Genomic DNA, 66,011 nt, shown 5'->3' with positions numbered 1-66,011 from the left:
TAAACTTCCATAAAAAATGTTATAAGATTCACAGAATTTTTTTTAACAGTGTAACTCTTTAACGATCCAATCCGGCTAAAACATCCGGAACTCCGATACTTTCATTTGTCCACTTTATCTCGGGTGGAATTAAGGGGGTGAACAATCGATATCTCAATTACGCGGACAAACGTCCGCGTTCTCGCATTTCCTCGCGATCTCACGGGCGAAGTTACGCACCCTCGGCCGCATAATTCATACCGCAATGAATACCCGAGTGTCTTAGACGTGATATAGTTGTAACGAGCCGTAGATTGCCAGTATTCGTGAACAATCATCGCAGGGATTCGGGCCGGTGGAGTGAATTTATTAATTTATTCATTCATAAATTTAGGCCCACCCGGCACGGCGGGAATGAAACGCGAATCCAGGAGTAGCCAAGCCGAGGAGTTGGTAATTGCCTTAGAGGAACCTTGCCAATTTCCCCAGTTTCCCCAGTTTCCCCGAACATCCATCCGGCCAATCCCTCGGGAATAAATCGAGACCAGAGGGAAAGGAAGGTGAATAAAAATAAAGTTGGACAAATTCTACGGTAAAAGGAGTAATTTTTATTGAAAGGTTACGGTTAGTCTCATCATTTTCCAATTAGATGACTTGACGTATCTTCTTAAATACCGTAATGGTACAATTTGATATCCCCTACTTTCCCCTACGGTGAAGAATTTGAGAAAGGAAGAAAAATGGGGGAAAAGAAATTGAAATGGAAGCATCCAAGGGTCGCGAGGGTGGGGAGTCGATCGTGCACGTCGATGCGCCATATTTACGCGCGTTTGATGAAAATCGCGTGGCAGGGGCTCCTTTTTAAAGGCCTCTCGAGCCGAGGAGACTTTCATCCAAAGTGCCGTTGACTGTGGCTCAAAGCGGAGAGGGCCATGGCGGGGAAATATTTTTCCTTCCCCCGGGGGCGGCCTCGATGTCGGAAAGGGGAGGAATTCCGCGGGAATGCCACCGCGACCCGGAAGAGACGCGACGTTGATCGCGGGGGGAAAAAAATTCGGAGGTAAATGCCACCTCATCCGACCGGAAGAGTACATGGCGGACACCTCGCGGTTACCGGAAACGAGGACGCGAAAAGTCCCCGGGTGGATTCCTTTCTCGTTCCCCCTTTTCCTTGTTTTGCTTCCTGCCCGAGCGGCGCTTCCCGTTTAAGCTGGCGAAACAAAACGGCGAAAAGGGCGGACAAGAGGGGGGAGGAGGAAGACAAGGCAACTCTGGGCGAAATGGAAATGCAATTACGGAAAAATGACGGAAGAAAATGGGAGGGTGTATTTATAGGGTCGGACGGGGGAAATAGGGCACTCGGGGTGCAGCGATGCACTCGGGGTGCAGCCAAATTAAGCGCAGATGGTGCATCCAGTTTGCTAGGGTCTTTGGTTGTAAAATCTGGGGGATTCGGGAGGGGCCGGAGGGGGAGGGAAAAAGAATCCCCTCGCACATAATCGCCGTTTCTCTTTTTCACCCCGGGGGAGGGTCGTTTCTTGCACCCATTGCATTATTCACGGGGCCGATTTATCGCGCGCATTTTCGGGAGGAATTTCGCCCTCCCCCCCTCGCTCATTTGCATGTTGTCCGCCCTCGGGGAGGTACAGCTTCCCGAGGGAACCCTGCCCGATTATCCCGGGGGAGCCTTCGACGCCGTGACGGAATTGGCGGGGAACTTAGAGGGGCTTTTACTTTGAATTTCCCCTCGTAGGTAGGGGCTGTTCGCACTCCGCAAACTGCACCTTCTCACAGGTGCAACTCTCCCGTACACCGAATTTCGCGTCCGGACACCCTCCGCGTAATGTTCACTTTCCAGGCGGAATATTAATTAATGTAAATGTTCCCTGCAGCCGAAAGGAAAAAAAAAAAATTGCTCATGGCGAGGGGTCCTTTTTTATCCAGCCTTTTATCCACCCACGCGTAATTGCGCTTGGACTCTATAAATAGGAGAAATAGGAGCAGAAGGGTGTAGCCCACCCCATGGCTATTTTTCACCCCGTCAATTTGCAAGCATCCACCCCATGTCAGCGGCCGGCCACCCCCGAAGACGTCTATTCTTAAATTCTTCCCCCGTGGGCGGGGGATTCTATTCCCCCATGCCCCATGCCCAGAATATTAGATGTCCCAGCCCTTCTCAAACCGAGGACGATTCGGAGGATCGGAGGTCCCAGGGGGGTGCAAGTTCCGTCCCCTAGGGCCGAGACTTCCCGTGACGTCGATGAACAATTATTAACACGATCCTCGAGCGATCCAGCCGCGTTATCTCGAACCAGCTCCTTTCAACCCTCACGGGGGCCAACTTCGGGGAATTAATCTCACCCTCTGTTAGGGGACGCGTGCCTTGAACACTATTTAAACGTCCCGATCCAGGATGATCCCGAGGTAATCCCGGATCATCCCGACGATGTCCCCTCGCCTTCTCGGCGGATCATCCCCTCGTTAAGCATAGGAGCTCCTCTGGATAAACAATTTACATGGCCGGAGCCTTGGGGGGCTGTTATCGAGACGTTTAAGCATACGTATAAGGGGGTGCATTAAGCTGCATCGCCCTTGGTGACGCCGTGCAGGGTGTTGGCGGACCTCCATGGGGCACCCCCAATGCACTGGATAGTGCACCCGGGTATATTAGCAGGGGCATCGGTGGAACAGGGACTATTATCGTTACTGGCTGAGTTAGGGGTGGCCGGGGGTGCAGGTGCAGCAGTCATGGGATCTCGTTAGGCGAAAGGAACTTACTTTCGAGATCGGCGGCGCCTCTCGTCCTCTGGACCATTGTCATGGGGGCCGAAGGAGACTGGGGGTGGAAGTTACCCCATTGTTGCCGAGCCGAGCCCTTGTTTCTCGAGGGATCCGCTCGATTGGCACCTAATCGAGTGCACTGGTTTCCACGGGTCGGGGTCGCGCGTCGGGGATGAGACTCGAGATAGATTACTCGAGGTAATTGCGTCAACTCGGCCCTCGACCCCGAAATTTTCGCCTCCCGGCGAAACGGCTGATACGGTGAGAAATTATCTCGCCCCTGCTGGGGATTTCTTCCCCCGAATTTGGAATATCCTGAGTCAGCTCGCCGAGGCCTCGTCAAGTGTAACCCCCAAGATGGAGTGCACTTTTTTTTTTTTTTCCACGGCAACCGGGACGTGCGCGAATTATGCGCGTCTTATGCACCTTTTATGCACCCGGGGATGCACGTGACGGGTCGCGGGCACGCCCTGCGTCCCCTCGAGGAGGCGACGAGGGTGTCGCTAGGTTCCTCGAAATTTATGAATTTTAACCCTCAGGGTGTACATGTCATTTTCACCCCAACTTTTTACTCTAATTTGAGCGATGGTGAGCGAGATGCACCCACCCATTGCTTTTTCGAAGACGTGATTTTTCATTTTTTAATCTGACCATATTGAATTTCGAAGTCGGAGGCGAGAAAAACGCGTCAAAATTCAACTTTCCTCGACTCTTGAGGGAATATTAATTTTTTCTTTTTTTCCTCTTCAAACCGAGATCTTCCCTGAATTTGGGGTACCTGGGAATTAATTTTCGAGGATTCCTGGCGAATTCTCGTCCTGACGTAAGAGTTGACACGTCACCTTACGAGGGAACTTGGACGGGACACGGTGAAACCGCCGAAGTTGACTTGGCAAAGTTCCCTCGAGGGGTGGCGAATCGCGATTCCCGACGACGGGGGCAAACGGCATCCCTAAACGGGGCGCGACGATTCCAGTTGGGGGAATTTACTCCCCCGGGAATCCCGTTCGCAGCTTTCTCGCCCCCGATTCGTTCCCCTCCTTGTCTGACTGAAATTTTCTATTTTTTCCCTTCCCTTTCGACTTATCTCCCGGGGATTCACCCAATCAGGGATTTCCCTTTCCGGATTGCTGCCACAAGGCGGTATTTTGTTTTCCGCACGTCCCCTGGTAATTAGCTCCAGGATTCGCAAATCACGTCCAGGACGTGCCGGATTCAACGCCTCAAACGAACTCGCATTTTTCACGCTCATTAGAAGGAAACATCCCTGAAAGTGTTTTCACCCTCGTCTCTACAGTGCCTAATTAGATCCTGCCACATCTGCCCGTCGAGCCAAAACCAAACACGGTGTAAACCGTTATCAGCCTGATACGGTGAGGTGCGATTATTGGAATTCCTGAGTGGGGGGGAGCTGTCGATTACGCCACCCGGGGATTCGGTAATTCGATAAAAACCCGATCTGGGATGGAATCCCTTGAGAATCCCCCGGGATCTCGCCCGAAATCTCCCAGGGGATGGGGAGGACCGAGATAATCCAGGAAGTCGACTTCGTTGAACTCTGTCCATCAAATTCCCAGGTAACCCTCGGGGTCTGGTTTAAAGAATCTCCACTGTTTAGGGAATTTTCTTCAGGTTGTAACTCTACTCCCTGGTGGTCTCTCCCTCCTGGGGGAATTAAGCGGGATTCCGTGATCACTAGGGCGTAATTAGGGCGGCGAGAGGGGTAGTGGAACCTCCCAGGTTTCGGGACCACTCGCGGCCGTGAGCGTTGGCCATTGCGCATGGCGTGCGCCTTGAGGTTTCATTTACTCGGCTCGCCTTCTGGTTCAATTTCCAGGAGTCCTCGAAGCCGCCCTCGGCGATTTGGCTCGCACGATTTAGCCGACCGGGTTAGCGGCAGAACTCTGGCTCCAGAGCTCTCGTATTCCATAACCACCCCTTCCCTTCGCCCTCTATAATCACGGATTTATTGGGGCGTTCCATGTCGAAGGCCCCTTGAACGGAGTGAAACCGACCACGTGGTCTCGACCCTTGGCCACGTGGTATCGTTAAAGGGACACGAAAGTGACAGCTCACGTCATGGAACTTTACTTCGAACTGGATACACCTAATCGTTAAGGGAGGTCCTGATACCCATGGCATTTGTCTTAAGAAACTGTCTTTTCATAGGTGTCAGGACCTTCGTTAAAGCCTTCATATTCGCATTGTAAACTTCTGCAGATCCTGAAACGGATATTCGGGGTGTGCCGACGTCCCTCGGGATGTTCCTGGGACCTGCACAGACTAATGGGCTCGTCCTGCGATAAATATCAGGACACGCGACGCCCGAATAATCCTTCGGAATAATTAAACCACCCCCACGGTGGCCCGACGTCTAAGGGGCGTCGCGGCGTCGGTTCGATCCCACCCATCCTCGAAACTCGGATAAACGAGTTCGGAACTTCTTTGGGAGGCGATTCGAAGTCGAGGGGGAGAACGGACTTCTTAAGGGAGAAGGATAGGCGAGGGGTGGGAGATTCGTTAATTTCGAGGGGGTTGCTCGTCGGGGAAATTACACCCCTTTGAGCATTCCCGTCATTCGCAGGTGTCCTGATTAAAGGGGTGCGGTTCGAAAAAGTCCTCTCCCTCCTGGCAAACTTGCCACCCCCTCAGGGTTCGATTCCTCCGGATCCTGCGGAAAACCGACGGGGTACGCGGAACGTTTGCGGGGTGAATTAGCCCGACTTTCGCGTCCGCGTTTCCGGCTGGCCTGGTTCGCGGTCCCGCGTGCGGCCGCTCCGCGAAGAATTAACGCCCTCCGCCAGTTTTCCGCGGCTCGTTTAATTCGTCCGCGGCCGCGGTCTCCGCGTTCCGCGCGCGGATACACGCGCGGTTTTCCGCGTCGGCTCGAGAGGACTCGGGACTAATTCGCGGCGCGCAAAGCCGCCGGAAGTCGCTTTGACGAGGAGAGAGAGCCCGAACAGAGGTGCCACCTGGAGGACCACGAGGACCCTCTTCGGGGTCTCCGGTACGTCCGAATTTCCGATCCTCGGCAATTTTCCACACTGCCGCCCTCTTTCCGCGAAACTTTACCCTTTACGGGGCTCCTCTTCCCCGGGTCTCGAAAATCGCGTCTACACGCCGGAGAATAATGACCCGTAATTGCGGGAAATTTCCCCCGCCCCGGAAACTGCACCGAGAAGGCGGAGAAATATTTCTTCGAACGGTCCCAAAGAAATATTCTAATAATTCAAAGGATAATTATTAAGAAATCTCAAATTGTCAGAACGCCGAAGAAACGTTGCATTCGGTTGCAGCTATCCTGGGTGCAATTATTAGTACAGGAAGAGCGAAATTTTATCGGCGATGCGATTTGCTAAAAGTGCAAATGTAATTTTTCTTTTTTTTTTCCGCGCATCTCCGGTCGGCATAAATCAAACGGTCGCCTTTGTTTGGGCGCGATTCGCGGCCGGTTTCGGGCTTCGAGGGAATCGTTAGCGGATGCGGTTCCTCCGGTGCCGATGCAGTGCACAAAGCTTCCGGAAACCTTTGACGAGTCGAGTGGAAACCCTCCAGACGAGAGACCGATGCGCCGCGAAGGTAGTCCGACTCGAACCGGGGGAATGGTCTTCGTCGTCTTCCTCGAGGTTGCACCCTGGGCCCCGAGGCGGCCTCTTCTTTTCTCCAGACGACCACCCTCGGGGAATTTTCGAATCCGGGAACCCGCCGACTCGTTAGTGGACCCTTGTCCCGAATCTCGGGCTCCCAGTCATGCACGAGTCATGCGCTAGTCATGCACGCGCCTCCACTTTTCGGGCGCACCAGAATGCACTGACACGTCTAACGAGGCGGGATTTTCTTTTTTTAAATTGACAAACCCATTTTTTAATCTCGAATATATATACATGTTTATACACGGAGAAAAGAATGTCATTGAACCAAATAGACATTTCTTTAATTCAAGGAACAATTATTTGACTCGAGTAAGTTCGAATAAATCGGATGCAACATTTATTCGGAATTATGGCAATTCCTTCCTGTTGAATTTTTTCGCATTAACCAAACGTTCCTTTGGTTCGATGGATTTTTTTTTCTCAGAGTAGGAACAGCCAAGAAATATCGTCGTTGATAGTCGCAAAAAGGATGTACAGATTGTTGGGACGTTTGCAAATTTTTCTTTGCCGAAGCAAGTGAAATGTCTCTCCGGACGGAATTATCTTTCCGCACGGAGGGTGTCTAAAGTCTTCGTAGAGGAAAAGAAGTCTTCCCTTTAAGAGGGAGTTTATAACGAAGTAACGCCGAGAGCGATGGAGCCTCCACGTCCATCCGTTGTTTAGGGACCCGAACCGGGAGAGCCGAGTCCGGGAACGCCATAAAGGGTAACGAGGCTTCGGAAGATAACCGGAAGTGGCGGAGAATCCGTCCCCGGTAATTGCAGTCGGGTGCGAGCGATTTATAAAGGGGGATCCCCGGAGATTTTTCCGGGCCCTGGGACCGGATTATACTTTAATCCGGCTCTAAAAGATGGCACGTGAACCGATGAATTTTCATGGCGATCGCCGATCCCTCGGGAACCGAGCCCCTCGCCACCTGGGGAGTTTCCCAGGGGAGGCGATCCGCGTCACAAGTTTTTCCGGGTGCCCTATCGATTCCCTCCCCCTGCGGAGCCCAGATCAACCCCTTTCTTTCGAGGTGCATCTCTTTCAAAGTGCACTCGGTAAGAACTCCGGTTACTCCACCTGGATTGGATCCTCGAGGTGTTACGGGAGGGCAATTTTTTATATATATCAGACCGTGAAGACATTTCTACAACTCTCCTCCAAACTGGGTGCACCGAATCACATGAAACGTCGCGTGATTGTTGTGACATTACGAAAAAAAATGGCATCCTTCTTTTGAATGTGCATCTCTTTGAAGGTGCACCCCTGCACCGAAGGAAACCTCTCGCCCGGGATCTCGAGTGGGCAATCGGCGTAATGCACAATGGATCTCTCAGGGTGGCCTTGATCCGAATCAGACGCCTCGAGGAATCCTCGAAGAAAATGGGCTCGGTCGTTTCTTCATTAAGAATCGCTTACAAAGGACCGTTCTCTTTCCGTCCCGTCGAGCTGCGGCCGAGACCTTGCGGAGTAGCCTCTTCGGGTCCCTCTTCCGCCCTGAGAAAAAAAACAGAATTGGCTCGCCCAAAGAAATATGCATTGCGACAATAAATCCTCGGACACGTCCAAAGAGATATGAAATTAAGCAAAATTGTTTCATTGAATTAGGCATTAATATATGTCAACGATATATATATACCGAGTCTGGCTAGGAAAGTCGACCACCCCTTTTGGGGGTGACCATCTCGTTAAGGTGGTCGATTGGTCTGAGAGACTTTTTTTAATCGTTGGTTACTTTTTCTTCCGCGTTGCCTACGTCGGGTCTGCCTAGGAAAGTCGACAACCCCTCTCTGGGGGTGACCACCCTCGCGGTGTCCGCTTTAAGCCCGAAGCTCTTCCCTTTGCGGGCTGCGGCTCTTTTCAGACCGGAGAGAAGGACGCCAGGGCATCTGCGACACCTCGTTAAGGGCGTAGGTTGGTCTGAGAGATTTTTGATCCCTCAGAGGCGTGCTCGTCATTTATTTCTCCCGGTCCGTCGATCGGAACCAGGCCGCGTGTCGTCCCTCGAGGACTCTTGAAAATTTCATCCCCAGACCCGACTCTTCGGGCCATTTTTAGCCCCGCTTTTTCGACCTCCCAAAGTTCGACGACTTTCGTCCTTCCGGGAGCCCCCGGCACTTTCGAACGAAAGTGTGCTCGAGCTTTCTTTTGGCGGAAAGTTTCGCACTCCTTCGACCTTCCCAGAGAAGGCGGACGTCTCCAGAGCAAAAACCTCGTTATATATCTAGAGAAAAAAACCCTTCATATTTACTCTCAATCCGCCGCAAATAAACAGCCAGGATAATCGCTCGCGATTTAACCGCGGCGGATTCCGCGCGATTTTTCTCCCCGGGCGAAGTGTCGGTTCGCGATTAACGCGAATATCGAACGGACACGCTAATTTCCCGGGGATTCGCTTTTTGCCTTCGCGCCCCTTTAAGTGGCCTTTGTTCCCGCGCGGGAAAAGGTGCGAGCAAAAGGTGAAAAAAGAGGCCTGCGAAAAATGGAGGATAATCCGGGGAAAATGGGAGGGAGGGAGGACGGGAATAAATTGGCGAAATAATCGGGCCGATTTGGATTTCCCAATGAATTCCAGGGAGGGGGATCCCCGAATCGCGATTTCCGGCAGGCCATTCGTGTGGAAATCGTTCGTTTTCCGCTGGCGCGGCGACCGCGGCGTTTCACCCGCAAACGCGGTTATCCTCGATTATTGTTGAAGATCGGACTCGTTCCGAGGTTTCGCTTCTGTTCGGAAATTTCATTGTTCCTGGATGTTCCTCGTCCTGCCAGTCGTTTCTCTCAGGGTATGAATCAGACTTTCTCGTCAGTGCTAATTATGGGAATATTTTAACCAGGCGCATCCGGTTAGAATCATTAACCGGAATTTCTTTTCGAGTGCAGAATTCGCCCTCCTTTGAGGAAGCCTGTATCGATTAGAGTCGGTTCGGTGGCGATTGTTGCGTTGTAAAAAAGTGATCGATTCGCCCAAAGGGCGCCTATCCATCTCCCGTCCCAGATCACCGAGAGGCGCCGAAGGAGATGTATGGGACGAGCAAAGAAGGAGTCCTTGCATGAATTTATCAGGGGTCGGGTAAATTAAGTTCCCCATGGGAAGTTGGCATTGCAGAAAATTCCTTTGTTCGCCGGTAGCAAAAAAATAATTCCCGGTCATTACGAGAAATTGCTCCAGCAAATTAGAATTTGCGTTGCAAAGAGAAACTACTATCTTTCAATCGTAGGAATGTTTCTCCCAAGGGTAGAAATTGCAAATGTCCCGTTTTCCGTGCAGGATTCGGCGAGGGTGAGTTCTCGGTCGAGAAGAGGTCGAGGATGGGGCCGCAGCATCGGACGGCCATTTTGGTCCCGCAGGATCCGGAGGATTCTTTCGGGTGAGATGTCGAGGGCTCCCCGAGGGTTGGACCAGGAGGCCCTGGAGGTCCTGGAGCACCATTTTCGAGACGAGGTCCCCACCTCTCTGGTCGAGGTCGAGGCCAAGGCCAGGAGCGGCCGATCGGAGCGGATGGATCGCGGCTGACCGCGATGGCGAACGCGAGCTCGGATTACGCGGATCGCCGGTGGAACCAAACTGGAACGGCGAACGAGGGAAATCCAGAATCCGAGTTCCTGCCAGACTGGACCGACGTGCTGTTGGCAGCATTGTTCTGCCTCCTCATCGTTGTCACGATTGTAAGCCTCTCCCGGTACCGAAATCCTGCCTCTCCCGAATCCTGAAACTGAAACGCTGAGCGGAAAATCCACCAAAATCCGTCAAAATATATACATATAAAATTTTTCTCCAAAGACTCGATCATTGTCTGTCTAATTAGACACGTCACTTCATTCGATCTTACCTCGCCGACCGGGGCAGGAAAGATCCACTCGACCTGAGAATTTCTTTTTCCTTGGAAAGTGAGTTTTTCGCTCCCCGTATTTTCGAGGAACCGCGGCGTTTCTTTTGGGAGGGGCCCCCGTTGAAATTCCCGCAGCGGAAAAATTCCCGCGGCCCGGATTCTACCCCCCGAGGCTGCGGCTCCTCCGCGGGACTTCCGCGGGCGTCCCGCGCGCGGAACGCGGCATGTTCCGCGCTCTGCCGCCCTGAAGTGCTCCATCCCGTGTCGAGCGCCTCTCGACGCTCCTCTCTGCGACCCCGACCCACGACATGGCGCATCTCGTTTCAGGTCGGCAACACTTTGGTGATCGCAGCCGTAATTACGACCCGGCGATTGCGTTCGGTGACCAACTGCTTCGTGTCCAGCTTGGCAGCTGCGGATCTGCTCGTCGGCCTGGCAGTGATGCCTCCGGCCGTGCTGCTCCAGGTACACTAGAATCGGGCTTGCCTCCGCAAATTCGGAGTTTCAAAACGTTTCAATCCCTCTAATGAATTTCCGAAATGAGGCCGCGCGCTCAAAAAAAAAAAAATGAAAAAATGTGGGTAACCAGAATTTTCTAGTCATATTAATCGGTCCTGACTACAGGAATCTTCTGACCAGGCGCATCTAGTAACGCGAGTCGTAACTTTTTTTTTTCGAGTGCATCAATCACTCCCAACTACAATGCACCCTCGAAATCTGGCGAGCGGAACCGAGATAATTACTTAGCCCGCGGAACACTTCCGCATTTTTATATTCCGCCCGGCAAAGTCGAACACGGGAGGGCCCTCGATTGACGACGGCATCGGCGTTATCGGCCGGTCGATATCGGTTTATCGATACATCGGGATGCATCGGGGGATGAATGGGCGTCGACACGCGCCCTTCCGGTATCAGAGGCTGCCGCTTTGTTTCCATCCCTCCGTGGCTGCGCCTCCACTTTCCGCACTCAACAAACGGGAGAGAAAAAAAAATATGAAAATCCAGAGCGGCCGAAACGTGCCGGATCGTCATCATTTCCGGCCGCGCGCCGTTAATTTCCCTTCCGATCCCGCACAGCGGAGACGCGCCTCGCGGGTCTCGCGTTTCGCCTGCGGAAATCCACGCCCGACACGGAATCCGCAGGGCGAGCTTTCGCTCGTCCTCCGCGCGACACGAGAAATCCGTGTCCGATCGGCCGCAATATACAGCCGGGCTCGGTTTTCAGAAATCGCGGTTTATCGACCCAACGGAGTCGACGTTAATGGCGATCCTGACATTCCGCGTCCTCCAGGCGGAATTTCCGGATCTCGTGTTTAAGGTGGGACGAAAGGATTTTTCTATATATATATATTAAAACGTCAAAAAAGGAACAACGTGACGCTTATGAAATTTCATATTTTCACCCGGTTTCGGGAAAGGTTTTATAAATATTTTGACATTCAGATATATACGGAATGACGCTTTCATAACACCTTAATGGCGGCCACTCGAGAGCCTCGCGAGAATTCTCCCGCGGGACTCGAAGTTTGAGATGAGTCTTGCGCGTCGCCAATTGTCATGGAGATAACGAGGGACGGTTTTACATTTAGATTGGACGATTCGACTATTGACACTCGACACTCCTCTTCGACTTCCGCGGCCGCTCTTGGCGAGTCCCTCGAGCCCGCGGATCGAGTTCTCGCGGAACTCCGAGAACCGGAAGCGGGCCAACTTCCGGCCCCGGCGTGACGCCGCTGATTGGGTTCGACCCAACTAATCAGAACTTTATTCGGGATCGATTAGTTGTAAAATCCGCGGAGATTTAACGCCAAGAACTTAATCCGCCCCTCTGAAGAGGGAGAGAGAGGGCGAGGCCGTCGATCGCGATCGAGGCAACTCCTGGAGGTCGCAGGGATCGCCTCGGTGAAATTTCCAGCAGCGAAGGCACCCGGGAAGCGTCGCGGTATTTTCGCGGTCGGAATTTCCCAGCAGACAGTCCCTAGGGAAAGTTGGCGGTATTCTACGAACTAATTAATCCCAAGGAAGCGACCCTCCCGGGCGTTCCGGAGGTCTCAAATAATTATCCTACCGTTCGGCCCATTTGCCTTCGCTCCGTTGGTAGCTACTAAAACTCTGCAAACGACCTCTGCTAGCTAAACGGAGGGACCTGGGAGCTGGGCGAGGTCCTCTGCGACTCCTGGGTGTCCCTGGACGTCCTTCTCTGCACAGCCAGCATCCTCTCCCTGTGCGCCATCTCCATAGACAGGTGAGTAAGTTTGCGTGGTACCAACGTTGTATTAATCTGCTTTACGGTACTGACATGGTATTGACGTGATGCCAACATGGTACCGGCTCAAAATTCGAATGTATCGAAAATCGTTCAGGTACTGGAACGCGACGACGGCGTAACTCTTCATGGCGGTCCCGAATGAAGGACCCAACCCTGAAATAATTCTCTCTGGACTTCTCTTAAAGGTATCTGGCGGTTACGCAGCCGCTCGTCTACAGCAGAAGACGCAGGAGCAAAAGACTGGCCGGACTGATGATCATCGCCGTCTGGGTCATGGCCGGAGCCATCACCAGCCCTCCACTCCTGGGCTGCTTCCCCAGAGCCACCAACAGGGACAGCAGCAAGTGTTCCTATAACATGGACTCCTCTTACGTGATATTCTCCGCCATGGGATCCTTCTTCCTCCCGATGCTAGTCATGTTGTACGTGTACGCAAGGATCTCGTGCGTCATCGCCGGGAGACACCGCCACTTGGAGACCAACGAGTCGGAGCCCTCCCACAAACGGCGCAATTTTCTCGCAAGTATCGCCTCTTCCTGCACTGAGAAAAATAGGGAAACCCTAGTCTCATTAAAATATTCTTAATACTTTGAATGGAGTTAAAGCAACCGTGGGATGAAATCGAGGAAACCATCTTCGGTGGAAAAATCGGAGACTTGACGTTTTAAAATAATAAGGCACCTTGGAGTTCCCATCCCGATGGAGGAGCGTTGGCAATCTCTTTTCCGGTCCAGGTGGAGAGGACCAAGAGTCTGCGGTCGAAACGAGCAGATAGCCCAGCAGCATCCGAGAGCGGAGGCAATGCATCCTACGAACGCTCCGGGGGAGAGGCCACTGGGGAAGGAGCCAGCACCTGCAAGAGGCTGGGATTGAGGGCTCAGCAACAAAGCTGCATCAACAGGGTAGCCAGAGAGACCAAGACGGCTGGGACGCTGGCAGTCGTGGTCGGCGGTTTCGTGGCCTGCTGGTTGCCGTTCTTCATCCTCTACCTGGCCACGCCGTTCGTTCCCATGGCTCCGCCGGATGCCCTGATGCCGGCGCTCACGTGGCTAGGTATTTACCCTGAAGAGTAGTCCCTTCGATGAAATGTAGCGACGAGATAGATTCGCCTTGGAAATGTGGACAGGACTTGGTCCTGAAATGCATCCTGCCTCGTCTGTTCAGGATGGATCAATTCGGCGATCAACCCCTTCATCTACGCTTTCTACTCCGCCGACTTCCGGTTGGCCTTCTGGAGGCTGACGTGCCGGAAGTGCTGCAAGGACCGCGCGGCCCTGAACCAGGCCGAGCCGAAGAGCCAGGTGCCGACCAACTGGAGAAAGGAGACGTCCAGGACGTGAAGTCTCGCCTGGTCCCGGAGGAGAAGCTGACATCGGCGATCTCCAGGCGTCCCAGGACACGTTCCCAGGCCGCAACGACTGTGATTCTTCCTTCGGGGACGCGGGTCCAGGAGACTCGAGGACTCCAGGCTTGCCGGTCCCTCGCGGCGTTCTCCGGAATGGAGTTACGAGCCGTGGACTGTACCCTAATAAATTCTTATCGACCGTTCGAAAAAAAAAAAAGGGAGAGAGAGGTAATGGAGAGTCGTCGAGTTATTTCGCGGGACCTCGAGTTCCGAATCGACGCCGGGACCCCTTTCGTCGCTCTGGGTGGAAGCAAACACTGGAATCGATTCCATTGGTTCGTCCATTTGGCGGATGAATTACCGAGGGTAACTGTTGCGACGGTTTTACGAGCCCCGGCGGATTGTCCTCCGATAAACAGCCACTTCGAGGCAGATCAATAGACACTTTGCCGAGCAGGGGCCATCGTGGACGCTCTCGTACCAGGAGTACCGCAACAGGGATCTCCTCGTTGCGTGACTGGACATCCTGTTCGGCCTACTTTCGGCTGCAGGATTTACCGATATCGCCCCAGGTCCGACCCCATAAGCCGGAGAGTTAAAGACATCGTTTAAAGGGACTGCTGTCAGCTCGGAAATGTATATTCAATCTCATGGTCTAGGTGGATCGTGACACTCTTCGGGGCGTCAGGCTCCTAGGACCTCGTCCGGTGCCAATCGTGACATCCGGTATCTTATAAAAATTCTCTACACTCCCATAATTAATCCTAGAGCTCGGAAATGTACATTCAATCGCGTAGTCTTGGTGGATCGTGACACTCTTCGGGGCGTCAGGTTCCAGGACCTCGTCCGATGTCAATCGTGACACCTAACATCTTGTAAAAATTCCCTACACGTTCCATGGGTATTGGACTGCTTGCAGGACTCCCATGATTAATCCTAGAGGCAGGAAAAACGACGGCTGAAGGCGCGTCAGGGAGGGTGCGGCGTTGCTGAAGAAGCTGAAACCTGAAATTCGATTTCATGGAGTGTCGGACCTAACGTTCATCGATCATCGGTGATTTCATTGCTCACTTTTGTCGTTCGGGTCTCTGGTTCCACATTGCCGGTACCCCAGCGAGCTCTTCCTCTTCATCGGCGTGTATCCTGGAATGTATAAGCTCGGGGCCTCCAGTTTTCCGGTGGATATGAGTTTGCTGAAGTCCTGCTCGAGTTTATTGGCGATGGGTCCTGTGGGCAGCCGCGAGTCGGAAGAGATTCAGTCTCCGCTTCGAAATGGCACGGGAAGCAATGCATTTGTAAACAGACGAGGGGCGCCAGCTGTAGCTCGGTTCCATGGGGAATAGGAGACCGCGTTTTGCTCCCTTTATGCCGAACCCCGTGGGAGGAAATCTTACAGACCTTTGAAATGCATCAGGAATTGCACGCAGCCACCACTGTGAAGGATCTTCGTTCTTCTGCCGTCGATGGACAGCATCCACTCGGGGACGCCCAGGACCTTCCTCACGTCCTCCAGGAACTGCGCCCTAGGATCCACATATTTATCAAGGACATCTCTTGGAACCTCCTCCACCTATCCTGGACCAATTGTCTCGAGGCTACAAAATCTCTTACACGACGAATCGAGGCGGCTTCCTGATGTTCGCGTACTTGACGATGTCGTTGTCAGGCTCGATATTGGCGCAGGCAAATCGGTCGTTGCCCAGGTCCTTATCCAGGATCACTATGGATTTCCCCATTGCGGAGACGGGGCCCTCCAGGGGGAAGTTTTGGTCCGTGAAGACGCGCCTCTCCACGCCGATGTCGATGGGTCCTAATCTCGCGGAGACGTCCCCCACGTGGCATCTCAATGGCAGATCTGGACCACACTCTTGTCGATAGAGGTCTTCCTGGAGATCGAACGGAGTTTATCAGATCCTGAAGAGGGGGGAAAAAAGTTAAAAAATGCATATTACGTTCAGAGGATCCGCCAGCTGGGTGAAATAAGGATTCCACCGGTAACCCGCGGCCACGCATCGAGTGTCCTTGATTTTCACGGTGGCGTCCACGCCCACGGGGTTCACATAAATGGCCCAATTATGGTTCCTCGTCTGGAAACCAGAATTCGTCGGGATTCCAGAGCTAGTGGTTCGTGACTGCAATTCCGAGTATCGCGGGAACTTTCCTAGGAAACCGATCGACTCACCACATTCCGATCGTGCTTCCCAGGATGGTGGAGATTCACCTCGATTATGGTTTCGCTCTTGCTGTCGTCTCTGTACACCAGTTGCGTCTGAAATCAAACCCCTTTCAATCCAACTTCGTCTATTAACCCTTATCTGGCACATTTCTCCAGGCGTAACATCCAAGCTCCTGTATTTATCAAATCGGTTTTACCATCCTTATGTATCCGTACGCGAATCCCTGGGGATGATGGAAGGATGCGATGGCTCTTAACTCCCGAGCTTCCGAAGGTGCATATCCTCTCTCTATGGTCGAGCATGCCCACCTAGGATCGCATCGACGTTGAGTATACTTTAACGATTTCCTTTTCCCGCCTCGTGCCTTTTTTCCGGAATTATTTTAGGTACCTGAGGTCCTTATCCTTTTTGTGGATGACCACGCTCCGTCCCAGGATACTCCTGGGACCAAACAGAGGAAGCATGGTGTCGTTATAGACGGCACGATATCTCTTCCTGTTCTCCAGAGTGCCAAATTTCCCACTGAGGTCGCCCATCTCGTACTGATCGGTGGTACCCTCCCCTGGTGGAGGCACCTTCAGGATGTTCACGTTCAGTGGATTCCAGGTACCGTACAACGATGTACCCTCGCAAGGGAATGCCAGATCTATCTCGACTGGCGTCTAGAAATCGAGAAATTGGCCCCGGGGATATTTTAGAAATAATTGGAAATAATTCTTCCGTAGACCCACGGACGAGGAAACGGGGAAGGCACGATGTCCCTTCCTTCCATTTCCCGAAGCGGAGCCTGAGGATAATAACTGTACCGTGTGGACGTGATACCCTCTCATCTTCCCGTTCAAGCCTTCGAGATCGACCTCGACGTCGGTGACATCATATTCGCTTTGTTGGATTATTTCCAACTTTCCCCTCACCGTCGCCTCCTCCCCGTTCCCGAACCAATCCTTCACCACCGCCTTTCTTCTATAGACGGTATTGATTCTGCATTGCGGACAGAGGAGAAAAAAGGAGAGCTTTCTCGTTACCACTAATATAAATCACTTCCCGAGGGGGAGATGGGATTCACCTGGAGCAAGCGAGTCGCTCGCCTCTGGCGACCGGACCGTGGTCATCGTAGATGACCAAACTCTTTCCGAGGATGCTGCTGGACCCGGCCAACGGCAGCATCGAGTCGGTGAACAATCTCCTCGACACCTGAGGTCCTCGCAACTTGGTGCCCGCGATCTCGAGAGTGCCGTGTCTCGATAGATCGCCCAGTCGACACAGAGTCACCTCCTCCGAGGTACACCTCTCCGGATGGTCAGGATCCAAGTTGACCTGTTTTGTCAAATTAAAAAAAAAAAAAACACTTTCTTGGAGAAGAGTAGCCTAAACGGGATGACAAACCTTGTAAGGGTCGTATGGACCACCTGCAGACAGACATCTCCCGGTCCAGTTGTAGTAGTCCTTGCCAGGAGGGTCGTCGTGGATCATCCACCTGAGTCAAGGTAATTAATTTCAACGGATCCTGAAATTCATTCCCCTTGGATATCAAATATTTGAATGTGCATGTGTACCTGTGACCCGCCGAATTATTCACCGCGCTGCCATCTGCATGGACCAGATTTTCTACTATCACGGTGGTGTCCATCAACCGCTCGTGTTTGGCCTGCCTGAAGATGATCCTCCCTATTATGGGGTACCTGAAGACCACCTCCAGGGTCGTCATCGATATCTGCCCGGCGTTATTTGGCAGGTGATGGGCGAAGAATCCACACACCCATGGGATCACTCCTTTGTTGTCCGTTTCGTTGTACCTGTTTTTGGGGAATACCTTTATTGAACTCGTTCCCAATAAACCTTTTCCATGTGCGGTGTTGGGGCCTTACTTGTGCAAAACGAGGGACCTGTGCACGACGCTGTGTACACCGGAAAGGGGTAAGTACGTGTCCCAATAAATGCCGCTTAATTTCGCACTCCCAGGGAGAATGTCATTGTGGTAGAATCCTTCCTTGCGTCCTTGCAGCTTCCCGGATAAATCGCCGATCGCGTACTGGTCCTGGGTTCCATATCCTTTTAAACCACGAAGGTTATCGACCATCCAGGGTGGAACGAAATACATTTACGAAGAGAATCTACTCAACCTGGTGGAGGAGAACTCTTCTCCTCGATGTTCAAGGGATTGTACATCCTCTTCGTCGTCGTGCAAGGCTCCTTGTCTTGCTTCAAGGACCTTCCTGGCTCCTCTGGTAATTCGTGGATCCTGTAGGCTGCGATCTTGGTGGCGTACCTGAGTCTAGTCTCGAGATCGTTGTTCGTGGTCAAGGAAATGTTGACCCACGTCGGGTTGAACGGGGTCTCCTGGGTCAACGTCATTTCTCCTTTGACCCCAAGAGAGTTCACGAGTGCCCTGGAGCAGATATTAAAATGTCACGAAAAAGTTACTTTATATATTATATATTTGTCGTTTTGATATCTTGAGAATGACCTTTCGTAACACCTTAATTATTCTCAGTGAATCGCTCTTCACCTCGGGGAACGTGGTTAAAAATAATTACTTAGCGATTATCGGTCTATGGTGTTTGATCCTGGCACAGGCCAGGAAAGAGTCGTCATGGGTGGGATGAAAGACGACAAGGTACAGCAAACGATGAGGTCCTAGGAGATCGGCTGGGAGCAAGGACAATTCCGGATCTCTGTAGAGCTTTTTCGACGACTTCCTCGAATCCACCGCCACTTTTATCTTCCCCAAGCGAGAATCGATATCGCCGATTGATTTCGACGATCCTGCGTTGTCGGGGTCGAATACCGTCTGCAATACGTTGCAGTTGTCGTCTCCCTTTTCTGGAAACGGATAGAGAGGATTTCTGACGATTCCGAAGAATTCCTGAGAAACTCTGAAGCGTTCTTTAAGGTGTTAAGAAAAGATCATTCCTATATCGAAAGATGAAAAGTGTCCTTTATTTCATTAATATAGGAATGACCTTTTCGTATGACCGTAAGCTCCTGACCTTTCCCCATGTCGAAGATGTCGGTGACGTAGATCTTCCAATGGTGCTCCGTGAAATCCGCCCCCTTTAGTCCACGATTCGAGACATGGTGCAAATTAGCATAAATAATAGTGTCGCTGGTGTTGTCTCCAGCTTGGCCTCCCAACCATCGGAACCATACGGTTCCAGCTACCGCGCCGAAGAAACGCGCCTCCGCCAGTTTTTCCGCATTTTTATCCAGAACCTGCCATAGAGAAGTCAGATGTATCCTTCCCGAGGTGGATGAAAGGTCGAAGGAATAAAAAAAATCACCGTAATGGAGGCACAAATGACTCTAGGGCTGTAGGTGTCCCTCAGGAGCAGGCTCTTCCCCCAGAGCCCTTTTTCCCCTGCCAGGCTGAGTCCTGGGACCTCGACTACTCCTGTCTCGTTCCCAGGCATCTCCAGGGGACCAACGAGTTCCGTCAGGTCGAGGACCCTTAGAGAAAAATCCAGGAAAATATTCGGAAACGCGTTTTAATCCCGAATTATCTTATACCGCCATTCCAGGATTTAGGAAGACCCGACTCACGTGTCCCCGAGACGTCGCTCGTCGCACCTCCCATTCGTCATGGTGTACTCCACCGGGAACTCCATGACCGACCAGAGCCATTGCTGGTCCGGGTACTGAAGAGTGGTTTGCAAAGCCAGCCGGATTTTCACGCCGTCCTTCGAGCTACTCTCGAACCATATCTCACCGTGAAGGCCCCCGGAAGAAACGTAAGCCGCGAGTCTGAGTGCGTCTCCACTCACGGCTGCAAGTGAAAAGTCCCTTTCAAACGGTCTGCATGGAAATCCGACCACCTACGATTTTCCCGAGAAATTCGACGGCGATCCGGCGGGACAGCGAGGGAAAAAAAAGTCTCGACAAATCCGCGCGGTCTCGACCGTCGGGGATTTCCTTACGATTTTTTCCCTCCCCTTAGATTTTCCAGGCTCACCGAACAGCAAGAGCAGGAGCCACTCCATGCTCTCTGCAGGACAAATCCTGGTTTATCGCATCCTCGACTTGCTCGATATTTTCCTCGGGACGGATGATCGGTAACATTCCTCCGTCCCGTTGCCTGCCTTGTCCAGAACTGTGGCTCTCACCTCGAGAAACGGTATAACCGACTTGTACTTTCTTATTTCACTCATGGTCATGGAGATGGTGGTGGGAGTCGATGAGAATCGGAGAACGATGACCCCGAAACCGGTCACCGGTGCTCGGCAGGCTCGGTTTCCCTGCTTATCGACGTTGCAGCGACCTGCAAATGTCGGTACGTCGTCATACGTATGCATGAAGTATACGAAAAAATTCCTTGGCGATGCATCTCATCGTAAAGCGCGCTCTTATAGATGTTCTTCGGGGTCCGTCGTCGGCCAACTCGCGCCTCCATTAATTGCAATCATTTTGCCAAATGACTTCGTCATTAGCAGCCACTTTGGGCCGGCTCGATTCTTCATCACGTCCCTCTTGATAGGTATTCGTGTCTTCCTCCGTGCAAACGAAGGTTTCACTTTCGTGCTCTTGGCCGTCCATCCTCCACCTGGCGCTGTCAATTCGACTTCTGTCAAGAGCTGACTTACCGACCGTGACGGATTTACCAGTCGACGATCCCGAAGACGTGGTAACGAGTCGCGGTGCAACGAGGTAATCTCCTCGACGGATTCATTAAGGAGAGGAGGATAAAATAATCCCGAGTAATGGCGCCCCGTCAACAATCGGACGGATAAGACGACGAGGAGAAACAAGAGGAAATTAAACATTAAAGGGAAATCTTTGCTCGAGCCTTCGCGGAAGTTAAATTACCGCTCTATCGGCCTTTACGCCTTTACCCGGCGCGATTTGCGGGCAAAAGGAAAAGCCGAAAATGGGGGAAAAAGAGGGAAAATGAAAGGGGAGGAACTCCGCCCGGTGGAGAATTTCTCCGCATTAAAGTGCTCATAATTCTTCGTTCCTGGTGACTGGGTGGAAACTGACCCAATTGCTTATTTCATTTTTCCCCGGGTCGCTATCCGCTATTTGGAGGAACGCTCCAGAGGGTGGGAAACCCAGTGGCCGATATTTCCGGGAGAATTCCTCCGGCACTTATTTTGCACCCTTTAAACGAGCTCGAGCGTCGCCAGTTTCAAGGAAACACCGAAAAAGGTCGAGCTTCGCTATCTCCCAGGGGGAGGGAAAATAACCTCGTTAAGCGTCGGGAAAATTAATCGTGCGTGGAAAAATGGTCTGGAAAAGCGCCCGGCTCCGGAGTCTCGTCGACTCCCTGAAGACGTTGCTTGCCTTCAAGTTCCTGGCGAAATTCCCGAGAAGCACCGCCGACGTCCTCGACGGATGCGACGAAAGGCTCGAGTAATAATTTTCCCTAATCAGACCGATATACAGTAATCACGTATAATATTTACACGTCATCGGGAAAATTTCCTAGCCGAGACGGAAAAGACAGCCGACAAAAGAGACCGCAGAGACGGCGCAATTCCACAAAGAGCGATGATAAGATGCGAGAAGAAATTTGCACGCGTCGGTGCACTAAGTGCTCGTAAGTCGACATAAACGAATATCGGAGAAATCTGTTAATTAATATAGTTTAAACGCAAAATTAATTAATGCAGTCCATATTAACGTGGTAAAGTTAGAAACGATTTGATGCACCCAATTCGGAGAAAAGTTTCATAAACGATTGAGCTTTCGGTTGCCACTTTCATAACTTCTTAATATGAAATCTGAAAGTTCCGTTTATACAGATACCGCGGATCCGCGAAGAAGAGAAGCATGTGGGATCCGGACTTTCTGGCGAATCTCGCGTATCAGCACAGAGTGTCCAGCGCCAGGGCAGCGTAAATAAATAAAACAGATAGTTATTAATTATTCGGGGTCGAATAATTCCCCGATTGACCAGCACCTCGTAATTGCAGCGGCGAGGTCGTGGCAACCAGACACGTCGGATGGTACCGCATTCAGAATCATTATTTCATTACCCAAAACCGGAAAATAGGGTAAATGTTCCATTGTTTCCCTTCTCAGCTGGATTTCGAGACAAGAGGCGCAGCTTGAAGTCGAGCCCGAAGAGTTCCGTCGAAGTCACAGAGACGTGTACTTAGTGGTGCACTTCTTGTACCTCCTGGCAGTGTGGACCACCTGCCTGGTGACAAAGTTCATCCTGAACGTCGACTGGTTCGCCTCCACCGCCTGCAAGGACCTCCTGTTGGTGAACTCGATTTACCCCTGACCGTCCGCAGATCGGCGGAATTAATTAAAAATAATTAACGGGATTAAGAGAGAGAGAGACCGCGCCTCGACGAGGGAGAAGCAGCTCCGTCTAAATGTGCCGTTGCTGGCAGGCAAATAAATTACCGTCCGATTTAATTAAAGACTCGTTGCACCTACAATTACTCTCACAACCGATTAACGAGCGGCGCGCAATCGCCCCGTTAAACGAAATTTTTCTCACAGCGATGAGGAATTTCGCCACACCGCCAATTCCCTCCCGATGGCTGAAAGGCCCTGGCGATCGATCGGAGGTATTACTTTCCATTGAACTCGATTCACGGTTTCAAAGGGACCTGCCCAAAAGCAGCGACCGAACATGGAGAACATGCGACGGGAATACATGCCACCCCTCGACGAAGCGTCCAACGTGACCCAAAAACCTCCCCCACGATTTCCGACCTCAAATCGATGATTTCCTATTTAAAGGGTTAACCGCGAGTCGACTTACACTTCTGCACCCAGAATCTCATATTTCATTACTGAGGAAGTACCGGCGCGACCGGAAGGAAGCGCAGACTCGCTGAAGAGACTCATCGAGGTCGAGGAAACGAAGAAGATCGTTTACAGACCCAGCAGCTCCATCGGCATCTCCGAGACCTCCTCAGCGGAGATAAAGTCGTATGAGAAGCTCAGGAGGTCCGTTCGGTGATTTTCCTCCCAGGGCCAGAAACGTCAGACCCGGGAGGCCAGGACGCGCGAACGGCTGACATGGAATAGGAAGCTCGAGCTCGATGGCAGATAGCGGCTCGAATGTCGGCCAGTTATTTCCGGAGTCCACGTGCTTGGGATATCGCCGAGCCGATCGTCGAGGAGCAGCGGCGAGACGGGGCCCGGAATCACGGGCGAGGAATGCGAGCACGCATTCCCGAGGAGGCGGAAACGACTTTGGAGCGTGGAGTGGGTCCCAAATTGGGGCCCAAAATGGGGCCCAATTCTGATGGAGACCCAAGAAAAGGGGATACAGAGGTGGTCCCGGGTCGCCGATGGCCAAAGGAAACGGGATGGGTCCTTCGGGGTTGGGTCTTGGTTCCGATCCTGGTCCAGCAAGACGGGGGATGACCCCCTGATCGCTCACCCTTGACTTATATTTCCGCTCCGGAACGGGCGAACTGGCTCCGTGCTCGAGCCTGAGCTCAAGCTAACTGTTTTAGTCGAAACGGCGAAAGGGCGCTATTTTGAGGCAGCTCGCACTAAATATGGTCAGATGGGCGTTGGCGTTATACCGGGCCAGGGCACCCCTGCTGGTGAGGACTGGTGGGGGAAGAATCCGAAAGTTACTTAGACAAGTTCACCTCTATTACTTGGACAGTTGGTTCGTCGTGACCATCTCGCACCATCCTCTCAGAAACCGGCTCTAACCATGGTAAGTAGAGACCCTGGGTCGGAAGTGGAGACAGGAAGTTGGACCGAGTCTTGGGGTTTCCCATCCTGCAGGTGCAAACGGCGAGGCAGGTGCGCCCAGGGACTTCCGAGTCTCGATTTTCGGTCCTGGGCACCTTAATCGGAAGTGGGACCAAGTGTCCGGGATGGGGAACATCCTCCCCAAGGATTACGCGGAGTGAACAGTGTACTTCGTCGGCGCTGAGTGACACAGTGACGCTCGAGTCGTGGGGGGTCTTGATCTATCGAGCTGGGACGAAAGTGGCGTCAGAGGACTCGTTTATGAAACTTTTCTCCAAATCGCGTATTCCGGCCTCCATATTCTCGTTGTAGAGTTGTGCACGGTACATCCAGCTCGGAGAAAAGTTTCACAAACGATTGACCACTTTCACGCCATCTTAAGGTCTCGAGGCTTCCATGGTTGTTAGATATCAATTTGACTTCATAATTCAAGCCGTCTAGAAATGCAATGTCTCGTCGACGTGATTAAGGACACGAGGGTGCGTTAGTCCTGACGACTCAGGCGAAACGTCTGCGAGACATGACATTTTTACGCGGTTCTCCTTTGGGGGCCAATCCTTACGTTTTGGTTTTTTCAAGGGTCTTCCTCCTCGATTTTGGCATCATCCTCGCAACCTCGTCGGAAAAATCGTCCTCGTCGCTCCCACGAGGCCAAGAAATTCCTGGCAAGGGATGACAATTTCGTAAAGTTCTTCCGCCGTTTGTCGTGGGTAAAGAAGTTACACGAGAAAGGCGAACGGTGTATCTCTTTGAGCGTTTCATAGGTATTACGGACGTAGTCCAATTTCCGGCTCTCCATTTGGAGCGTCCAAGAAGAGGTCCTCCTAGTGGCCAAAGAGGAGGATATCCTTACGAGATCTGGCGGTCGCTCCGAAAGTGCAGGACCCTAGAAAAGTCGTTTCGTTCCTCTTTGCTCCAGCCCGGAAGACCTCGGTTGCTCGATCTCCGCATCCGCAGGCTAAAAAACCGATAAATATTTATAATCTCGGAGATGAGGTATTAAGGAAATTAATTCCAAGCGATATTAGAAGTGGAGCGGGTTTCCATTACTTGGAGACTGGACTTTTTCTCTGTCGATTTGGATTTCAAGAGGAGAGACGTCTTCGAGACGTCATGGCGGTTAAAAAAGGAACCCTCGTTTCTCTTTCTCTCTCTCCTTGTTTCTCGCGCAGAGCCAATCGAAGATGCAGGGAAATTACGTAACAATGGTAACTCGAGAGGCCGTCCGCCGTGTCGGAAGCTCTTTGGCCGGTCTATATACGTCTTGGCGGGCGGCGTCGCGGCGCCGCGCGTCGCCTTCGATGCCGGATGACTGCTCGGGTAGCTTTTCTATTCTGGGCGCCCGAAGAGAGGGACGCCTCGAGAGTTTCCCAGCGGAGACGCGATTCGCCTCCGAGTCTCCCAGGGCTACGCCTCGACGTTTGCCTCCTCGATAGCCAGAAATCGTCTCCGAGGAGACTTGCTCCTCGTCCGAACCCGGAACCCGACGAGGCGGAGTCTCGATCCCTCGCGTCCACCCGGAAGCCTCCCTCATGGTACGTCAGGAGAGTATTGGATTTCCTCGGCATCTGAAAGGAAGGATACATCCTTGGGATTGTACTTTATTTCTGAATTTTTGCAATTTTTAAATTCGGGCTCTTCGTTTTTGAATTTTTCTCTCACGAGTCCGGGAGATTCGCCGGAACGTCAGACCTGTCGACCGGAGGGTCGGCATTTTGAAGAACGCTTTGATTCCAGGCGGACAAGGAGAAGAAGAAGAAGCCCAAGAAGAAGGAGGAAGAGAAGAAGGATGCACCTCCTCCGGAGCCAACTCCGGAGCCTCCAGCGTCGGAACCGGCAGCGTCTTCTCATGCATCCACCACCCACACGCCGAGCGGATCGCAGCGAGCGAGTAGCCGCGGCAGCAAGCGAGCAAAGCGATCAGGCTCGAGCGTATTCTCCATGTTCACTCAGAAACAGGTCGCCGAGTTCAAGGAGGTACGCCAGGACATCGTCAGCGGGTCCATTTCTCCCGGCTGTAGGGTTAATCTATCTAGAGCCCCTGGAGGTCGCGGGAGGCCGCCGCGACCAAACCGCTTTCCTTCCTCGCGCGAAGAAGGGCATTTCTTTCTTCTCCTCTTGTGTTCTGTGCCAGACCGGGCGTCCCCGTGCGAGGAAGGAAGTCGGCATAAGGCCCAGGGCGGTGCCGAGGGCCTCGCCCCGGCTCGCCGGGAACGCACCTAATTTGCTTTGGCTGGATCTGCAGGCGTTCCAGCTGATCGACCAGGACAAGGACGGCATCATCAGCAAGAACGACTTGCGCGTGACCTTCGACAACCTGGGCAAGCTGGCCTCCGAGAAGGAGCTCGACGAGATGATCAACGAGGCCCCGGCGCCCATCAATTTCACCCAGCTGTTGAATCTGTTCGCCACTCGCATGTCAGGATCAGGTAATCCCGGTTCCTCCGTCGTAGCTCGACCTCGACGTCGGGGACAGTCCCGGAGAGTTAAACGTTCCTGGATCATCGGTTAACCGGCGTGCCCTCTTCTTCCAGGCTCGGACGAGGACGACGTCGTCATAAAAGCCTTCCAGGCCTTCGACGAGGACGGCAAAATCGACGGGGAGAGGTAAGTCGAGTCCTCGCGCCCACTCTTCGAGGCGTCGACCCCGGACCCCGAGCCCGAGTCCTCCTCCTCGGGCATCCCAGTGCCATGATGTTCGAGTGACGAACGGTCTAAGTCTGATAAACGCTGTGCAGATGCCCTTATCTGAAGCACTAACCGGTCAACGTTTCGATTCCGAGAGCTTCTCTTCGCCGACCCTTGCCCGTCGTAGACTCTGAAATTTCCCCGGAAGGGCCGCTCGCATTGGCACTTGTCTCGTCTTCGGCGGCCCTGGTGTCCTCAGTCCCTCCTAGAACACGAAGGATCGAGATTCAGGATGATCGCTGACCGGGGGGTCGTTCCCTTCTTCTTCCTTCGCAGATTGAGGCACGCCCTGCAGACCTGGGGCGAGAAGTTCTCCGCGAAGGAGGTCAACGACGCGTACGACAACATGTACATCGACGACAAGGGCTTCATCGACACCCCCAGCCTGATCGCCATGCTGACGGGAACCGGCGACGACGAGGACGAATGAAGGACCTAGAGGACCTCCGCTCGAGGACGTAACCTCCGATCGCCGTGGGCCACGGTGCGCGCGGCGCAGCGGAAGGGAGATCGACGACTCGCCTGCGGCGACCCGGGGCCACGTCCTCGAGCACCTGGCCGTCCAGGACGTCCCCGGGCGAGGGGCTGGCGCGTCCATATTATCGTTCATACAATAAACCTATTTTCAAACACCACGAGGACGGCTGTGATTTCGACCCGCGAGGGCTCAGCGTGTTGCGGCGACAGACGGAGACCCCCGGGCTCCGGTCCCGGCTTAGACCGCGAGGTCGACCGGTCGAGACGAACTGGTCGAAATACAATCTTTTTCCACACACACCTACACACGATGCGTTCTTCATTCTCCGGCTAGGCCCTCTCCGTAGGGACCCATCCCCGTCGCGGTGTCGACGCCACGAAATACCCTCCACGCGGCGCGAGTCTTTCCACCGTCTTACGCCGCACCCTAGGATTCTTAAGTAAAGGACTAAAAAATGTATAAAAAAAGGAAATAATTATTAAAGGAGGTATATCTAACGCAATGTGTTTCTCACTGGACGGGACGTTTGGACGCGGAGCCAATCCGGAGATTTATTCGGGGGAGAGGTTGGACCTTGCGGTGAAACGCAACACTTCCGGGGCTCTTCTTTAGCCCTGAAGGGAAATGCACTCTTCGCCATCTAAGGCGGGACTAAGAATAAATTGCTGAAAATCTTGGGACCTCTTCAGAAGCATTCCTAACGATTTCGTAATCGACAGCGTCACCGGGTGGAGGGTGTTTGTCTTATTCTATTTCCGATGGTTTTCACGTCGGGTGCAGCTATCATCCGATTTGCCTAAGGAGGGCGTCGCAAGGATGAGGGGGTTCCCGAAGAAGATGCCGCATCCCGAAAATGAACGGTAGCTCGAAACGGCTCGAAATTGCGCCCGAGGAGACGCCTCTCAATTCTAAACTTGGCTCGGCCCCAGAATACTCGGCGCTGAGTGTTGACTAAATTTAACTCCCTCGTAATTGAGGCGCTGGGCTTCGGATTAAAAATAATCCGGAGGTTCACCTGTGCGCCTCGAGAATTTTCAAAGAATTCCCGAAACTCGACCGAGCGAGTTTCCTCGAAGGTAGGTCTCGAAATGCCGATTTGTCGACGGGTTACGGGACCGGAAATCCCCTGCGGGGGTTCCTTCCCTTCCTGGGATTTATTTCGGGATCCGGTCTAGTGGCGACATCTCCGAGCCGCTCGAAGAACTCGCAACCAGGGGGAGAGCACGGACGAGTACCGTGGACGACGTCGATAAGTCAGGAAATGCTCGTACTCGAATCGGATAACGAGAGGCTGGCTCCTGCAGAAGATGCCGAAGAGATGTAGAGACCTCCTGGCGAAGCCAAGAGGAGACGAAGAGACACCTTGCCATCCCCCAGCAAGATGGCGCCGTGATCTCCGCATGGTCCAACTTGCGGATGAAAAGCTCGTTAAAATTGAAATCCCAGAAAGAGGAGAGCCCCAGCCTTGAATTTCCATTTACGTGAACGTTTCCTCTTCCAAATGACCCTTCGAATTCTCGAATAAACGCTAAACCTTACATGGGAATAAAATGTAAACCCCCAAAGCTTCGCGGTTCCCATGAGGTGCCGGAGGGTGTTGACTAGAATTTCAAGGACGCGAGGATTTTTATAAAAAATTCCCAGCTTGGCGGACTCACCAATTCTTGAAGACGAGGTTTCCAAGTCGACGTCTCGGTGTTCGAGGCGAGCTGGACACTGGCGTGTGGCGAAACGCGCGCCACAAGAGATAGCTGGTGGACGTTGGAGGTATGATGGATGAACGATGTCCCAGGAACAGGTGGATCACCGGAAGTGGAAAGTGGCAGTTGCCAAATGACGCACTTTAATTCGGAAAGCATCACCCAATTCCAGGCTGGACCAGGCGCTAGGCGATTTATTTCTCTGGTCCCTGGACCCAACGAAGATCAGGCGCCATGACACCCTGCCAAGCGCGGACGACGGCCATTAATTCGAGTTATCGGAGCCCCGGTCCCCCGATCGGTCTTATCGATCAATTACTCGGGTGAAATATCGAATGGTGTCCCTCGAAACGCGGGAATTAATTTTAATCCTGTCCAGGGTGCTGCTAAACGCGCCCGTGGACCCGATTGATGTCCCTGATATGCATCAACCTCTGGGATACACAACCCGGAGGCGAGATTTCCCTAGATAAATCGCGCCGGTTATCCAAATATTCAGCAGTTAGGCAATGCAGGCCGGACACTTTGCTGATCGCGATTTGTCGAGAGGAATCATCGGGAGCATCGGGGAAGGCGATTAATCCGCGCGGATTTCCGCGGTTGCGCGACCCTGAAGAGCCGTCACTTCGGTGTCCGGCTAACTAATCTTGCTGGAAGTGGTCCCAAAGAGGCGACTTCATGGAGGGGGCTGCATGGTCCATCTATAAAGCTGGCCAGGAGGAGATGCACCTTGCCAGTTCGCGGATTCGCTTCCATAGCTGCTGGATCAAGCCGCGGAATGGCCGACCTCGACAAGGGAGAGAATCAGGAGCTGAAGAACGAGAAGAAATCGGTGAGACCTAGGACGAGGCTTGCGAGCGTTAATTGTAAGTCATTTTAAATTGTTCTACTCACAGAAAAGGAAGAAGTCGAAGTCGGAGGGAAAGCCTCAGAATGGAGAAGAAAAGCCCAGCGGGGGGACCGACAAGGGAGATCCGGTTCCCGAAGAAGTCCCCGAAGAGAAGGCTCTACTGGGAGATGAAGCGAGGAGTGTTTCCGGAGACTCGGAAGAGGGCCCTAGGAAGAGCATCCAGGATTCCAAAGCCAAGAAACCGTTGGTGGATTCTTCCGAAAATTCTGGCACCCCGAAGCGCACCAAAGGGCTGCAGGAAATCGACTTCAGGAAGTTGGCGGAATTAAGAGAGGTTGGGCGATTCGCATCTAGATGGGCGGCAGGATTCATGAAGGGGTGGTCGATTTTTCAGGCCTTCCATTTGTTCGACATCAATCAAGACGGAATCATTGACGTGGCTGATCTGAAATATACCTTCGCTACTTTGGGGAAGCCCGACGTCCCCGAAGAACAGCTTCAACGGATGCTCTCGGACATGAAGAGTCCGGTGGACTTCGACTCGTTCGTCGCATCGTTCGAGTAATGTTTCATAAATAAATTTTTGATTCCATTTCGAAGAAAGTGTGATCCAATAATTGCAGGTACAAGGCGACCGTCCTGGACCCTGAAGACGTGCTTACAAAGGCCCTGTCCAACTGGGACTACGCAGGGAATGGAATGATCAGTGAAGAGAGGTACTTCGTGTACGCTTACAGTTGGATCCGTTTATTGAGATTGAAGTATGTACTAAATATGATTTTAATGACTTACAGGATAAGGCATGACCTGCAATCGTATGGTGAGAGGTTCACCGTTAACGAAGTCGATGGAGCTTTGGAAGATGCTCCTTTGTACTCGAACCAAGGAGACAAAATGATCGACTACGTTGCGTTTTGCAATGACATCTGCGGACTGCAAAACGTGAATAAAAGTAGGCAGGTCGAGAAAGAAGCGGAAAGGACCGGAAAGGAAGTAACGTCCTTGATGTGAGGCACGATGAAAAATGGCTAAGATAAATTAATCGAGCAAATACCCACCGCAGTCTTTCAGCCCATTATCTTATCATTTTATGGCTTGAAATAAAAAATGTATCATCTTCAAGACTCGTATATCGTCGGGAATTTCGATTGAACCTCACATGTTTATTTACACTTTGTTATGTACAATTCATCTAGGAATATTCCTCCGTGTACGAGGTAAAATAAGAAGCCCCTTGACATAGATTAATGTAACATCCACCGAGTAAAAATAAGTACCTGAAGATAAGCCCCCCAAATTCGTGCATTTTAAGTATCTGACATAAATCGGGTACAATGGAATATTTACCCTAAGTATCTCGTGTACAACTTATGATTTTTATCTCAAGTCTGTTGGGCCTGAGATTCCTTTTTTGGTCGCTCTCCAAAAATTGCAGTGCCTACTCTGACGCTTGAACTACCAAGTTCCACCTAGAAGTCACATTTTCTTTCACGTCCAAATTTTAAATCCCATTTCCTTTTCTATCCTCGACTTACCGCGTGCTCGTAGTCATTGGACATGCCCATAGAAAGTTCGACCGATTTAGGATCAAGGTTTAATTCCTTGCAGACGTCCGCTTTGCATTGCTTTAAAGCAACGAAATCGGGATTCGGATCCTTGGAATGATCATACCCAAACATGCCGATCGTCATGAGTCCCACAAATTCTAAATTTGTACAATTCTCCAAAACATGTTTAACCAGGCTTGGTGCGTCCTTCACATCGCAGCCATTCTTATCTAACGAATTGAACAGAACTTAACGATAAAATAATTGAAAATCACCCCAATAGAAAGATCTACCTTCTTCCTTGCTTGTGTTCACTTGAACCATGACTTTTAATCTCGCGCTGTCTTGAGCTCGGAACTTTGGCCAGGCACCATGGATGGCCGTAGCAAGTTTCTCATTATCGACGGTTTCGATCATATAAAGATTCGGGGTGCCCAGCAGTTTATTAATTTTATTCTTCTGCAGGTGACCGATGAAGTGCCATCGGATATCTTTACATTTCTCAAGAACGGCAGGATGATTAGCCTTGTCGACCAGTTCATTGACATAATTCTCCCCGAAGTACCTCTGGCCAGCTTCGTACGCAGATATTACAAGTTCGGCAGGTTTGATCTTACTCACGGCCACCAAACGTGGCTCAAAGTATTGATATTCCTATAGAAAAGTTTCACATCGATTCGTCAACCTATTTTACCATAATTCTACAAAAATATCTTGGAGTTCCTAACCTATAACTCGAGCCGTAAATGTCATATCTGACACCTCGATTTAAGCAATTCAGAACGCACCGATGATCTCCTCGTGGACGCTGCAATGATTCTGTCGCGTACGATCTTCAAATTCCCTGCCACTTCGACCATATTTTTTATACCGCCAAAACGAACCGTAAAACAATTTAACTCCAGCCAGAGCTCAGGCCAAATTTTTCTCCGGCTGTGACAGTCCTGTGCAGACTGACAGCTGACAGACTGTGCACATAGTAAACTAGCGCTGCATCCATCTTCTCACGGAGTCGATACTGGCGCCACCTGCCGTTCCCTCCTCGAACCGCGTACACATCCGCGTTTACAAAAGAGACCTAAAGATGGCCTCGGATGCCGCATTTCCTTTTCAAACACAGTAAAACGAAGACGGAGGATAAATTCCAGGGTTTCATCGGGTGAAACAGTGGAAATCAATACAACGAAGGGGTTTATTCAAAAAGGATGTTCTATGAAGAAGAGTACATGGCGGGATATCTTTCCTAGGGCCCAAGAACCGCAGGTACGCAATTAATAATTCCTTTCTCGCACCGGAGGGCGAGCATGGTCCCCGGACGCGCGTCCATCGGCGATCTCGGTGATCGATGAAGTATCGCTCGAGAATGCCCTAATCGGCGATCGGTATCCTACTAGGGCTCATTATAAATAGCGGCGCACCGGACCGGTCAACCGGCCCGGAGCGGGGGCCCGTTTATCTCGCATCTCCAAGAGCCAAACTTGTTAGCAAGCCGAACTAAGGACTATTACACTGGTCTACCCGAATCCCATGGTCGGCCCTACGGGGCCCATGATGGATTTTCCACGGAGCGCCGCGCGACGTGTCGACGGGGTCCCGGGCCTTTTTCCCGTTGGAATTAAATCCCTCGTTAAGAGGAATTAAACGGAAGGTAAATCTCGCGGTAACCCAAGGAAAGACGATCAAAAGAGGTCCACGTCGCCCGGGATCGAAATAATAATTCGTCCGGGATATCTCGCGCGATACCGGGCCCTTTTTCGGGGTAAGGCCCCGACCGAGAGCCGTTAATCTTGTCCCGGTGGAAACATCTCCACCTATGAGGACACTTCCCGAGGGCTCTCGTCGCTGCGCGGGGGAGAGTTGGCGCAACCCGGGCTAAACGCGTTTCCAGCGAAAGTTAGTCCGGCCTGGTTAACGAACAATGTCAAAACAAAAGGGGCCCCACGTAGGAGATAAAACAAAAATTATTATGGTCCCCGTTTAAGACAATTAAGGTGGAACCGGTTAACAACACGTGTTACAAGCAAAGCTCCTCGTATCTCCACTTTAGACTCATAACCTGGCGTCGTGTCTTCTAACTAGCTCGCTTAAGCTACCCTTAACGGCGGGAGAAGAATCGTCCACTTTCCGGCCGGGCGAGCGCCCGCGGAATGGACAACACTTCCTCGCCGGCGTTAATTTCGGGCCGCGTTAGTTTCGACCCTCCCGGCCAGGTGAGTCGTCCCCGCGGCCTCGGTCAATTCTTATCCCGGCGGGCGAGCGCCGCGAGATTAAGAGATAGCGCGATGCCAGTTCGACGATGTCATTTGTTACGGCTATCAGATCCTCGCGCATGCGCAACACGTACCCCGAGAGACTCCAAAATGTCAGAACGTCGAGCGATAGTCCGCCGCTCACTGTTTTCTACCGCTTATAGTCCCGCGGTTCTGCGGCCTCGCGGCGTTATAGCGTCGCGACGGATTCTTTTATTCCCCGAACTGGAGCTTCCGAGCGATTACATAACCTCACTGGCCACGATTCCATGTACGCGTCGAAAATAAGCCGATGATAAATCTCCACCGCGTGCACTTGGCGCGGGACTCTGCCCGACGTGGTTCCGGTACTTTCTACGTTGAGGTTATGTCGCAAGGAATTATTAGACGCGTCCAGGGGCGTCCCTTTCGAGGGGCCCGGTCGTTCCCGAAAAGTCAAAACAGTGCTACCAGGAATCGGCCATTATCGAGGGGCCTCATCTCGCGGACGTCCATCGACGTCCCGGCCGAGCACGCGGAATCCGTCGCGTCAGACCCGCGGAGCGCATTCCGCGCGGCGGGCATGATTCGGAAGGCGCAATTAGGTGTTATTAATATGCGACCCGTGACTCGGGGATATTTTCGGGCCGGGAAAGGGCCCTAGAAAGGGGCCCGCTAATGGGTCCCTCTCCTGGAACACTCTATTAGTGGGCCTTATACTCGCGCCTCGTTCCCTCCGCCGTAATCGAGTCTTGCGCAAGACGCATTTCATTATATCCGCGTTTTCCGTTTCGTCGCGTCACGAGTGGGCGACGTCGGACCGAATTATTAATCGAACCGAGGGTCGATTAGCCGGAGATAATCGCGCCAATGGCGCGTTTACTCCCGATCGTTCCGCAGTCGAGTCAATCGAGCATTTGCATTTAAACGGGAGATATAAAGCCATCGACATGCTCGCAATTAACGTATCGTTCGGTTTACGAGCGGCCGAGAGTTCGTCGCGCGCCATTACGGCCGGCGATCCGCCTCGATCTCGACGCCGAAGCCGAGCTCGGCCATTTTGCCCGCCCGGAAAACTCCACCTCGCGATTTCGATCGCCCGGGAAACCCTCCCATCTCGCTCCTTTTCCCACTTTAAGGGGTCCGCAGGCCTCTACTCGACGGAGCCTTTCTCGAGCGCCGCGTTTGCCTTCGATAGCCTATCGCGAATTGCATTTAATTCTCCCTACCGTGGCCAATGCGATTTCCACGGCTCGAGATAAGGCCTCGCGCTATCGCGGCGCCGATTGCCCGCCGGCGGTTTCCGAAACGAGCCACTTAGTCGGGCATGGAGATACCCCGAATCGCTCGGCAATTGCAACTTTCTGAATTGACGGGTCACACCTCCGGTGGTACTCCATCCCTCTGTTAAATTCTCCCTTTTCTGGGGGATTTCCAGAAAATTTCGGTAGCTGGCCTGCGGTAGTCCAGGAGGGGATCGATTACGGATTTATAGACGGCCATTCTAGGGGAGATTGAGATACAGCGGATGCTAAAGGTCTGAGGAAAGACGGCGTGGGAAAGTCGTGGGCGTACCGTAGGTCATGATCGCCTCGAGCGAGAAGGCCGATCCCTCGCCCCGAGTAAAACGCGAGCTCTCATTACGCGAATCCCCGATGCACCGAGACCGTGCGTGCAGATCGATAATCGGCTAATCGGCTTATCGGCTTATCGGCTGCCTTGCGCTTTCGAGCCACTACAAGGGTGCCGCGGAAATCGGGAATAATAATTGATTTCCAGCCAAGGTGCAAATGAATTCCAGGTGGAGAGGGGCAAATCTACGAGACGCGCGGGGAGGAGGCCGCTGCTAATTGAACGCCGTAAAGTCGCGAAAACGCGAAAGGCAGGCCGCAACCGGGTACGCGTAATTGAGACATACATTATTCATCAAAGCCTCTCGAGATGCGCCGATTCGAGATAGGCCCTTCTGACGGTCTTTTCCCCGCGGAATGCAGCCGGATCTGATGCGTACCTACACCAAGTACAAAGTTGCACCGAGAAAAAAAAAATGTTATTGAACCAAAGAAAAATTCTCTTAAATCAAGGAGTAATTTTTTCACTCGGAACTATGACACTTTATTCGAGTGAAATCATTATTCTAGGAATTAAGAAAATATTTCTTCGAGTGGTACTATAGAATTATTTTGTACACTCGTGCCGAATCGGTACTCTCAAATAATTCCTGCATGGGGGAGTCCGTGGAATTTTTCATGGATTTTTGTGGTTTTTTAATCGAGAACGGAGTAATGACTTGCCGAGCAATAAACGAGGACGTTTAATCGTACCTCAACGGTTGCCCGATTAATGAGCAAGGTGTAAGTAGGCAAAGGTGCGCTCGACATCGGCTCGTAATTATGTTTGTCTTACGCGATTACAGCACGTGTTCATGATAATTGCCGGGTGAATTATTCATGCGGCCGTGTCGCGCGGGAGCGGAGCGGACAAGGTTCGAAATTTAAGCGGTCCTTAATCGGCCCGATTTGCGGCCATCTTGTTTCCCCGCGTCTCCTTCCTTTTGTTCCCCATTCAATTAACACGTCAGGGAGAGTCTCAGAAATGCGAGAGAAATCCCAGAGAAATTCCGGCCCGAGAGAAAAAGGGGCCGAGGGCCCGCTTCCATTTGCCGGCGGTCTAAACGATAATTAATGATAATTAGGGGCATAACAATTAGAGGATCGCTCGGAATTCATAATCAACGTCCTCTCGTTTAACCCTGACCGCAGCTCTTGGCAGCGTTAAGAACTTCCCCTCTTCGCTCCTACAGGACCGTACCGAAAAGTCCCAAAAAGTGATGCCCTCCTTCCACCCTTCCACATAAGAAACCACTTCCAAAAATTCTCAGTGAAAAATATTTCTCGGGTTCAATGGAATTTTTTCGGGGTAATTCTTAGGACAGGAAAAAAGAAATCGAAATTATTTCCAAACGTCCCATAGATCGGGCATGTGTTTTCAGGTACTTTAAAAAAAAAAAAAGAAATCCACGGTTGGATTTAACGAGGTCTATTTTATCGTCGAAATAGGAGAAGCCAAGGAGGATTTCAAAGGATCAACCGATTGGGGTCCTGTCGGATCCTTTCTACACGTACGTCCCTGCACGCCGTCCCGGCACGCACATGGCTCTATCCTTCTGATATATTAGACTCGAGCTAGGGACCCCACGGTTTAGGAACCGTTTTGACAAGTTGATTATACGGTTGCCCAGCCTCTCGCTCCCTCTTCCCTCCTATCTTTCCATCGGAAAGCCGCAAAAGTCTAAACCCACCTCGAGTAGCCCTCTCGGTTTCGAGAAGGGCCCATTGCTCGAGTCCCGACAAATCCCGCACGTAGACCCGGCGTTTCCGGAAGAAAATGAAAACGAGACCCTGCGAATCCAGGCCCGTCGATTCAGGAAGCGTTTCGTCCAGGTCGCCACCGGGACGGATGTCGAGATGGGAGATGAGCCCGATGGCGAGATGACCGGTAAACGGGCTCGCATCCAAATGATGGAGGAGCCTATCCGACCATCCGTCCACCATGGACCGAGGGGCGTGTGGGCACACTCGGGATTGTAACCTCGCGAGTTATCCGGCCATAACGAGGCGCGACGATATATACGGGAGATAGGTCGGATAGAAACGAGTGCCGAGGCCTATCCCGAGGGAGGCCTATCGATGCCATCTCGGCTACTTCGCGGCCGATCGCAAGTCACGCCGTCCATCCGCTGCCGGATGGTTAAATACGCGGATGGGTCCAGGGATGGAGACCCTTCCCTCCGGTTTCAATTTTCAGAATGAATGAACGAAGGGAAAAAATAATAATTTCCCGAGACAATATAGGGCTTGATCATTTTTCCCCTCTGATTTGAATTTTCGGATTGAATTCAGAAATGAGAAAAAAAGAGAAGATAATAATTTACCGAGTAAGTGTAGAGTGTTGTCGTGACTGAATAATTTTTCTGTGGGGCAGGGAGGGCGTTTGAGAAATCGGAGGGAGGATGTCCGCAGGAGAGGTGCCAAGGGTGCGGCGGAAGGGATGCGGCTCGGTGGAGGGGTCGTCGGGGAAGATGGGCCCTAACGGACCCAACAGTCCCGCCCCGAGGGCCCGGGCCCTCGGCGGCCGTAGAAGCGGTTTGTTTAGACGCCAGGCTCTAATGTTCAAGGAACCTGTAATCATCGCCGAATGGGAGGGCCCAAATATATCACGTCCAGCCTTAGGACCCTGCCACCCTTCGCAGCGTTCGGGGCTGATTCGCACGCAGGCCCGCCACCCGAGATGGGTCCAGATAATTCGGCCTTACTTTGGGCTACTTTGTAGCTCTCCCGGGGCCCATAACGCGAAACCGCTCGTTAGGGAAATAATTAAACGCGCGTTTAATTCCAGCAGAGAAAGGGGCGCTCCTCCTCCCCCTAATTTCAAAGAATCGTGAATAGTTGGGCCCAAAAAGCAGTTTCTCTCTCCGAAGCGAGAAAGAAGGCTCGGAATCGGACCCGCGTAAGGCCCCTCGCCTTATATTTCGTAATTACAGCGATCCGAAAACGTGGAAGGGCCCGTTCCGCACTTTGCATGTCGCGTCTCGCCGCGCGGACAGCCGCTGATTTCTCGACCGGTCGTAATCGCCGGTCGATTAATTAATTTAAATTGCCGAGCGAGATTTTGGGCCTTCGGGCCCAACTGGCCTCGCGTCAGCAAAGGCGCGTTCCTCCGTTTTCGAGGTTCCCAGGAAACGTCTCGCCTCGTCTTTGGGACCACGCAACGCAACATGACAGCTGCCAACCGAGACCTGGTCCGAGTCGCCGACCTCTCGATTATTAATTTCCCTTAAAACCCGCCATTGAATCCCGCATTTTAATTTCCATTAATTTTCCGCAATTCGACGTTGCCCGCGCACCGTTCGGGCCCGATCCTATAATCGAGACGAGCGAGGTGAAAATCGGAAATTGGGGCCAGTCGGGCCGTCCAGCTCGATGGCTGCGTCCCTGACAATCTTCGAAACTTCGTGGCAGCTGTTGCCGGAGAACTATTAATTTATTCCCTGCCAAGTACGGCCTAAGTACGGTGTAAACGCGCTTCGAGGTATAAGATCGGAGCCGATCCGTTGGCAGATACCGAGAGCTCGCCGGTACCGAGGGCCCGGGTAGGTTGATTGCAGGGTGCTGCACGGTGTTTGCTTTATAAATCGTGCGGTTCTCGAGCCCGCGCAGGGGCGAGGGGCCCATCGGGCCCCGGGAGGGGGGACGAAGAGCCACAGAGAGAAAAGGCCACGGATCGACCGATTGATATCGGCCGCGATCGACCCGGTGATTTATCTCGATTTTTTGCCAAAGGATCGCCAGTGATCATTGAAAATTAGGACGGACTAGCGCGGTCGTGAGAAGCCCCCTTTTCGGGGCCCCAGCGGAAACGAGGAGGGAAAAATCCCGAAGGGCCCTAAGGCCCAGTCGGGATTTCATCGTCTCCTGTAGCGAGGCCAGGAGGGGTTCCTGGGTGCGATTCGCCCGGGGCAATTATGCAAGGGTGTGCATTCCTGCCGTTGCACTCGGGGCTCGAGAGCGGCATCCGCGTCGTGCCGGGCCCGCGTTTTTATCGGGCCCATCGGCGCGGCCCTGTTTCCTCTCCGATACTTAGGTAATAACCCGGTAATGACGGGCTCCGTTCGAGTCGATTTTTCCCCTCCGCCGACGGGGCCCGACTCGGCTTCCCGCCGGTCGCGGGCGCGAGGGGCCCACAGAGCAAACACGCCAACCGAGATGACGACGCCGATGATGATGATGACGATGATGAGGGCCTTCACGCAACCCGCGCGGCACGCCTCGACCGGCTCGAAAATTCCACGCGGCGTCGGTTCTCGGGGCCCGAGGCCCAAATCGGGGGCCCGGAAGGCCCTCTCGCGAGGTGGACCCGCACGACGACCGGACCGACGGGCCCAATCGGATCGAACTCGCGAGACCGTCTCTCGCGATCGAGTAAGGCCCATAAGGCCCGTTCCGGTTCGTTCCGATTCGTCCCGATCGGAAACAAGGCCCCGCTTTCAAGTTTTTGCTCGTTCCGGAGTGAATCCACTCCTCGCGAGTAATTTCCACGGAATCCGCGGAATCCTCGCGGGGGGCCTTAGGGCCCGCGACCTCGAGGCCCCTCGGCGGTTGACAGCCACTGGACCGCGAGGGCCCGCCCCCTTGTTTGAGAAACTAAGAGACGAGGGGCATGCCAGCGCGAGTACGGTGCGTCTGGGCCTTCTTTTTCGTGTTTCCTTCTCGTTCCCTCCCGTGGGTCCGCGGTTCGCTCCGTCCCCCTCGCGTCGAAGAGGCCCCCTTTCGGGGCCCGGGGGACGGGGGCAGCGCGCTCCTCGGAGAGGGTGTGCGTCGGTTCGCGAGGTGGCCAGTAGTTAGCACTCCATTACACATGGTTACCTATCATCAGGGCACGCCAGCACGGTTTACTCTTCTGGGCCCATGGATATTCATGGGCCATAAGTAACGTGGACGGAGGCGGGGGGCGCGACGTCGGGGAGGGCGCCCCCTCTTCCCTGGATACCGGGCCCGTAAGGAAACTCGTACGAGTAATTGCACCTGCGCCGTGGCCGAAATTTCTTCGGGTCGAGCACTTGCTCGGCGTACCTGTCCGTCGTCTTTGATGCGAATACGCGATTCGCGAATCGTAAAGGGCGAACTCCTCGGACGGTCCCAGTCCCGATCAAGGGCCCACTCTTCCTGGAGTCCTCCCAGGGGAATCGAACGCCATGCTCGCAGGGTGGGACGTCGAATGCGGCGGGGTAATGGCGGCAATTAATCCGGCGACCGGCAAAAGTGCGGGGCAGTTTGCCCGCCCCTGCGGTTTATATTAGTCGGGGAGGAACTACGAGTAATTAGCACTCGGGATGACGGAACGCGCGCGAGCGGTCGCGCTCGACGGGGCCCCGTCGGGCCCCTCGCGGCTCGTAATTAACCGCTCGCGCCCGGGTAGTCGCGATTCGCGGCCCCCTCGTTCAGGGGGCGCCCCCGCCCCCGGCGACGCCGAGGTGCCCCCTGAGTAATCTCGAAGGCTTAATTGAAATCCCAGAAGATCCATCGAGACTCGCGTTAGACGCTGTGCGGGATGTATACGAGATCCAGACCGCGGGCCCCTTAATACCTGGCTGGGCCCCGAAAATCGAAGAGTGGGTCCCAGGGAACGGCGACGCCATAATGGCGTCCCCCGAAATCGAGTGCGAACACGGTCGATCAATTTGGCTAAACAGCCGCTAATTTCGGAGGGGCCCGGGGCCCGGCACCTCGGACCCGTCTCTCATTAGGGAGGACCCCGGGGCCTTGGGGGGGTGCGGGTCCCCCTTCCGTGTTTAACGGAAATGATTTTTCGCGGGAACCCCGAGGGGTGGCGCGCAGAGGCCTCGCGGGGCCCGCCTATAATAAAGCCGATCGGGCCCCGGTAATAAGGCATAATGGGCCCCAAGTATGGGTAATCAGATCGAGGGGGCCCCACCTCGCGAGGTCGCGGTACTCCATTTAGCCCCGTCTTTTTATTTCCCCTCGCTCGCTCGTTCGCTCGCTCATTTACTTATTTACTTTACTCACTTACTTTATGCGCTACTCGCCCGATCCCCCCGCGGCCCCCGGGCCTTGGGGGGCATAAACGCCGCCCCTCTATCTCTTCCCCTCCAGGTACAGCCTCGACCCCTCTTCCTCGCTCACCCGCTCGTCGCGCTCATCGCGCGGACTCGCGAATCAATTTAATCGACCCTCTCTCTCGAGCTCCCTCCTCGACGCATCCCCTAGCACGCTCTCTCTCTTTCTCTCTCTCTCACCTGAGAAAATCATAGGTGCCGACCGGTTATTTAAGACGGGGGACCGCATCCCAGTGGTTCTCCATCCTCCCGGCATTCTAACCTCAAAGTATCCGGGGATGGAAATTCCGGCCTTTCAGGAACTCCGAAAATGTGATCTTCACAGGAACCCGCCAGGAGTCGGGATATTAACCTTATCGATTTTTTCCTCAGGGTCGGGATTTTTCTATCGTGTTCTCTATCCGATCAGGTTGCTCCAGAGGAGTCTCTGCACCAAGTTCCTCGGAATGCGCGTAATGGCAGGCTTAGAACTGTGGAACCTCCTGGCTATCCTCGCGGGATGTTGGTATCTCGTTAAGGACAGAGGCCCCGTCGCATCCTGCTCGGTCGTTGCATCGGAGATTCCTTATTAAGGACGATTAGCCTGGAAGTGGGCAGGCCGGGAGACGCGCCGTACTTACGCCAAGGTCCGTCGTAAGTGCAGGATAATTGAATGTCAGCCTAACCCCCGGCTGCCCTCGCGGTCGGCGGCAATTTCTGCAATCCTGCCAATTTCCCGACTCGATGACTCTAGTCCTGCTCCGCCATCTCTCATTCTCCCCGGAGAAGTGGAATCGCGTCCTCGTCTTCGACGACGCATTGCTGCCACGTGCTTCCGAAGAGAATTACGAGAGAACTGCTCCAAAGCACGATGTAAACGTATCCGAGTATCTTCGGCCCAAATCTAAACGCGCGAGAGAGCAGGAACGAGCGATTTCCTTCAAGAGAGTCCAAGGAGTGGCCCGCAAAAGTGGGAACCAAAATGGCCGCCGTTGCGGCGTTCTCCTCGAGGGTAACTCGCCGTTACTCGCGACAAAGGCACGCGAGCGACGCGTGAAATACCGTCGGCTCCTCCTTTTGGCCCTTTCCTCCCTTTTCTTCCCATTCTTTCTCCCCAGTTTGTTGGAGAAACGAGGCGGTCCTTTACAATTCAATCCGACTCCGCGGGTCTCCTAACCTCCCCTCGGTTAAGTCCTTGTTGCGCGACTCTCCGGGCGAATCGCGCGATTACCGTGCCCATTTTGCCAGCCCGTCCCTTTTTCATCTCCTTAATGTACGAGTTGATTTTCAAAACGCGGCTTTTCCCTCGAAATCTCGCTCGCTCTCGCCGAATTTCGGCTCGATCGTGAAAAGGGAGGACCGTTGTCTCTTTACAATTTTATATCAGCCCTGTCAATGGCCTCCGGTCGTTGAATCTTTTCAAGACTTTTTATTTAACCTCGTCCACCCCGCCCTTCTCTTCCGACAATGCGTCTCTAACGACTTCGGCCGTTTTCGAAACGAAAGGAAGTTCTTTTTTCCTCGGGCTCGGATCTCGCGACTTCGGCCGCCGCCATCTTCCACGCGTCCTGCTCTCGTTCTTTTCTCTCGATCGCTCCTTTCTCTTCTTTCATTATTCTCCTATTTTCCGAAACCTTTCACCCTCGAGCCGCAACGCCCAGACTGGAGGCGCGGAAAATTCGTTACTCGGAGGACAATCGAGGAATTCGTCGGCAATTCCCTCGCGAATCGCGCAATCAGGACCTCGGGATCCCATTGATAAATCTGGCGATAAATCCCTTTGGATTTCCGGGCGCAGTAAGAAAATATAAAAAAATCCAACCACCACCCTTGGAAATATATTTCTAAAATATACGCAAAAGTACATAAAAGATATCCAGGAAATTCCAACTTTCGCCCTGAAAATCGACGATTTCATCTACGAGTTTAAAATGTTAACCATTGACGTGACTCCGCAAGCATGCGAAATTCTTCACGCGTATTTATTCACGCGTGAAAAAAAAAAATCCGTACAAACTCGAGAATCGGGATCGATCAAGCCGGACCCGGATTTACCTCGATGTATGGACCCCGAGATACGTACTCTAGGTACGGTAACAAAGTGCGATAAGTGCTCCGCGGCGAGTGGAGGCGAGAGAAAGCCGGGGAGAGCGAGAGAGGAGAGCAAGAAGGCGAGGACCGGACTCGCCGCTCGCGCATTGGCTCCCCGGAGGCCGCGATGTGTGCTCGGTCGCCATGTTGAATCCCCTCCCGAGGCCAGGAACAACACCTACACACGTGGAGGAGCCTGCGAGAGCCAATTGCCGCCCCCAGGAGGCGAGGAGCGCGAGCGCGTTCTGGACGCGCGAAAACGGAAGCCACCCCTCGCGCCGCGGCGGCGAATCCCCCTCACCCCTTCCCCGAGAGGAAAAATCCGAGAGGGTATTTTCACCGAGGAAATCCTGGATTTTAATGCCCGGAATCACATGGAAATCATTTGGAAATAAACTGGAAATCAGTTGGAAATCCATCAGGCGTTGCCACCGCGAAGCTGTATAAGGGATGTAACGCCATGTACCAAATTCGTCGTTTCACCCGTTAACCCGGGTTTCTGAGATATTTTGTCATTGAAATCTAATTTGAAACGAGACGCAGGGGGATGATTAACTCTTCGGGGTAGGTCCAGGGATTCAGTGCAAGGCGTAAATCGCGGGAATCGGCCGTCGAGGAAGTCTGCCACCGGAAAGAAACGCATCCTTCCGCCATTACCGGCGAGGCCCATCCCGAGGCTGGTTTTACGTCCGAGTTTCCTCAAGGTTCGAGGAAGTACGCACCGGCTCTCTCCTGGCGGGTAAATCGTTTCTCCCGAACTCGTTCTAAGGAAGATCGATCGATCGTGGGATCGCGAGGACGAGGGCGTCCGAAAGGATCCACCATTGGAAGATGCTCCCCTCCGGTTGGCAAACCCATTGCAACGTACAAAGCCCCTGTTGGAGGGAAGTGGACAGATCGGACAAAGACATCCTCCGGCAATTTCGGTTAAGTCGTCAAAAGAATCGCGTCAAACTCGATAATTGGCACGTCCGTCTCGGGGACGTTTACGCGCCCAGCCGACGAAGATGCGGTCAATTAGGTAAACGGGCTAGCAGAGACGCGTGCGAAGCCGTTGCGAAACGACTTGCGAAATCGACTTTGCTCGGCGTCTCTTGGGGCTGTCCGGCAAAATCTCGATTTCCCTCTTCTACCGCATCGTCGAACCTCAAAAAGGCCCTCCATGGACCTTACCAGGATATTCCGTGCCCAAGGGTCCTTCCAACTTAGCCGACAGCGACCCCGGCGACCCACAAATCTCGAGAAACGTCGCGAATTGATTATCCAATATGGCGGCGCTTACACGAAAAAAGGCAATCCGTCCTTAAAGAAGATAGTTCTTTCCCTGATTTCCGAGTGAATAGCCCGTGGGGAATTTTGAAATTATAAACGAGAGAGCTCCTTGGCCTGGGCCGGTGCACCGTGCAGCGACTCCGCGCGCTGCAAGGCGTCTCCACCCGGACCGAGGACTAACTCGCCGAATAACTAAATTCCTCCAGGGACGCGCGGTCATGTCGGAAGTCGATGATAGAAATTAGGAGCCGTTATGAGCCGCCGTGGGTAATTAGCGGGGCCGATCTCGAGCGTGACCAGGTGTCGTTTGCAGGTAAGTAAATCCGCGCCCGGGGAAAAACGAGAGGATTCCGTTTAGCGGCCCCCCGACGCGGGTTAAGGGAGGGGGCGGAAAAAGTCCCGACTGCGTTTCGTAATTGCAGGTGCCGATGAAAACTCCCTTTCTTCCTCGACCGAGAGGGCGCCCCTCTGGTAAGAACGACCGGTAACTATACGATCGCGGTTTTATCGCCTCCGCCGGCCGGATTTTTGCTCGGATTGAAATAATAATCGCTGCGGCCATTACGCCCGGTACAATAGAATTATTTCGAGGCTCGGTGCGCTCGTAAAGCCGATACGTGTGCGCCCGTTTTAAATGGCTAATGGAAACGAGCGAATCATTCGGGGCTTCGACGTTACCCTTGCCGAGCGGCAACGGGGAAAAGAAATCCGCCCGGATCGTTAAATCCTGAATTTTGTTCGCTACGTTTAAGAGATACATTGCTGAAAAAAATGTGACGTTGGTTTAAACGAATTCCGTACCCTCAACCCGATGAGACTTTTTAGAGCGTATTTGATCGTCCGTTTTTTTCGTCGCAATGCATATTTCTTTCAGTCAACCTTTCTATCTTTCCCAGTGGCATAATATCCGGAGCCGTCGCATGGAGAATTTAATACGGTCGATGTGGCGGGACGATTACCCTCGGTTGATTGAAGAAACCGAAGAAAGAGTCCCAATATCTGAAGAAAAATAAATCCGGAGGCTTTTCGCGGCTCTCGGCGGAAGGGACAGCGCGAAGGGACGCCCGCCGTCGGGGGCGGTCGTCGTCGAAAAAACGGGAGCTGGACGTCGCGCGAAGCAAATGCGGAAACTCGAAAAGAAGGAAAGAAGGAGAAAGAGAACCGGGGAAAAGATCGGAACGGAAAAAAGGCGAAACGGGCGGATCGATCGGGGCGGGCGGGCTGGATTCGCGAGAAAGGGCGCGCCCTTAGCCGTAGGGCCCCGTCGGGGCCCATGGGTCCCCGCCTCCGGCGGAACCGCAGCGACAAGAACCACGCGGAGTCCAGACGTATTAATTAAACGGCTCGTTTTGATCCCGGGAGAAAAAGCCGAGTTTAACGCCCATCGTCGACTAATGCGGTGCCCCACCCGAGTCCTTCGGCACGGGGGATCCGGCGCGGTTTGTCGGGACGAGCCAATAGCCAGGCGGTGGAGGCCGGTCGGAAGGCGGGCGGCGTCCCGACGTCCGCCCCCGGCGGCGTCGGTCTGCCCCTCCAGCGGCGTCCAGGGCGCGAGGAGGGGGCCCCGCGGCGCGGGCCGGGGCGTTTAGTCGGTAATTTTCTCAAACACCACCAAGAGCTCGCGCCAGAAGCACGTCCGAGAAGCCCGCGCTCGGAGCCAGGGCTCGTACCCCACGTCGGTGTCCTCGTCCGCGTCCGGAGGGTGGCGACGGAGGTCGCTCGCGAGCGAGTGAGTGCGCGAACCCGGGCGGGGCCGGCTTGCCATGGGAGCCCCGAGCGTCCGCGGGGCGGCCGGGCGCGACGCCGCGCGCTGAGCCGCGGCACGGAGTCGCGGACGACTCGCGCGAGAGACATGGCCGCGGTCTGAGGAGCCTCGCTCGAGGTAAGGCCCCGAGAGCCGCAGGGCGCGGGATGAGCTGAGGAGTCGGAGAGAGCGACCTCGAGGGAGACAGAGCGAGAGAGCGGAGGATGATGCCGCTGGCGCCGACGCGGATCGTCCCGGTGCCCGCCAAGCCGAAGATCGGCTTCAGCATCGACTCGATCGTGGGCGGCGGAGGCCGCGAGGACCGGCTGGAGCGGCTCAAGCGAGTGGTTCTGGTGCGCGAGGGGGTCAGCCCGCCGAACGCGGCCGAGGGCCCGTCCTCGCCGCGGGCGCGCCAAGCCGCGGCCTCGCCCGCCGCGCCCTCGGAGGGCTCGGACCGGCCCGGCTCGCGCGGCTCCTCCGTCGAGTCCTACCCCGCGCGGCCAAGGGCGGCCGAGCCGCTGGCCCGCCGCCTGGACTTCGGCCGCAGCGGGGGGTCCACCCCCGACGACAGCCCCAGTCCCCCCCACGGACTGGCCCCCGCGGACGCGTCGCCGATCGGCGCGGCGCTGCCGCCGCCTCCGCCCCCGCCGCCCGCCGTCGTCAGGCCCAGCCCCAACTACCTGGGGCCCTTCCCCGGAAGCGCCGCCGCCAGCGTCGCCGCCGAGCAGCTCAAGTCCCTCTACGGCCTCCCGGGGCCGCAGCCCGGACAGAACGAGTACCACGCCCAGCTGGCCCTGGCGACGATCCAGCACTTCCAGGCGGCCGCGCTGCAGGCCCAGCACGCGCCCCACGGCCCCCACGGCCCCCACGGGCCCCCCGGCCCTCCCCACGCTACCCCCATGGCGGGCCCCTCGCTGGACCCCATCCCCCGCCGCATCCGCATCAACAGCCTCGCGACAGCTATCAACTCTACCCCTGGCTCCTCTCCAGGCACGGCAGGATCTTCTCCAACCGGTACACCGCAGGTGAGTCCCAAGAAACCTCCCCATTCGGACCATTTCTCGCCCCCTTGATTCGACTGAAAATTCGGCCCATCGGGGAAAAGTCCCATAAGATACCCAGGCGGGATAATTTCTTTTTCAAGAGATGCGCCCCGGAGAGGAGGCTCGCGTCGTTAATTCTCTCCGCGGCCTTATTACCCGACTCCCGTCAATTTTCTCTCTTCTCTCATTATCGAGAGAGGGACTGACCCACTTGAATGCCTCCGAGAGAGTGCTTATTGCCTGCCCGGTCGTTTCCTCGAGCGTGAGTTCTCTCGAATTCCCCGGGAAGATCGCAGAAAGGGAACGATCGAGGAATGCGGATTCACGAAAAAGGAAAGGCATTTTAAGAAAGTGAAAGAAGTGCCCAAAACATGAAACGGTACAAGGAGACAACGTCTATGGTCGGTCCCACGCGAAGCGAAACGATAATCCGCGGATGATACACATAACGTGACTTTTTTAACGCGATAAAGACTAGCGGGCGATAATTTTTAATTGCAAAATGTCATCGACGCTCTCGGTACTTGTAAGAGAAATGTCGAATATCTTGGACCTCTAAAATGGGGACGACTTCGGTACATGGCATTGAATTTTCTTATACTACTTCGTGGCTCAAAATTTCTGCCGCTACGTCGAGGCATCCTAACCTCGAATCGTTCATACGGCGAGGTCTCTATGTTAGATCGAGAGTGGTTACGCACTCGCCTGAAATCGGCAAAAAGTGTCGCCAGACGATCTTTCGCAACATTTCGCAACGACCGACGCAACGACGTTTTGTAACGTGCCCTCGTGTGCGCGACGTCGACTCTAATCGGAGGATGTCGCGTCTCTTTCGGACGCGGGGAGACGGAAGAGACTCTCTCCGGACCCGACGAAATGAGAGTCAACGTCGATTATTAGGAGAGGTACTTTTGCTCGGTTGGATTTCGACGGCGGGGCCCGAAGCCCGTCTTCTCCTCGGGCCCGATCCCAGGAGACATCCCACTGGGATCCATCGATCATCCTCCTCGAGTCGGGAGACACCTGTATAATTAGTCAGGTTTTGTCCAACCCGACTTCTGGCCTCCTCCTCTCTGGCGCGTTTGGGGCCCGTGAGGCCCACAAGGTCCGTAAGGCCCATTTCCGATGCGCCCAGACAGTCGACTCGGGCGTCTTCGATTTCCTCCGCTCGATTTTCACGGTCGCTTTCCGCGGAAAGTGAAATTCCCTCCTTTGGGCCCGACGATCCGCAAGATCGGGCCCGAGTTCCCCGAGCGGCCGCATGCGGAATCCGCGCGGTGGGAGCAGTGTTTTACGCTTCCTCGCCTGTTACTTACGAGGTCGGGCTCCCGAGAGGTGGCTCGCGGCTAGGAACGGACAATTATCATAAATTTACCGCAATCGGCATACGTATATACGGCGCCGGGAGAAGAAGTACGGCCGCTCCGCCGCGGAACTAGTCCCGGCGGAAAAATTACCTCCGCCATCTTCGGCCGCGGCGACGAGACCGCGTCCGGACTTCTTCCCCTGCTCTTAAACCCTCGTCGCTGGATAATCGACCCGTCGGTTTGCAAAACGAGGATTCCTCCCCTTAACATCCGTGAATTAAGGTGTCATTAAAGCGCCATTGATCATTCTATATAATAAAACGTCAAAACATTTATAACATTTTTCTCCAAACTGGGGGCATCGCATCCTACCTTCTAACTTGTATCCTTCAGAAAATGGATTTCGAGATCTCTTTAGACCGCATCTCGGGACGTGTCTTATGCAGGCATCGAAATCCCCGCGAAAGGGAACCGATCGGGTCGGCCTTATTATTCAGGGCGCTTGATAAGAGAAAATTCCATAAAATTGAAGTCGGATAAAATTCTTTAAAATTCGCTAAAATTCACCCGATTAATTGGAAGCACTCTGTGTGTTTACCCTCTTGAGGAAGTCGAATTCTAATCGATCGGGCGATCCGTCGCACGCTAATCGTCGAGCGAGATCGGTTGCGTACAAAATCGACCCTGGACCCGCGTTATCAGCGGCCGACTTATATCGGCCCGAGAAACACTAGCGCGAGGCTGGGGTGGCGAATCGCGTGCGTGTAACCCGAGTTATCTGGCAATTAGTGCCTATCGGTAACGAGTCCTCTCGGCGACGGTCTTGTTCTCGCTTCCTCGATACCGACGCTAGTTCTCGAGGTTGGAGAAACCGCTTAGGTTAGGCAACGACTCGCGTAATCGAACCGCGACGCTCCTCGCGAACCGTCGATCATAACCTCCTTCTCGTCAATGAAACGCGCCTTATCACCTCCGGTCTCCAGAAAAAGGGCGATTAAATTCGCCGGCATTCACGTGTTCCCACTAGAACCGACCATTTCGAGATAATAACGCGACTCCCTTAAGCGAGTGTTAACGAGGCCCTTAAAAGATAGAAAAACAGATGATTAGAAATTAATCTCGAGGTTGAAAGTCACCGATAAGACGCTGGGCGCAGTTTAGTTACCGAGTGTGACGCAGACTAGGAAGTGCTCGAAATTTAGATCCTACTTAAGACCTCCAGTTAAAAACTTTCATTCTATTTAGGATTACTAATTCAACATTTTCATCCTACTTGGGATTCCTAATTCTAGGTTTTAATTGGGTTTTGACAACGTATACTTTCGCATGTTTGAGGTTTTTCTTCAGACTTTAAAAGTGGCGGATATTGTAACTTCTACTTCTAGACTTTAAGTAGGACTTAATTCGAATAAAAGAGGATATAAAAAATTGAAATGAGGGTTAACATTTCGTCAAGGGGGTTTACGCGATACAGGGAATTCTTATGGCGTTTAGGTGTCTCCTCTTCGACAGGCCCAAATTCTGGGAAGCTTCCGTCGCCCGAAATTCGGACGCCGGGGTCCGTGAGAACGCGTCGCGACGCCCTGGATTCCGTTCCACCTCGTGCCGTCGAGAGATCGACAAAGACGGTTTAATCACCTTTATTAGGGCGTCGTTAACCCCCGACACCTTCCCCGTGGGGCGTCCACCCCAACAAAGGGCGGCCATCTTGTCTAACTTCGAACGACGTCGTTTCACGCGTTTCCCTGCATTGTCCGCGCCCCCGTCCTCCTTTTTGACGACATCCCTGATTTTAGTCCGTTTCAAGGGCCTCCCTTTTTTCCCGCTCTCGACGCGCCTCGATGAAGACGTCATTGTTTCCCCGAAAAAGTCGCGTACGCGGACAAAAAGAGGAAGCGCAAAAAAGAAGAGAAAAAAAGTGTGGAAAACTGGGGAAGTTTTGTCCATTATACCAGGGACCTTTTTTGGCCCCCTTTTTTCTCAAGGGCGGGAAATTGGGCCTCATTCGAGGGGTCCCCTGGAGGGGACACGAAGTAGGGCCCGCCATTGGTGTCAGGGCTACCGGCCCTCGTCGGCGGCTTCTCGATCTAATTCCCATTATCTTTACGATTTCATTAATCCCCGGAACGGGCTCGCCCGCGACGGGTTGATTCACAGCTTGCGGTCGCTCGCGCGGCCACTAATAATCAGCATTAGCGCATTCGATTATGCTTTAAATAGGCCTGGCTCGTAAAGCCGGCGGGAGCTTTTATGGGACCGACCGGGACGACGGGGCCAGTCGGCGAGCCGAGTCTCGCAAAGGCGCGGCCGCCATCTTGCGACCCCCGGAAACTAGGAAAGCCTCGTTAATGCTTCCAGAGGAACGCGGAAGCGGCGGAGAATCCGGGAATTCGTCGGTCGCCGAGGACCTCCTCGGGCCCCCTCGGTTCCAGGGTCTCCGACACGCGAGCTCGATATCAGCGTCCGAATACAAATGCGGCCTGGCAGGGGCGGCGGCATTAGCAACAATTAAAAAGTCATTAGGCCCGTAGCTGCGAGTCCGCGGGTTCCGCGAATCGAGTGGCCGACGAGGCGCGGCGCCGAGGGCCGACCGGTCCCAGGGCGCGAGCCCCTTAATTCGACGTCGACGGCATAGCCGAGCAATCTCGGCTCGCCCAGGGCGACCGGGCCCTGCGCGCCGTAATTGCGCGCCCCGGGCCCCAGTCTGGCCTGGCCGGGCCCTAGGGTCCCCAGAGGCTGCCTGCCTAGGAATCGCCCCGAGTTCCAGGGATAGGATTTTCTTAAACGAGGCTAAATTTCTTTTCTCAGGCGCGGACATCTCGGGGTTCCTGCTGCAGCCCTTCAGGAAGCCCAAGAGAATAAGGACGGCCTTCAGTCCGAGTCAATTGTTGAAGCTGGAGCACGCCTTCGAGAAGAATCATTACGTCGTGGGCGCCGAGAGGAAGCAACTGGCCAACGCGTTGTCGCTCACGGAAACCCAGGTGAGAGACCAGCCCCCCCGGGGGCGAATGCCCCCTTTCGAAAATTTCAACCCCCCCATTCTGCCCCAGGAGACGCGAGCGTACCCTCCTCCAGGGCTTCGGAGATTAATTCCGAAAGAAATCCGCGGCCGAGTCGATTTAGCGAGCCTGGCCACCCCTGGAAATTTCCATCGACAATAACGCAGCTTAATGGCGCACGCACGGGACCCCATAACGAGGGAATTGATATGCTAATCCGGATACTCGGTGTAACGTGCGAGGCTCGGTCTCCCTCTTTCCCCTCCTCTCTTTCTATATGCACGAGGTAATGCGCGCAGGGGTGGAGCAAGGGCGGCTTTTTTAACGCAAGCCCTGCTCCGTTACGTGCGAATGTATGCGTAACTAGGTGCACGCACGCGGGTATTTTCTATGGGTGGAGGGAAGGTGCGTACGTGTGCGGAGGGGACGCGTTTTCGTATTCCGAGGGCGGGGGTCGCAGGGGTTGGAACATGCGCCTAGGGATTCGGATTATCCGCCATCTTGGAACCGCTTATGCGCACCTCCCCCGTTTCCGCGACTCCCCGTTCATTCCGCAACCAGATCCTGGAGAATTCCCATCTGCCTCGAAATTAGCTCCGCGGATGTTAATTTCTTGAATAGTTCATTCCAGGGCCCTTAAAAAGTCCATTGAACCGAAGAAACATTTTTTTGGTACCGGACATGAGTACATTGCTTGCGGATATCGCGCTGTCACTGTACGATGTCAAGACATTCGGCGTACCGTTCAAGGAAATATTTCTCCGGTTAAATGTGATTTTTTTCTTAGAGGGGAGGAGGCCCGAGGGGAGACGGCGGAGGGAGGGATATATTTAATAACCGCTGGTTGATTAAAAGAGAGCGCCCGATCCGGCTCGTCATGTCGTCGAATATGGGCGAGGATCGGTCCTCTTTTATTTTCCCGTCGTCCTCCTTCCATTTTCGTCCTCTTTGTGCCGGCACGCGGCGCAAGGCCGCGCGTCCGACGCGGCGGATTCAATTAGAATCGCGTAATTTCCCATAATTGTCGGGCTAATCGCGCGTAATTGGGGCCCGTAACGAGGGCCACCGGGTCGCGGCGGTCGCGCGTAAACCGCGTCGACGTTCTTATGAATCTTAACGAGCGCGGCCGTTGCCAATCTGCCATCTTTTGGGTTAGGCTCGCGGAAGCGGCGCGTATAATTACGGTCTGCTCGGCACCGCAGGCAGATCTTGTCGATGGGGAAGGAAACACCGAGATAAGGCCCCGAGAGCGCTCCTCGGTTCGACGGGCCCTTTTCCCTCGACTTTTCCATCGGAACGGGATTCCTCGGTTTCCCGGTCCGGAATGGGAAAAATAGGAGCGCGGATTTTGCCAACTACCTTTTTGGGCCTCATTCGGGGCCCGACGACAGCGACTCGAGTTTCCGCGGGCGTCGCTCGGCCGACTTAACGATGATTGCTGCCGGCGATCCGTGGAAAATCGGTCCGGCATTAGCTCATTGCTCTGTCGACGCCGATTGCTAATTAACGGGACCGATCGAGCGATCGATCGCGATCGATCCGGCTCGATCGAGCTGCGCGCGCACGCTCGACCGATCCTCGATCGCCGGAGGCGTCCGGCCGACTCGCTCCCAGGCTTAATCCGATCTCGAACCGCTTCTAATCTAAATTACAACCAATGAAACGTCGGATTAACGACGGCCCCTGATATGTCCAGAGACAAGTCACTCGCGGTGGTCGTTTTGCCTCGCGACCTGCGACCTGCGACCTGCTCTGCGTAGCTTGCATCCAACCGACGCTTCGATACTTTCCACAGCCTAATCGCAAATTCATACATCGTTTCAAGTCACCCTTTCCGCTCTCTAAGAAATTTTCTCGCCTTGTGGCCCTCTTTCCTCCACCCGGAAAAAAAAGATTAATTGACTAAAACAATTACCCAATGTCGGCGCACATGGCGTTGCCTTAGTCATATATAATTGTAAGAAACAATTACTCCGTTGTAATTCAATTGAATCTTCTTTACTCGATCTGGGATTTTAAACATGTTTTGTTGTAGGAGCGCGTCGTCGCGATGTGAATTTCTTTTAGCCAAACGTTTTTATTCCTTTTCTCTCGGTGCAGCGATTCTCCATTACGTCGGAGTCGTTGCTACCCGCCGCTCGTGGGTTTCGTTTACGTTTTCGTTTTCGTTTTCCTGGAGGGCCCCGAGGCTCTTTCGTCTCCTCGCGTCGTTAAGTCGGGGCCCGAGTCCCGCGACGACTCCGTCGGGCGTCGCGGCGCGTCGCGACGCGCTAACGCGGGACTCGCCTCGCTACTAGCTTACGTAGAGAGTACGTAAACGGCTCGTGTAAATCAAAGGGGCCCGCAACCGGAGTCACGCGCTCGTACATACGCACGTATAGGTGCACGTAGGTGCGCGCAATGCGCAAAGTCGCCGCCACGCGCCTGCAGCGTGGACGCGGTGCGCAAAGTCGCTGCCACGCGAACTTAACATGGATGCGACGCGCAAAGTAGCTGCCACGCGAATTGAGTATGAATGCGACATGCAAAGTCCCTGCCACGCGAATGTATCATGGACACAAAGTCCCTGCCAGGGGAATTTAACGTAGATGCAACGCCCAAAGTCGCTGCCAAGCGAATTTGACATGGATGCACCGCGCAAAGTCGCTGACACGTGAGTGTGGCATGGATGTTACGCGCAAAGTCGCTGCCACGTGAAATTAATATGGATGCAAGGTGCAAAGTCGCTGCCACGCGAATTTGTCATAGATGCAACGCCCAAAGTCGGTGCCACACGAGCTAAGTACGAATGCAACGCATACGAGATTCGCCGCTGCGATTGCGCCGATAACTCACTCGCGCGATCGCGGATCGGAGTCGCCGACTTTGGGGTGGACGCGAGCTTGCGAATGCGCGCGTGTGCGTAAAATCACTTGTTTATGCCTCGGGAAATTTACGCGCACCGTAAAGGTAACCGATTTGACGGTGCACTCAAGAGTCGCGTCGAGAAGTGGACAATAAAAGGCGTATACACTCGGCGTGTTATTACGGGCGAATGAATGGCCGCGGAAAGAGTTAAAACGTAAACGCGGGGGGTTGGGCGAGAAGCGAGTCGACGGGGAAAATAAAAAGTGAATCCTCGGAGGCGAGGAGGAATCGTCGAGCACCTGCTCGAGGAGAGACGCCGGAAAAATTCAGGGGACGGGTTCCAGCAATTTTCGGTCGGGTCCATTTCGAAAGCGACGCCGAATTTCTCCGGGGCCAGTTCGCGGGCGCAATTTCCGCGGCGTATTACGCCGCGGCTCGTAATGGAGAAATCTGCATATTATGCGGGCTGCATACGATTCCCCGTGCATAATGAGCCGCGGCGTCTCCTGACTGCGAATAAACCATCGCGAGTACCTCGTCATCCACCTGTAAAGGACGAAGACGGGCCGTCTCCTTCCCTCCGGTTCTATCTCTATCTCTCAGCCGGGACGGGTTCTAACATTTTAATTCGACGCCGGCTTCGGGATTTTCGCGAGGATCGCAAAAACGCTAGCCGCGAAACTGACTTCCGAGTGGCGGATCCATTTCTCGGGGAATACGTCGGAGCAGCCCCGATTTAAAAAGAGGGAGGCACGAAATCGTCTCGTTCCCCGAGTCGGGCAAAATGATTGTATCAAGGAAGAGGGATAAAATTCGCAGGGAATCAGGATGACCGTCCCGAGACACGACCGAGTCGCGAATCGATTTCCCGGGGAATATGTCGAATCGGGCCCCGCGAGGGCAGCCGCGCGCGGAGTCGCTGCCGTTTACTCCGTCGCGTCACGGACGCGGCTCGTCACTGTCCAACGTGTCGTCCGCGTGCATACCGATGCACGGTTAGTGACCGGGGTACTTAGCGACCCCAAGGATCCGTATTCCAGTGAACCCCTCCCCCGAGTTTCGCCTCGATACCGGCCGATCCTGAGGAATTATCGCCAAAGGACCCTCGCCGGGGTTGCGTAATTTCGCCTGGGGGGGAATCCCTCCGGGGGCAGGAGGCGATATGGCGCTCAATTTCCTCTCGGGCAAACACGACGCACCCCCCAGGGGATGATCGGGGCGGCGCCGATCGAAAAATAATATCCCGGCTTGTTTGGCGAGGCGCGTCCACCCCGGGGATTAAAAATAATGTTTCGAGCGTGACCAGCGACGGCCCTCCTGGGATCAGGCGCCGAATCCATCGCGGTCGAAGGACGATTTTTCGAAAATCCTCGACCTCGAAGAGGAGCGACCGAAGGACCCTCTCCCGAGACGAGAGGCCTCGACCTCCCCGGGAATCGAGTCTTCCCGAGCGCGAAAAATCCTCGAGAATTCTCGATTACCCTTTATTAATAAGCGTCCAATTTATTCGTTAACGCTCCGTCGGATCGATTTCTCGGCGCGGAGGTCACGAGGCCCGGGCCCCGTCGGGCCCCGGATCGGGATATTAATTTCCATTAACGAGGACGTCCAATTTGGCGCGACCGTAAAAACTCACTGCCAGTCGCGCTCGGGACGGCGCAATAAACGTAATTATATTTAACGGAGGGTGTAAAGCCTCCGATAGATCAAGGCCCGACTCGCTCCCGCTCGCGCCTTCATTATCGGTGCGCCTCGATTCGCGCGGGCTCGCCGCGTAATTAGAATATTAATAAACAATCCGGATTAATTGATTCCGCGATTACCGATGCATCCTGCCGCGCCGCTCGCTCATTGCGCTCCCGAGCGCAAGTCCTCTCTCGACTGGCACGTCGAGATTATTTTCCTTGCGTCCCTTCTGGCACCGATTTATCGAACCTCTCCTTTTCTGCGATCTGGATCAATAACGCGTTCGAAAATTCCTTCCGACGATAATCTCGACGGTAATTAGTCGCAACTGTGATTTCGACGGAAATGCGGGGAAATTAATACCGACGATCATTTCGACGCTTGTGATAAGGGGAAGACGCCAATCGACCCGTCGAGCTTTTTCGAGGCGTTCGAGTTTCCTCGGTCACTTTTATCGCGCTAATGAGTGCTCCGGCATTTATCCTCGAGCGAGTTCGCGAGTCCGTTCGCGGGACACGAGGTTTACCTATAAGGCACTCACCTGTCACTTACGCGACCGAGGCAGCCCCGATTACGCGTAAGCGCCGACACTCGCGCGAAACCGCGCCTTACGGGGGACACCTTCGAGCCGCGGGGGGGGGGTCTCGTTATCCCACCTGCCGTCGAGGAGAGATCGGGTTCCCTTCCCCCTCGAACACCCAATTAATCCTAAAGAACGCGTCCAACTCCTGTAGCCGATGCTCGATCTCGCCATCGAGAGGAACGAGAAAAGCAAGTCGGAAAATTCCGCCCTCGGGAAAATCCATTTCCTCCCTTCAGTCGTGGTCTTGGTCATTCGACAAGACGTCTCGACAGAGTCCGCAAGACTCAAGACCACGACCAAAAGCAAGATCGATGTTATCGGTGTACTACTTCTCAAGAAATGTCTAATTAAGAAACAAACAGAATTCCGGTTACTCTGGATCGGGTCGTTAAACATGCGTTTACTACTTTCCCCGCTTAAAGTACCAGACATTAGTAGTAAATCATTACACCCGGTCGTGGCGATTCCATTTTTGGGAAATTCAAAGAGAATTTCCGGATAGAATAATTCCCCCCCGGGAAATATATCCAGTGTTTCAGGAATTTAAGATAACCATGTATATTTCGGTAGATTTTGGCGATCAGAATTTTCTAGCCATATTAACCACGGTTCCTCATCAACGACAACCAGTAATCTCGTAACTAGCGTTATCTGGTGACATTAATCGTACATTATTTCGAGAGTACCCCTCCTCCAGGGAGATTCGGTTATCGATTCCCGGGTCCACTAAACCGCGTGTAAATCCAGCCGCGCGCCAAATCCCGGGCTCATCCACTCGTGGCGGATCCCATCAGCCCGGCCATGGAACGCTCGGTGGGGGTAACAGCCCCCGGGGGTGGTCCGGGGGGATACAGCCTCCGACGGGGCGAGAGCCCCCGCCAATCGCGTCTCGGGACGCGGCATCGCCATGACGACCCTCGCTCCGGGGACGATTACGAAATGGGGCGGGTGCCAGTGGTGGTAACTCGATTAACGAGGGTGGGGGAGGGGGCCTTCGCCCCACCCGAAGGGGGTTGCTAAGCCCCGTTGAAGGGGTTCCGCTATTTGTCCTGGTAATCGCGCCGTAAGTGGCCGGCCGGTCTCGCGGCAGAGTTAACGATTTCCTGCATCTTCCCAAAGGGGTGGTGGGGGTTGGGGGATGAATTGCGGCAGAGGGGTGGAATAAAAAATGCGTGGCATGAAAAGCTCAAGAGAAGTCACACACCGTCGGTGTATTCGCGAGCTCGATAATGGAGAAGGGGGTCGTTCGTCCTTTGGATCGCTGCTCATCCCTTGTCCGAGACGGACTCGCGATCTGACGCTAATCCGAGGGTTGTCACAACCACCCCATTCGAGTCGCGTCGTAGGACCGAGGACCAACCCCGTCGCGCGGCTTTGCAACCCCCCGGGGGGGTGAAAAAGCGGACAATGTTGATTTTCCGCGTTGATAGTTTCAAAATGGAGTCCCTGCACCCCGGTTCATCCCCGGAGCTCGTATAGCCCTTTTTCTCATGGACCCAGGGGGGTGGCTGCAGCGTCGATTCCGCGCGGTAAAACGCAGGGCAGTCAATTTTCTGACACAATGCCGGGCTCTCGGGGTGGGGGTTGGACCTGGACGGGACACCGCGTCCATTGTAAGCGGATCCCTCGTTTAGGGGTGGCTCGGCCTCCGGGGCGAACGTTAACTAGTTGGCACTTAATTTGCCGAGCACCGTTTAGGGGAAGCCTCCCCCCGGGTGGCAGGGGCTCAGCCCGCGTCGGGATTGGTCCATCGCGCTGAGCCCTCGGAAGCGGAGGCTCCCTCTCCCAGGGGTGCGTCCGATGCCTCGCGCCGCGCTCGATACTTCTCCCGGGTCTTCCCTCCACGTCGCCACACGGGGATGTCGAATTAACGCGGGACCCCCGACCTCTGCATTTCAGGTGAAGGTGTGGTTCCAGAACCGGCGGACGAAGCACAAACGGATGCAGCAGGAGGAGGAGGCCAAGGCGCAACAGCAGTCCGGGAACGCGAACAACAACGCCGGGAACAAGAACACCCACCACGTGAGCAAGTGGCAGCAGGAGACCGGGGACTACCACCACGAAGAGGAGGAGGAGCACATAGACCCGGAGGCGGAAGAGTGTCCGAGCGGGTCCGAGGCGTAGCCGGAAGTCGGAGTCCAGGACGGCGGATTCCACTCGTCGTCGAGATTCTCGAGATTCTCGAGTCCCGAGGAAGGCTCACCTCGCGAGATTAGTTCCTAGAGAGACCTCCAGCGGGCCAGGCCCTCGACGAGGGCCTCCGGAAGTCGAGGCTCTCCCGTCCCTACTCGAGGAATCGCGCGAGGAATTGAAAAAAGGGCCCGACGAGGGAGACGCGGGGGACGTCGCAGACGCCGATGCGGCGACGACGACGGAACGAGTCCCCCGGGAGGAAGCGGGAGGAGGACCCTGACGATCGTTCGGGGAGAACGACGGAGAAAAATAGGAAGCGGAAGGAGCGGGACGACGGAGACAAAGGGGAGACGGGGAGAGCTTCTCCCGATCCCAGGGAACGACGGCCGGGAAGTCGCTCTCATCGGAAGCCGCGTAATGGAGGCATTGTCCGTCAAAGATGGCGGACGCGCCGCTAAATGGGCCCGCTTCCGGCGGAAACGGCCGGGAAGTCGGAAAGACCGACCGTGAGAGAGATACACCGACTCGCCCGGAAGGGAGACTCGAGGTTCCCGAAACCGCGGGCCGGCGACTCCGCGCGGTGCATCCGCCCTCCCGGTCGCTCTTGGACGCGGACGCGTATCTTGCCATTAATAGCTCGCCATTGGAACCGATCAGTGCCCGAGTGCGGGGTGGGGTGTAAATAGACGCGCGGGGCCCGGTCCCCCCGGGGCCCCACGTCGGGCCCCGAAACGTCGCGAATGTACATATTCCAGTGCCGAGCGCGGACCCTACGGCACGGGGGGAACAGTCAGTGCCAAACCTGATACTTTACGAGCCCAGTGTAACGAGTTTATGTATTTACCGATTAAGTTGCGTCCTTATCAAAGAGCAGTATTCTTTACCGATCGATGTGTCCGAGTTGTACCGAATTAAATTATTGACCGCTCCGGCCGAATGATGGAGGAGGGATTAAGGGAGGAGAAGAGCCCGCGGCGGCCGGGCCCGATCGGGCCCGATCGAGGATCGGCTCCGTCGCGGCGCTCGCCCTGTAAATAACTCTGTAAATAGGAAATGTGATTTCACCTCGGGTCGAGCACGCCGAGGAAAGTATATCCGTGCGACGGCCGAGAGTTTCGGTTCCAGCGATCCTAGCGAAATAAATTATATCACCACTCTCTACGACCAGCCCGTCTCTCTCTCTCTCTTATCTTTTTTTGCTACAACCCCCAGGACCACCGTCCTCCCCTTCGCGGACATTTCTCCCGATTTTCAGATCCCGAATGTAACTCCAATTTTTTTTCGACCAATTTCTCCAGGCGAATTTCACAGTTTCGTACGAACCCAGGGATACCAGCCGAAGAAAAGCTCGTCGCTTCGAGGGGAGGACATTTCTCGTAAATCATTGCCCAAGGTCCGAGCCAGCTCGCGAGAGACGCGCATCACCGATAATCGCCTTATAATCGGCCCATCCAAGGTACGAGCAATTAAGGTAAAGACCGCGTACGCTAATTCCATCCGACTTGAGTCGCGCAATTCTTCGGTCGCGTTTTCGCGCCCCTCGGCCGAATCGATTCCACCCATTTCGGTGAAAAGTCCCATAAAGACCTCCGACGACACTTTCGTGCCGCCTTAATTTCCTCCGTCCCTCCTCTATGGAATACAAGGGTCTCGAAATCGCGTAACTCGGTGGACTCATCGGGGCATAAAGCGATACTCTTTTCTCGGGGGGGGGCGATTTCGCGAGCCGGCAATCTCGGCTGTCAAATGAGAAACTTTGCTTGCACAACTGATTGGATAAGTAGCTTACGAGCGCCGGCCAACGAGGTGGTACGTACCTGCGAGAGTGGGGCCCCAGGTAAGTGCGCGGTCTGGAATAAGTCCCCCGAGGGGGGGAGCGGAGAAACTCGGCCGCGCGTGTAGGCGGACGCGCATTGCGCGGCCCGACTTTCCGATGGACCGCGGCCCAATCGGCGCCGTTTCCTGCACATCGTGCACATCGACATTAGGAGGCGGCGAGCGACAGTGGAATATGCGTGGGAAGAGCGATCCCCGGGAAACGTCGGGAGACAATTAACTCGGGGAAGGAAATCGGGACTTCGAGAAATAGGGCCGCAATTAATAAGACCGGGCCCCGGGACGTCCGATCGGGGCCATTGGGCAATCGCTTCCTCGAGGAGCGCTCCTCGGGATCAATCCGGGGAAAAAGGACCCCACGGGCGCAATTACCTTTATCGGGGTTAAACCCGCGCGCCCGACAAAGTGCCCCGTATCATTTGCAATTGAGATTGCCGCGCATTTCGTGCCCGCGGAGTTTAGAGTAACGGGTATAATTGGGCGCATTACCGCGGATACGCGAAGGGGCCCGGGGGCCCCGGGCCTCCATTTGTCCCGCTAATGCGTGTCGTAATGCGGCCTTAACGCGCCAACGTGGAAACCCGAGGCCCGGTTTTTCCGGAAACTCGGAATTCGTGGATCGTTCCGGCGCAGACTCCGAAATCAATCAATCCGCAGCGCGGAATAATCACCGGAGTCGCATCCTAAGTTCAAGAGCGAAAGGAGAGGATGAGAGTACGTTGGCAAGCTGGCAATCGGGCCCTCCGTATACACGGAACGGTTTAACGATAACTCTCGTCCTTGTTTCCCGAGAGGCGATCCTCTCGCGAGCTGGCCAGGACTACGCTCGTGTGAGGATGCGGTGAGGATGCATCGCGACGGACTGCCATCGCCGCTCGGCGTCGAGGTCCGTGTTGGTGGCGACGGTTACGGTGGTGGAGTCGGGTATAGTGGTGGTGGTCGGTGTAGTGGTGGTGGTCCGCCGGCCGCGAGTTCAGAACTGCTAATTATGCAAATTGCCGGTGTTGCAAATTACCCCCACAGTTTGCGTTCATTCTGCACACAATCCACCGGGCCGCGTGCACACCTCGCGCGGAATCCATCCGCTCGGATACTGTTACTTCCTCCGCAGTCCCTCGGGACCGCTCCATTCATCCTGGCCCAGGAACGGGGTCCCCCATCGAGCTCGCGAGGATAATTCTCGCCTCCTCATCGAATTTCTCCATTATCGAATTCCCTGGGAGAAAGGCCCCCGAGATCAGGGCCCGGGAAAATCTCGAGGCGCTCCGGGGCCTCGCGAGGCAAGGCATGCGCGAGGAAACGGGGCCTAATGAGATTCGAACCGGGGAACGGAACGAGCGAGTTCGCTCGACTCGAACCGCGGCTAAGTGTCCGCTTATGCGTGCACATGCGTATCCGCGGCGCGGGAACGCAACGGAGACCTGTGGGCCGTAAGGCCCAAGACCGCCACGGGAAACCGGCCTTTACGACTCGGTGGATTTACGTTTCGTCGCCCTGGGCCTCTCCGCAGCCGCGCTCGCCGTCGTTCCTTCTCTCCCGGCGTATATTTTCTGCAAATCGTGGCCCGTGGAAACGGTAATGGGCCTAATGGAGCGACGCGGACCTCGGTGCCGCGTCCAGGGGCCTGGTCGGGCCCTCCGCGGGCGTCGCCACCGTCGCGCGGGCTCTCGATTGCGCTCGGCAAAATGGGCCGGTCCCCGGCGAACAAATCGTTTAATCCCACTCGAGCGATCGAGGTAATGACGGCCATAAACTGTAACGGAGAGCACACACGGCGCGGGGCCTCGCAGGGGCCCAACAAATTGGGCCTGACAGGCGAAATGGCCCGTTCTCGGGACGGGCCCCGGTCGGGCCCCGGTACCTGACCGGCCCGGGGGCCTCCTTTCCAGGAACGGCGCGTGTAAAACACCGCTTAAAGAGTGGTCTTCCTAGTCGAAACGAGGAAAGGAAAACAATGTGGGACAGGCTCTAAAGTGTCTGACAAATGTTCGCGGTCTCTCTCCTATCGGGCCCCTTCTTTGGGCCCGTCACCCGCGGCTCGCTCGCGGTCGCTCCCTCCGCTTCCGCGGCTAGTCGCCTATTAAGTCCCACTTATCGCGGAACGAGATAACGCCTGGTCGGAAAACCGAAATCTGGTCCCTTCCGTGAGGCCCCACCGTCTAGGCACGGGCCACGGCGCGAACGAAAAGTCCCGAGGAACAGACGGCGCCAGGGCGAGGATAGGGTCCAAGAAAAGGGTTAAGGGGCCCACGACGATGCCGCGCGGAACGTTAGGGCCCCTCTTCTGGGCTCGGCGCGCTGTTACATTTGAATAACACGCGGCGACAAGACCTTCCGCGGACGGGCCGGAATCCCGGAACGCTGTAAATTGGGCGGACCACCGGCCGACCGGGCTGGAGGGCCTCGTAAAGTCGAAATCGGCGAGCCGGGGCCCGCGGGCCCCGATACTCCCTCTCGCCTCTCCACCCTCGCGGTAGCCGCGACCAAGCGGAAACTAATTACGCCCTTTTTCTTCCAAACGCGGCGGTAATCCATTATCTCAAGTTGGAATAGAAAAGGCCCTCCCACCCAGATGGGCCCTACGGCATCGTTCACCCTGGCGATTTCCGCGGGACGAGTCCCAAAGCGCGATCCGGAGCATGGGGCCCGTCCGATGTTGGCAAGAGGGGGCGAGGAGTAGGGCCCCGCAGACGGCGAGGGAAGACGAGAGAGAGAAGGGAGGGCGATGTGTGTGGGTTCAGCTCAGGGGTGTCGGGTTACCAATGAAATAGTGGTACCATTTTGTTTACAATATTGTCCGCGACGCGGAAGGGGGCGGGGGTGGAGGACAGGCGTGTCCGCACACGAAAGGGGGAGAGAATCGCGCGTACACGGCCGAGTCACGGCCGAGAGTTATCTCCCTCCCGGGGCCCAAGGGGGACCCGCGGGCCCAGATCGTCGCCCAGATCGTCGGTCGGGCCCCTTTTTCTTGGGGTCCGTGTTCGCAGTCGCGACTCGCTCTCCTGCTAGGACTGGATAGACGGTCCAGCAGCATCCCTCGACTTCGCGCTTTGGTTCGACCCCCCTACCAAAGGTTTTCCATGGGGGGAAAACAGTCATGGGGTGGTTCCTCGAGGAGGGGCACCCCCGGAACTGCCCCGGGGCCTATTCGGGTGCCGTCGTAGATCCCGGCCCGGATACCCGAGAGGCGTACCCGGCATTACCACTCGTAGAAATGCAAATCCGGGGGGAATCGCGCCGCGGAGGTGAGGTTAGCTGGGCAAACATGTGGTTAGGGGCCCGGGCCGCGAAGGTTATGATAGGTTCGCGTGGCCCGGCCACATTAGATCGCGAATCGCAGATCTCGAAATCGTAGAAATCCCTGGGCTACCCGCGCACACCGACGCACACCACGGCGATGATACTCGGTTATTAGCTCCGAGGAGCCGACCCGGGGCATCGGGCCGATACGGATGCTCCGATCAATCGCGATTCCGTCTATCGATCCCGCTGCCGATAGATTCCACGATCCGAATCCGCGAAATTGGCGAGCCCCCGTCGCGTTCTCCGGCGTGCACAAACCGTGGGGAAATTAATTTCTCGATTCTAACCTTTACGAGGTCCACGACACCCGGCTAAATTAAACGCGAGGAAGAAGGGAAAAAGGAGAGGAGAAAGAAATCACCCGACCCCGTTGCATCCCCATGAGGCGGCGGTGCGAATTCGACACCCAGCAACGGGGCCCCCTCCGATCCGCCACATCGCACGGGGTTCATTACGATGCCCGACCAATCATACGGGGAATTTCGCGGGTCACCGCGATTGGGTCCTACTCGATTCACTATACTTAATTGACTATCGGCCCGGGGCCCTGCCCCTGCCCCCGGTGGGGTCGCGCACCCGCAGAGCGTGAAATCCAGTGCGATCCGAGAAGGTGGCGTCGCCTGTTCTAGAGAAGCAGGAAAATCCCAAATTCAAGGCCCAAAAATTGGTCAGGGGCAAAAGGGGAGGCAGGAGAGAGAGGGTCTCCTCGGGACGAAGATGTCTTCTCGAGAGGGCATCGTTAACATCGCGGTAGTCCGTTTAGTCGAAGTGTCGGTCGTAAGGGGCCTTATGGCCGACGCGAGGGTCGCCGCCGGGGGAGATGGGCCCGAGGGTGCGCGCGCCGATCCTGGGCCAGACCGCGAGGACCCAGGGCCGCGGCCTGACGGGGTCAGCGACTAGCGAGACATTTAAATGCTAGGCAAGGAAACTGGGGAGCGGCGTAAAAAGCGAGCCCTCCGGGCCCTCCGACTGCGGGCAGCCTCCGAGAGGGAGCGAGAGGAAGCGCGAGCGAAAGGGAAGGAGAATGAGGGGGCAAGGGGGGACGAGGGGAGTCCTAGGTGGGTTATCGCTCGGGAGAGCCTCGAACAACGTAGCAATTATCAGCCATTCCTCGCAAATAGCTGATGGTTAGTGATAATTATCTGCCGAGAACGCCACGCCATTGGGGCAGCATCGGTGAGGCCCCGATCTTACGTACCGGGTGCGATCGCGCGAGGACGGGCCCGCGAGCGCCGCTCCGTAGGGCCCCGCGCCTGCGCCGCTCCCACGTGACTCCACCGCGGAGTGGGGGAAGACCACGTGGTTAAATCACTTTTTCAAGGAATTTCTTCAAATCGGTCCGAAGCGACCGATTACCTTATCATCCACGATGCTCATCTTATCATACATGCGGAAAGAAGGCCCTGATTCTCCTTGACAATTGATTTTTATGCGTTTTATTGGTGCTCGGATAAGGGGAAATGCCGGTTTCTTGGGGGATCGTCGACGCGGAGGGTCGCCTAGGAAAAATCGGCGACGCGGACCCCTCGCGTTTCCGCGGCCGCGGTACACCCGTTAGGCCGCAACGGCAAATAAACGACGAATATGTGCAGCCAACAGTGTGTTAAGTACTGGCATTAGGGTAATAAGCGTGCAAAGAGTTCAACTTATCGGAGCACGCCGGTGCCCGTGCGAGTACCCGGGACCCACGGACAGGAGGTACTTTGGCCTTCCTCTTGTTTTACTCCACTCCCGACCGGGAATAACAGGATGCCCGGGTATGCGTGGCGAGAGCGGCAATTCGAGCGGCGGCATGTGGGAACGGTTTTTCATTTTGAGGCCCCGCGCGAAGGCCCGCCGAGGCTCCCGCGGCTTTGGGGGAAAAACTCTGCGGCGGAATCCCGCCGGAAACCGGAGAAGAAATAACCCGCGCGAGCGACCGGGCCCCTCGTTTTACGCGCCTCTATCCACGAGGCCCCGACGGAATGCGCGCGCACCGTCGGGCCCCGAAACGATCTCCTCTTCCAAAGTGGGACGCAACGGGAAAACTGCCCCGGGAACGAAAATTCATCGAACCGGTACCAAAGAAATGTCTCGATAATTCGAAGAATCAATTAGACCCGAACAAACTGAAATTGTCGCAATTCTACTTTATTCAAGTTTATTCAAGTCGAACTCCTAAATTTCACCCTAACCTAGAATCCACCCATCCGAGGCATGACGTACGTCCTCGCGGAGTGGTAGGTGGCGCGATAAGATCGGGCCCACCAAATTGTTTCGGATCGTCGGTTAATTGGGATCTCGCCCCGGCGGCGCGAGAGGGTGAGAGGAGGGGGATGCAACAAAACGAAACAAGGGGGGGCCGCGGCGCGAGCAAAGCTCGGCATTCCGCGGGGCCCGG

At 54.6% G+C, this 66,011-nt stretch overlaps 6 protein-coding genes across 8 annotated transcripts; 4 read left to right on the top strand and 2 right to left on the bottom strand.

Annotated features, from left to right (window-relative positions):
• The first annotated feature begins 9,914 nt into the window (after positions 1-9,914).
• LOC105700261 (tyramine receptor 1) lies at positions 9,915-13,897 on the top strand. The gene is made up of 6 exons (XM_012425938.2): positions 9,915-10,064; positions 10,556-10,693; positions 12,361-12,473; positions 12,683-13,016; positions 13,232-13,550; positions 13,662-13,897. The coding sequence occupies exons 1-6, from the start codon at positions 9,918-9,920 to the stop codon at positions 13,835-13,837; spliced, it is 1,227 nt and encodes a 408-aa protein (XP_012281361.1). The 5' UTR covers positions 9,915-9,917; the 3' UTR covers positions 13,838-13,897.
• A 563-nt stretch (positions 13,898-14,460) lies between these two features.
• On the bottom strand, positions 14,461-24,913 carry LOC105700357. 2 transcript variants are annotated; one of them, XM_012426131.1, is made up of 21 exons: positions 23,573-24,913; positions 21,913-22,199; positions 19,969-20,274; positions 19,560-19,782; positions 19,301-19,466; positions 19,010-19,232; positions 18,557-18,842; positions 18,143-18,408; positions 17,888-18,071; positions 17,576-17,815; positions 17,406-17,496; positions 17,086-17,336; positions 16,826-17,000; positions 16,410-16,681; positions 16,216-16,327; positions 16,025-16,111; positions 15,795-15,929; positions 15,454-15,728; positions 15,241-15,365; positions 14,914-15,069; positions 14,461-14,847 (listed from the first exon to the last, which is right to left on the bottom strand). In XM_012426131.1, the coding sequence occupies exons 3-21, from the start codon at positions 19,994-19,996 to the stop codon at positions 14,729-14,731; spliced, it is 3,414 nt and encodes a 1,137-aa protein (XP_012281554.1). In that variant the 5' UTR covers positions 19,997-20,274; positions 21,913-22,199; positions 23,573-24,913; the 3' UTR covers positions 14,461-14,728. The 2 variants fall into 2 exon arrangements, with proteins under 2 accessions (XP_012281554.1, XP_012281553.1); XM_012426130.1 differs by having other exon boundaries at positions 19,969-22,199; positions 23,573-24,639; positions 24,732-24,913.
• LOC105700360 (myosin regulatory light chain 2) lies at positions 23,506-27,344 on the top strand. Of its 2 annotated transcripts, none has more exons than XM_012426135.1 (5): positions 23,506-23,643; positions 25,419-25,658; positions 25,927-26,110; positions 26,216-26,288; positions 26,646-27,344. In XM_012426135.1, exons 1-5 carry the CDS (start codon positions 23,641-23,643, stop codon positions 26,797-26,799), a joined length of 654 nt encoding a protein of 217 aa, XP_012281558.1. In that variant the 5' UTR covers positions 23,506-23,640; the 3' UTR covers positions 26,800-27,344. The 2 variants fall into 2 exon arrangements, with proteins under 2 accessions (XP_012281558.1, XP_012281557.1); XM_012426134.2 differs by lacking the exon at positions 23,506-23,643 and adding an exon at positions 25,066-25,216.
• A 1,826-nt stretch (positions 27,345-29,170) lies between these two features.
• Positions 29,171-30,519, top strand: LOC105700358 (myosin regulatory light chain LC-2, mantle muscle). Its single transcript, XM_012426132.2, has 5 exons — positions 29,171-29,379; positions 29,444-29,731; positions 29,792-29,958; positions 30,021-30,113; positions 30,192-30,519. The coding sequence occupies exons 1-5, from the start codon at positions 29,326-29,328 to the stop codon at positions 30,406-30,408; spliced, it is 819 nt and encodes a 272-aa protein (XP_012281555.1). The 5' UTR covers positions 29,171-29,325; the 3' UTR covers positions 30,409-30,519.
• Positions 30,520-30,539: 20 nt separating this feature from the next.
• LOC105700359 (pyridoxal phosphate homeostasis protein) lies at positions 30,540-31,897 on the bottom strand. Its single transcript, XM_012426133.1, has 4 exons — positions 31,733-31,897; positions 31,238-31,598; positions 30,933-31,174; positions 30,540-30,866 (listed from the first exon to the last, which is right to left on the bottom strand). Exons 1-4 carry the CDS (start codon positions 31,802-31,804, stop codon positions 30,780-30,782), a joined length of 762 nt encoding a protein of 253 aa, XP_012281556.1. The 5' UTR covers positions 31,805-31,897; the 3' UTR covers positions 30,540-30,779.
• Positions 31,898-45,944: 14,047 nt separating this feature from the next.
• Positions 45,945-59,627, top strand: LOC105700259 (homeobox protein EMX2). Its single transcript, XM_012425935.1, is given in 4 exon segments — positions 45,945-46,784; positions 46,787-46,919; positions 51,053-51,225; positions 58,259-59,627. Coding segments are annotated over 4 exon segments (1,197 nt in total). The 5' UTR covers positions 45,945-46,118; the 3' UTR covers positions 58,484-59,627.
• Positions 59,628-66,011: the final 6,384 nt, after the last annotated feature.

The sequence above is a fragment of the Orussus abietinus genome, unplaced genomic scaffold, assembly GCF_000612105.2.
Source record: "Orussus abietinus isolate OABI.00-Male unplaced genomic scaffold, Oabi_2.0 scaffold18, whole genome shotgun sequence".
In the NCBI taxonomy this organism is placed as follows: Eukaryota; Metazoa; Arthropoda; class Insecta; order Hymenoptera; family Orussidae; genus Orussus; species Orussus abietinus.
The sequence above is the reverse complement of the archived record's forward strand: the minus strand, read 5'-3'. Positions and strand labels throughout refer to the sequence as shown.

Excerpts from the sequence above, each read along its gene's own strand:
- LOC105700360 (XM_012426135.1), top strand. Across the intron at positions 25,659-25,926 it reads AGGTCGCCGAGTTCAAGGAG|GCGTTCCAGCTGATCGACCA; the intron begins GTACGCCAGGAC and ends CTGGATCTGCAG. Across the intron at positions 26,111-26,215 it reads CACTCGCATGTCAGGATCAG|GCTCGGACGAGGACGACGTC; the intron begins GTAATCCCGGTT and ends CTCTTCTTCCAG.
- LOC105700357 (XM_012426131.1), bottom strand. The coding sequence starts at position 19,996 with ATGGAGTGGCTCCTGCTCTTGCTGTTCG. Across the intron at positions 18,843-19,009 it reads CATCTTCGACATGGGGAAAG|AAAAGGGAGACGACAACTGC; the intron begins GTCAGGAGCTTA and ends ATCCGTTTCCAG. Across the intron at positions 17,001-17,085 it reads GAGCGACTCGCTTGCTCCAG|AATCAATACCGTCTATAGAA; the intron begins GTGAATCCCATC and ends TCCGCAATGCAG.
- LOC105700261 (XM_012425938.2), top strand. The coding sequence starts at position 9,918 with ATGGCGAACGCGAGCTCGGATTACGCGGATCGCCGGTGGAACCAAACT. Across the intron at positions 10,694-12,360 it reads CTCCGGCCGTGCTGCTCCAG|CTAAACGGAGGGACCTGGGA; the intron begins GTACACTAGAAT and ends GACCTCTGCTAG. Across the intron at positions 13,017-13,231 it reads ACAAACGGCGCAATTTTCTC|GTGGAGAGGACCAAGAGTCT; the intron begins GCAAGTATCGCC and ends TTTCCGGTCCAG.
- LOC105700359 (XM_012426133.1), bottom strand. The coding sequence starts at position 31,804 with ATGGTCGAAGTGGCAGGGAATTTGAAGATCGTACGCGACAGAATCATT. Across the intron at positions 31,175-31,237 it reads GAACACAAGCAAGGAAGAAG|ATAAGAATGGCTGCGATGTG; the intron begins GTAGATCTTTCT and ends TCAATTCGTTAG. Across the intron at positions 30,867-30,932 it reads CCAATGACTACGAGCACGCG|GTGGAACTTGGTAGTTCAAG; the intron begins GTAAGTCGAGGA and ends TGTGACTTCTAG.
- LOC105700358 (XM_012426132.2), top strand. The coding sequence starts at position 29,326 with ATGGCCGACCTCGACAAGGGAGAGAATCAGGAGCTGAAGAACGAGAAG. Across the intron at positions 29,959-30,020 it reads TCGTTCGTCGCATCGTTCGA|GTACAAGGCGACCGTCCTGG; the intron begins GTAATGTTTCAT and ends CAATAATTGCAG. Across the intron at positions 30,114-30,191 it reads GGAATGATCAGTGAAGAGAG|GATAAGGCATGACCTGCAAT; the intron begins GTACTTCGTGTA and ends AATGACTTACAG.